The 55,592-nt window shown below is 47.9% G+C and overlaps 5 protein-coding genes across 11 annotated transcripts; 2 read left to right on the top strand and 3 right to left on the bottom strand.

Annotated features, from left to right (window-relative positions):
• The first annotated feature begins 2,937 nt into the window (after positions 1 to 2,937).
• Positions 2,938 to 12,341, top strand: C1S (complement C1s). Of its 2 annotated transcripts, XM_086767320.1 has the most exons (12): positions 2,938 to 3,138; positions 3,606 to 3,670; positions 4,099 to 4,300; positions 5,558 to 5,735; positions 5,992 to 6,117; positions 6,794 to 6,993; positions 7,210 to 7,363; positions 7,611 to 7,726; positions 7,958 to 8,036; positions 8,284 to 8,421; positions 8,933 to 9,007; positions 11,099 to 12,341. In XM_086767320.1, the coding sequence occupies exons 2-12, from the start codon at positions 3,666 to 3,668 to the stop codon at positions 11,890 to 11,892; spliced, it is 2,067 nt and encodes a 688-aa protein (XP_086623446.1). In that variant the 5' UTR covers positions 2,938 to 3,138; positions 3,606 to 3,665; the 3' UTR covers positions 11,893 to 12,341. The 2 variants fall into 2 exon arrangements, with proteins under 2 accessions (XP_086623446.1, XP_086623525.1); XM_086767399.1 differs by lacking the exon at positions 3,606 to 3,670.
• A 3,785-nt stretch (positions 12,342 to 16,126) lies between these two features.
• C1R (complement C1r) lies at positions 16,127 to 23,837 on the bottom strand. Of its 2 annotated transcripts, none has more exons than XM_086767197.1 (11): positions 23,723 to 23,837; positions 22,474 to 22,702; positions 22,046 to 22,238; positions 21,725 to 21,868; positions 21,381 to 21,577; positions 20,736 to 20,883; positions 20,529 to 20,650; positions 19,844 to 19,922; positions 19,296 to 19,436; positions 17,629 to 17,703; positions 16,127 to 17,402 (listed from the first exon to the last, which is right to left on the bottom strand). In XM_086767197.1, the coding sequence occupies exons 3-11, from the start codon at positions 22,134 to 22,136 to the stop codon at positions 16,600 to 16,602; spliced, it is 1,800 nt and encodes a 599-aa protein (XP_086623323.1). In that variant the 5' UTR covers positions 22,137 to 22,238; positions 22,474 to 22,702; positions 23,723 to 23,837; the 3' UTR covers positions 16,127 to 16,599. The 2 variants fall into 2 exon arrangements, with proteins under 2 accessions (XP_086623323.1, XP_086623240.1); XM_086767114.1 differs by lacking the exon at positions 23,723 to 23,837 and adding an exon at positions 23,453 to 23,531.
• A 3,768-nt stretch (positions 23,838 to 27,605) lies between these two features.
• RBP5 (retinol binding protein 5) lies at positions 27,606 to 29,506 on the bottom strand. Its single transcript, XM_086767011.1, has 4 exons — positions 29,097 to 29,506; positions 28,672 to 28,850; positions 28,132 to 28,233; positions 27,606 to 27,756 (listed from the first exon to the last, which is right to left on the bottom strand). Exons 1-4 carry the CDS (start codon positions 29,167 to 29,169, stop codon positions 27,703 to 27,705), a joined length of 408 nt encoding a protein of 135 aa, XP_086623137.1. The 5' UTR covers positions 29,170 to 29,506; the 3' UTR covers positions 27,606 to 27,702.
• A 554-nt stretch (positions 29,507 to 30,060) lies between these two features.
• Positions 30,061 to 45,299, top strand: CLSTN3 (calsyntenin 3). The gene is made up of 18 exons (XM_086759631.1): positions 30,061 to 30,230; positions 32,816 to 32,938; positions 33,892 to 34,087; positions 34,569 to 34,777; positions 35,088 to 35,237; positions 35,900 to 36,085; positions 36,553 to 36,822; positions 37,092 to 37,204; positions 37,284 to 37,446; positions 38,469 to 38,525; positions 39,312 to 39,469; positions 39,652 to 39,800; positions 40,266 to 40,492; positions 41,635 to 41,805; positions 42,411 to 42,556; positions 42,691 to 42,826; positions 44,272 to 44,489; positions 44,574 to 45,299. The coding sequence occupies exons 1-18, from the start codon at positions 30,143 to 30,145 to the stop codon at positions 44,742 to 44,744; spliced, it is 2,931 nt and encodes a 976-aa protein (XP_086615757.1). The 5' UTR covers positions 30,061 to 30,142; the 3' UTR covers positions 44,745 to 45,299.
• LOC104476070 (solute carrier family 25 member 36) lies at positions 45,266 to 54,087 on the bottom strand. Of its 5 annotated transcripts, none has more exons than XM_086759660.1 (8): positions 53,772 to 54,084; positions 52,122 to 52,251; positions 49,222 to 49,395; positions 48,698 to 48,775; positions 48,088 to 48,188; positions 47,383 to 47,449; positions 46,905 to 47,188; positions 45,266 to 46,805 (listed from the first exon to the last, which is right to left on the bottom strand). In XM_086759660.1, exons 3-8 carry the CDS (start codon positions 49,317 to 49,319, stop codon positions 46,606 to 46,608), a joined length of 828 nt encoding a protein of 275 aa, XP_086615786.1. In that variant the 5' UTR covers positions 49,320 to 49,395; positions 52,122 to 52,251; positions 53,772 to 54,084; the 3' UTR covers positions 45,266 to 46,605. The 5 variants fall into 5 exon arrangements, with proteins under 5 accessions (XP_086615786.1, XP_086615795.1, XP_086615805.1 ...); XM_086759669.1 differs by having other exon boundaries at positions 52,122 to 52,220; XM_086759679.1 differs by lacking the exon at positions 53,772 to 54,084 and adding an exon at positions 52,316 to 53,309 and having other exon boundaries at positions 52,122 to 52,220.
• Between the last annotated feature and the right edge of the window lie 1,505 nt (positions 54,088 to 55,592).

Genomic DNA, 55,592 nt, shown 5'->3' with positions numbered 1-55,592 from the left:
GGTGAAAATCCTCCTGGTACAGTAAGCAGAGGTAGAAATCAGAGAGTTGGACCAAGGAGTTCTGAGCCAGCGCACAGGCAAGCTTTCCTGGGGCTTTCCCAAGGCTCTGGATTTAACCACTGGCTACAAAACTGGCCTAGGTTACAAGAGCTAGGCAGGGAAGTGCGTCGTGCAAGAAACCCACTGAATCCTCTTATTGGCAGAATGACAAACAGGCAAATTACTGCCAAGGTTTTGGTGGCTCAAGAGTATTTTACTTGCTACTTACATATCCTTGATTACCTGCTGATGGACTTCACCTAGTGAATGTTATGTTTTCTCTTTTAGTATTTACTCCCTTCGTTTTATGCACTGACTCAGTGTTTCCAGATGGGAAAGTGTGTATTTTCTTAAGAACTTGGGAAAAACGTGTTACTCAAAACTTCCTGGATGAAGACAATCCAGTAAAGCCTGTTTTAGATGGTAATTTTATGAAAACCAGAGCACTACAGCTCTTCATAACATCTGGCAGAAAGGTTACAGCTACACAGCTCTGAGTTGTCTTAGGAAAAGATTTGTTGTATGCAATTTGGGAAAAGTAGTATGTGGTGGTGTAATTTAGGAATTTAAGAGAATGTGTGTGCCTCTGAGCAGAATTATATTGTATTGGCAACCTTAATGTTATCATTTATTAACCTTAATGGCATGATTTTGCCTCTTTTAAATTATTATTTTAATATAATTTCTGACATAGTTTCAGTGAATTGTAAAATATATTACCTAGCTGTTTCATCTTATTGTAAAAACAATACAAATCTAGACCAATGCAATCAAGTGTATTCAGTGTAAATATATACATCAGTATCACTGGTCTTCTGCATAAATAGTTAGCATTATGCAGATATGTGCCCATATAAAACGCAGGTACCTTTTTATTTAACTAACTTCAACAATCTTTTTCTTAATTAATAGGTATATTTCTTCTAAAGAATTATTAATATTCACACACATATTAATTTATCACTGCTACAGACAAGTTGAGTCAGGTTTATATGAAAATATGCAACTCCCTTGCGATGAAATGACATGCATAATATATCAGCCCACACTCATTTTACTTCTGCCATGCCCATTTTAAAATATGATTGTAACTTCAAGAGTCACTGGCAGTGTCTTTACTTTGCCCAGTTTGGAGGAGAAAACATCTCCCCATAATTTGTTTTGTATCTTTCACCACTTTTTTCCTGGTTCTCAAAATTACAGTTAGAAACATCATGCTGTCCTCCCAAGAGACATCAGAAGTGAGATGACATGGTGTTTTCTTTCTCTATCCATAGGCAATTTGCAGACTAGGCATGTTCTGCAAGTAAAGCCTTTATCCTGACTACAATGAAGTCAGTTATGATTCATCTGTAGGTGTTTCTCTCCCTTGACAATATAAAGGAGTCTTTCAGCTGGGCTTTGCAAACACACTTTGCCTATGACCTGTTGAAACTTGAATAATTTCTTTTTCCTGGCCAAAACAATCTCTAGAGCGTGCTGTGCTGATTGTAAAGGGTAGAAGTTGTAATAAAGTTTTAAATTTTCATTTATTGTCTGGTCTCAGAATAGCTGTTTTTTGAGGAGGAGCTGGGTTTTCTAGAGTATTAGCGGCAGGTCTTTTAGCTTGTGTAGTGGGTTTTTGGTCTTGGCGTTTGGGCACTGGCTGGATTAAGGGTCCTACCTGACATAAGTCTTGAATCTCCTTTCTGTAAGAGTCTTAGATCTAACTTTCTCCAGAGCTAAGTCTGATGAACAATTGCTCTTACCTGGAGTTCACCTGGTAAATAAAGAAGTAATTACGAGTTCTTAATCAAGTTTTTCATAGAATCATAGAATGGTTTGAGTTGGAACGGACCTTAAAGATCATCTAGTCCAACCCCCCTGCCCTGGTCAGGGATACCTTCCGCTAGACCAGGTTGCTCAAAGCCCCATCCAACCTGGCCTTGAATGTTTCCAGGGATGGGGCATCCACCACTTCTCTTGGCAACCTGTTCCACTGCCTCACTGCCCTCATAGTGAAGAATTTCTTCCTTATATCTAATCTGAATCTACCCTCTTTCAGTTTAAAGTCATTACCCCTTGTCCTATCACAACAGGCCCTTGTCAAAAGTCCCTCTCCAGCTTTCTTGTAGGCCCCCTTTAGGTACTGGAAGATGGCTATAAGGCCTCCCTGGAGCTTCCTCTTCTCCAGGCTGAACAGCCCCAACTTTCTCAGCCTGTCCTCATAGGAGAGGTGCTCCAGCCCTCTGATGGAGGCCCTCCTCTGTGGCCCTCCTCTGGTCCCTCTCCAACTGGTCCATGTCCTTCTTATGTTGGGGGCTCCGGAGCTGGATGCAGTAATCCAGGTGGGGTCTCACAAGAGCAGAGTAGAGGGGGAGAGAGGAGAACACTTACAGGAGTGTTCCTATAACAAAAAAAAAAAAAAAAACAGCAAAAGAATGCACTCTTACTCCTGCTGGTAGCCTCACAGAGGCATGACATTGAGTAGGCCACTATCTTCTCCTTTTTTCTCTCCCTAAAAAAAAGGGTCTCTGAAGCATCAGGTGAGAAGCAGTGGCAGCAGCCCTATGGCTACCAGGTTGCAGTAACAGTGGACTCTGGTAAAGTGGTCTCTGGACAGGATGATCAAACATTTTTTTTTTTCCATGCAAAAGCACTGGACCGGTTCTCATGTAGACTCTCCCTTTCTACACCCTTTGGATTTTGTTCTTAACTTTTAAAATGGAGGGGGAAGGAGGGGGGGCGGGAGGGAGGGGGCAGCCGAAAACTATGTTCCCCTCCCTTTTCCCAAAAGTCATCTGATTTCCTGAAAATGCCTAATACAGACCAGATCTGTGGGCTTTTCCCGGGCAGCCTGAGCCAACAGGATTGTGCAACTTGTTCTGGGAATTCCCCTTCCTGCTGCGAGTCGGCAAGCCGAGCATCTCCCCTCGGCCGGGGAGGCTGGGAAGCCGCATCCCGCAGGCAGAGGGTGCTGCGGTATTGCAAATTAGAGCTCTTTTCCCCCAGACCCCAGCCTTAGGTGCGTTTGGAGGAGGGTGCGCACAGGAAGGAGACAGAAAAAGACAAAAGAGAAGGGAAGAGAGAAGGAAACCAGGCATGGACTAGGGAGAGAAGGTAAATATTGCAAGCATTAGAAATGAGAAAGGAAAATATTCCTGAGCCTCGCTGTCTGACAGCTAGAAGAGTCAGGACGAGCTGCTCCCCAACCCCCACAGTCTTAGCAGAATTGTTGAGGTGCTGGGAAGAACGGATTCGGTACCCCAGAGGGGGGAGGTGCTTTCTGTCTTAATTTGCTGTGCACCAGCATGGTGTTGGGAGACACTGATGGTCATAAAGGGAGAATACGAGTACCAGTGAGTACCAAGATAGAGATCATCTCTCCATTTTGTCAGTACGGAGCCTAGCATCCCTTCTTGATGCTTGGGGTTGATGTATGCAGGAAGGAGCAGAGATATAAACTTGCTTTTGAGGCAAATCATTGACGTATTCTCTGCAAGCTGGAGTTTTACAGTCTTTGACCTGCCTAGCAGGCACGCAGAATCACAGGCAACGTTAATCAATCACACTGTTTTTTGTCCCAGACCGTAACTCCAAAGTCCAATTCCTGAAAGTTTTCAGAAAGGAAGATCTACTTTTTCCAGATGTGGTGAGTTATTGAATCTCCAAGGGGAACTCAGGTTTATTAATAATTTCAGTTTATAAATTAGGTGTTTTTCCTGGAGTACTGTACTGATTCTCAAATCTGAAAGTATATACAACCCAAGTAGCCTCCAGAACAAGGCACAAAGTAGGGAATAGCACTTAAGACCCTTGTGTTCAACTCCTGCAGCATTACCAGCTCTTATAGAGCTGGAGAGGAGCAGAGAGCACGACTGAGGTTGTGCTCCTTCTGTGTGAAAGGCTACAGGAGAAAGACCAGCCCTTCTCAGCCACAGCATTGGTCATTAAAACTCCAAAGCCAGGAGCTATGCTGCATGCTTTGTACAGCTGAAGACTAGCTTTTTCACTAGGGACTGTGTGGGTATGCAGACAGAGAAGATTACTGCAATGTCATCTTCTTTCTTCTTTTCTCAGGTATCTTATCTTCTCTCTCCCTGTCTGGGCTGATGCAGCCTCCATGTATGGTGAGATCTTGTCACCCAATTATCCTCAGGGGTATCCCAATGATGTACAAGAATTTTGGGAAATCCAAGTCCCTTCAGGATTTGGCATTCACCTTTATTTCACGCATCTGGATCTTGAACCATCGCAGAACTGCGAATATGACTTTGTGAAGGTACCGTCCCTATCCCCAAATGAGAAAAAGACAGGAAGGCAGGTTACAGCATAGAACAACAAAGCTGTGTACAGAGCTGAGGGCTGGAAGAGGACATAGACACATCCTTCCTGTTCTGAGCTCCAAGAAGCCCAAATGACTGAGTGTATCTGCACTAGCAGTCACTAAATTGATTTGAGTTTGCCTCATAACCACATGAGCATTGTCTGCCAACTGAGTGTCCCATCTATGACCCCCTCCCCATGTTTCTCCTACATTTGTAGGAAAAGCCTTCGTAGCCATCACTGACACCTCCCTATTGCAACGCATATTCTTAGCCAGTGAACCATAGGTATAAAAGGACCATTTTCTTAGGGCATTGCTTTTCTGTCCCTGCAATTATTCAGAATTAACCCATGAGTGGACACAGATGATTTAATGCAATCAGAAATTGATTGGAAACGACAAAGTTTAAAACCAATCAAGAGATGTCTGTATGGACAGTGGGCACTCAGATGAAAGGCTGTGGTCCATTGCACCACAGTTTTCTATGATATCAGAATTTCTATGATATCACAGATTTCTTAAAACTCAGAGACCCACTAGCTCTGCTCCATGTTGTCCCACAAGTCACAAAAGATCAAACATTGCCACACAAACAAACAGGAACAAGACCATCCTATCCTGCAATAGCTATGTGTGAAAAGCGGCAATACGATCAGGTGCAGCACCAGAAGGAGACCTTGGAGAAGGACCAGGGTGGGATAGTAGGATAGATGGGAGCTGTAATAACATGTGTCGTTTTGCAACAAACCAATGAACCTGCTCTGCAGACTGCCAGTGATTGGTTTTGCCATTTTGAACCACAGTGTTGACTTTTTGTACAAGTGGGCCCGAGGAAAAGATGTTAACAGAGAACTTTCTGGATTAATTTGCATCTGAGAAATTAGACAGGTATTTCACAGCTGGGATGTCAGTAGGAGGGAACACTCATCAAGCATCTTACAAATGTAATGAAACTGGTTGTCTAGGGGCTCCATTCAGCTGTACCTTGGCTAGCTGTCTTCCACCCTTGGCCAGCTTGGTGGATGACACAGCAGCCTTGGTCCCTCCTGCTAGCTATGTGACATAGCTGTTCCCTGGGAAATCTACCTGAATGTTGTGAGAAATGCATGCAATTTAGGAGCCTTTGGTGAGCCACCTATAAGCTGAAAGACTCAAGTGTTGGTAATTACATATTCCAGAAATGAGATAAGACCTCTCTGCATTCTTCTGCAGATCCTGTCTGGTGGCTATGTTGAAGGTGTTCTTTGTGGGCGGAAGAAACCTCGTGCCCCTGGCTCTTCAATTGTGGAGGAGTTTCATGTCCCTTATAATACCCTCACTCTGAACTTCCAATCAGACTTTTCCAATGAGGAGCGTTTCACTGGTTTTGCAGCTTATTATATTGCAGTAGGTAAGGTTAAAACAGCCTCCTCTTGTAGTGTCCAGACTAGGGGGAGGAAAACTGGCAGAATGGTTTTCCTTAAAAGAATGCCTTACTTAAAAGACAGCCCAGCAGACAGGACTGCTTTTCAATATGGCCAGTATAAATGATGTCTTAGAGATACCTTTTCCTTGTTGTCCACCAGTGTTTGCTTGACTTTCTCATCTTCCTCCTGCCCTTAGGGCCCTCTCCTAATCTTGGCTGATACATCTTTTCACACTTGCAGACTTGGATGAGTGCACAGATTTTGTGGAGGAACCTTGCAGTCATTACTGTAATAATTATATTGGAGGTTACTTCTGTACCTGTCCACCAGATTATTTCCTCTATGAGGATAAGAAAACATGTGGAGGTAAGAGATCTACATGAGCTGTGGTCAGCAGCAAGAGTTAATTTAGGCCAAGTGACATATTGTACATGGAAGACCTTCTCTATGAGCCTTCTCAACCAGTTGTGACAGGTATATTTGGGGGAAAAAAACATTCTAGTGCAAATCTGAACTGGCAGTAGACCATGATTTTGGGAATCTTTCTCAACATATTCTTAACATTCTTCTTTTTTTTTTGTGTCATGAGAATTAAGAAACTACTAAATGACATTCTTTAAAGACTATGATGGAGACCCTTCTCAGCATACTGTTATCTGTGAATCTTTTAATCTCTGACAGAACAGGGCAGTTCAATAAAGACACAAGAATGGCCAAGGGGCTGCTTGGCTTGAATAAAAAAAATTGCAAAGTCACCAATGCTGCATGTTGAAGGGAGCATAATATGCAGACCTGAGCATGAGGGAAGGGGGCCTAAATCACAGGTGGAAGGTAAAAAAAACACCACTAGAAGTGAAAGTCCCTGGGTAACTGGATAGGGAGTGGCTCTGGATTCAGTTTCTTGGAAAGGTGCAATGTTGTGATATGGTTAATGCAGCTGGCTGGGAAGACTGGAGAGGTAGTGGAAGAGGGAAAGCTTGTCATCTTCATACATGGATCATTTCCTTTCTGAATCCTACCTGAGTTCCTTCCTTAATCCTAGTGAACTGCAGTGGAAATGTCTTCACTGACCTATCAGGGGAAATTGCCAGCCCCAACTATCCCAACCAGTACCCAGAGAACTCGCTATGTGAGTACCGAGTGGCTCTGAGGCCAGGCTACTTTGTGACATTGACCATACACAGTGAGGACTTCGACGTGGAACCAGCCGACTCACAAGGGACTTGCCACGACAGTGTAACAGTAGGTGTGGGGCATAGGGATGGAGTCAGGATGCTCTGGATCTCCCCTCAGCCTCCTCATATTCAGACGACCCTCTGACTGCTTAACTTTATTTTCAACTATGTTGCCTTTTGAAATTCTTGGGAATGTATTTGAATATGTATATATGTATATATTTGAATACTTCTCTGCATACATTTTGTATTTCTCATTTTTCCTTTTTTGTTACTTTCCCAGCTTGTCTCTGGGCAGCAGCATTTTGGTCCCTATTGTGGCAGCAGCTTCCCAGGTCCTCCTGAAATCAAAACTAGGAACAACATTCTTGACATAATCTTCCAGACAGACCATGCAGTACAGCACAGAGGCTGGAAAATGCGCTACTATGGGGATCGTGAGTAAACATTTAGGAAGGTGTTCCCTCTGCTGCTGGGAACAGTTTGGGAGAGAGGGAGAGAGTTTGTCCTGCATCAGATTCATGGTATAGCAGCATGTTAACATGTTCACAGCTGCTGGTACTGAGTAAACAGCAGATGCCTGTTTACTAGGGAAAATAATCACTGGGGAGAAAGAAGTTGGGAGCTGGAAGGAGAGTAAATCTTGAAACAGTTAGTTGCTGATTTCCACCTATCTCTTCAAAGCTGTAACCTGTCCCCCGAGTGTCATCCCCAACTCTGTTCTTGACCCAAAGAAGGACAGGTATATCTTCAAGGACAATGTGAAGGTGACTTGTGTGGAAGGCTACGAAATTGTGAGGGTAAGTTACATTAAAAAGCACATATCCTCTCTGGCCCTTTCAGCAGCTTCCTGGTGCCTTTTCCCATCAGGTGTCCTGAGCACCTTTGGGGACTCAAAGTTTTCACCACAGCTGTAGTAAGTGGAAGCTTCTTCCAGCCACTGCAGCATCTGAGGACCCTCCACTGGAGTGCCTGTGTCGGATACATTTCATGGCCAGTGACTTACATGGACCATGTATTCTTTTCCCTAGCAACGAGACAGCATCATGACTTTTCACTCCAGCTGTCAGAACAATGGTGAATGGAGCAACTCCAATTTCAGCTGTGTTCGTAAGTTTCTGTATTGTAGGAAGCAGACTGGAATGGAGCCTTTAGGGTCCAGATCCACCATCTCTCTAGATTAGGAGAACGCTGAAGGACTGGGATGTGAGCATGCTGAAGGGGCAGAGAAAGTGAGTGATGATGACTGTACAGGGACCAGAGGAGCTGAGTGGTTCCCCATCATACAGAATAGTCATATTGTTGGGTGAGGGTGCCCCTTTGATTATATTTGATCATTTTTGTTTCTTCTCTACAGCTGTGAACTGTGGTGATCCCATTCCTGTTGACAATGCCCAAGCTGTATATGTCTCTGAACTTCATGAGCCTCTGTACAAAGCTGCTTTCCGGTATCAATGTGATGCACCTTATTATACCCTAAAAACCAAAGGGGATGGTAAGCATTGCCTCTGCTACACAAACATATTTCTTTGATCAAAGGTTTAAGAAATGGTACGGGTATTGCCATGGGGCTGGAATTATATCCTATCAGGTCAAGACTGGGAAAAAGTTCTTATTGGTGTGGGGTTGCAGGCAGTAGTTTTGTGTGGCCTTTGTGTTTAATACACTCTAACAATGTTTGTACTTGGGCTGTTGACCTTAAATGCATTACCAAGTCCTCTCTCCATTTGCCTAGTGTGTGAACCATGGAGATTTTTGTCACATCTAGCACACATTTCTGGTGGAGAGGTAAAGGATTCAACAAATGATGAGGTCACTCCAAAATAGGGGCAGAAGCCCCCTGGTGGAGTCGTGTGCTTCTAGGGAGATCTCAGCAATGTTTACCAAGCTGTGCTTGCTTTGGAAATGCAAAGATTAATACATCATCTTATACAGTAATGCTACTTGCCCTCTCTTCATCTTGATTATATCCCTATGGCACTCTTCTTTTTCTTGTGTTTTCCAAGCGGTGTATCAGTGCTCAGCCAGTGGAGAATGGGCCAACAAAGAGATGGGAACAAAGCTACCAAAATGTATCCCAGGTAGTACCAAAAACCATGTATATGTACACGTGGCCTATGAAGACCACTGTTTCTTTCATCTCTCTGTTTTTAAACAGTTAAGTCTGAAAGTACAGTTAATTCTGTCTGTGTTGTTTGAATCACATTGGACAGGGTACTTCTGAAAGCTGTGGGCCCCAAAGAAAGTTTAGATGCGGGAGCAGAAAGAAACTGAAACGAAATAATAAGACATCTGGTATAACAGGACCTCTTCAAGTATGTGTGTTTCTGCACCAGTTTCCCCACCTTCAAGTGTGCACATTCTCAAGCTGTTCAGTACTTTAGATCTCTGTCTGCATTGCAGGTAGCAAAAAGACTGACAGGTCAAAATAGGTGTCCAACAATGCTGGACCTTTCTGTCTTCGGTCCCTCCCAAACTACACTGAGAGCTGTAGCTTCTCTTCAGACCTCTCCTGGGCGAAGTGCCCGGTTGTCCACTGGGCACTACAGATGCAGCACTATAGGGAAAGGTATTTCACTACTCTTACTGGGAATCATAGCCTAAATCCTTAAGGTTTAATGTGTCCTTCAGTATTCAGCTACACTTGCTGTGTCTGAAAGCTCAAGCAAGATCCCTGTCAAGGACCTTCTCACCCTCTGTATACTTAGGAGACACTGAGGAGGGAAGTGCATGGGTACTACTCTTGCTCCTGACTGCTAGTAGTTATGGCTGGGTCTTAACTTCCAACTGATAGAGAGAATTTTAAATCCTCTGTATTCTGCACGCTGTTTGGCTTACCTCTTAGAGGAGGCGGCATGCCGAGAGCTAGTTGTTAGTTGTACATGATGGCTGGTCACTACTCCAAACCCCCAAATTCTCATTGGCAAAGTACGAGATCCAGCTGAAGATGATTCAGCTCTCTTAAGGGCCAGCTCAGACAGTGACTTGGACTATACAAGCACACAGTGCAAAAGGCAAATTGTAAGATAAAGCTCAGGGAATTTACTGCCCAAGAGGAGGTTACAAAGAACATTAAGCCAGGCTCTTCTCAGTGGGACACTGCAATAAAAGACAATGACAGGCAATGGGCACAAGTTGCAACCAAGGAAATTATGACTGTATTTAAGAAAAAATGCTCCCCCAGAGCACTGGAACTGTTGTCCAGAGAGGCTGGCTAATCACCATCCTTGGAAATGATCAGAAGTAACCTGTCAAAGCCCCTGAGCAACCTGGCTTTGCAGTTAGAAGGGAAGAAGGGAAGGGCAGTTAGAGATGAATGGGTTGAACTAGAGACATCAAGAGGCACCTTCCAGCCTAAATCTTTCTATGACTACCTGAAATTCTTTAACAAACTCTGCTTAATTTAAATTGGAAGCTACCTACTGGCTATAGTTCCTTAATCTCTGACTGTATGTCTACAGGCTCAGTGTAAACAAGGCAATGTGATAAGAAATCAATGTCCTAGCTATGTCAGAATGACCAGCCTTATTTATGCCCTTAGTGCTCACATTCTGCAAAGCATTATAGAACGTTTTAGTCAAAGAGCACTGAGCGTCTCTGCACCCATGAGACCCATGGATAAAATCTTCATTAACCCACTGCTTAAGGTTTTACATACTAAAAGAATGGAGAGGAAAAATGATAAAACACCACTGACAGACCTGAACACTTAACCTGAGACTATCTGGAGTTCACATACACACAAAAATAATTTAAAAGAGCAGTGTCGTATTTCTAAGAACTTAAGTATTTTTTCAAAGGCAGTCCCTTCACTCATAGGACATAATTCAGCAAAGGCAAAATGCTAACTAGAATGCAATTAAATTGTGAGCTTGACATCCTCAACAGCAGCGAGATGACAACTGCTTTCCAGAAAAAGAATTTGAGAATGTGTATTTTCAACCTAAATCGAATGTTGATAGTAATTCTGCTTGAATTTTTTTGAGTTTGTCTGTAAATACTAGTTGCAAACTCTATGACACAGACGATAAACATTGGTTACTCAGAATCAAAAATTATTTAGAGGACACAGGAAGGAAGGGACTATGGGCTTTTTAGCAGTACCAAAGAACGCCCTATATCTAACTGCTAATTCTCCCATCTGATTCCTCTTTTTTTTCTTTTCTTTCTAGTCTGTGGGGTGCCTAGTAATCCCATCCGAGAGAAAGCAAAGATTTTTGGAGGCACCCGTGCAGAAAACGGCAACTTTCCCTGGCAGGTGTATTTCAAGAACCCAAGAGGAGGTGGCGTACTCATCTCTGAAAGATGGGTAATGACTGCAGCTCATGTGCTGGAGGTATACAACAAGCCTGACATGTATGCTGGGGTCATAAATGTTGCTGCAGCATCTCTGTCCTCGCAGGCCACAAGGCTGTTCGCAGAGGCTTCATTCATCCATCCTGGTTGGAAGAAGGAGCCCATAGGTAGCAGGACTGATTTTGATAACGATATTGCATTGGTGAAGCTGAGGGATCCTGTGAAGATGGGCCCAAACATCTCATCCCTCTGTCTTCCTGGTAAATCACCTGAGTATGAGCTGCAAGAAGGGACTCTGGGCTACATTGCTGGCTGGGGCCAGAGAGAGATAGGAAGACTGCCTATTTATCTTTGGAAGGCCCTGATTCCCGTGGTGGGCATGGATAAGTGCCAATCTGTGAAACCAGAGGGCTCTGCTGATTCCAGTGCTTACCGATTCACTGACAATATGATCTGTGCTGGTGGTGGCAAGGACAGCTGTAAGGGGGACAGCGGCGGAGCCTATGCTATCCAAGATCCTCTTGATGAGAGACGGTACTATGTGGCTGGGCTGGTCTCCTGGGGACCAAGATGTGGTACCTTTGGTCTTTACACCAAAGTAGCACGTTATTTGGACTGGATTGCAGAGACTATGAGCAAGCATGAGGATGTAGAAGCTTGGCAGGATTAGCTCTTTCTCCTTTCAGCACAGTCACCCTTTCTAAATGTGATGGTTACATGTTCAGGTTGACTGTGATCCTGTCTGCTCTGAGTATATAACGGGCCTGCTCATTGTGCCTGTGCTGAGTGGAGAGTCAGGAATATATATCTGTTTCTCCCACTGTTATTCACACTATTATGTGTCTAGGAAGGGAAATTCTCTTTCTTCTACTCATAGTAGCATAAGAGGAGGATGCTGTTCTGGATAAAGAGGCTCCTTCTGCTTCCTCTGTTTTTTTTCTATCCCATTTTTTCCTGCTTGGAGAAGACCTAGCCGTGCCCCAGCTGGCAGGGAGATTTCAATGAAGACATGAGAGAATAATTGTTGTTTCCTAGGGTAGGTTCAGAGGCTGGTTTCTGATTTATGTATTTCCTGTATTGTTCAGAATATCTAACAGCATTAAAGAATGTCCAAATTGCCTTTTGTGTAATGTGCTATTGTCTATGTATTGCCTTTCTTCTTCTCAGTCTAGACCTAGTTCTCCTTGAAACTCCCTAAATCAAGTGTCTAGTCACATTTTTCCCACTATGCTACCAGCTTTTGTCAAGCTGTAACTTGTGGTACCCCACCTCTCTACCTAAGAGTCTTTATGAAGTTCTTCTGAGATGGTTGAATCTCATTGACTAATCATTAGCAGCAATAAGGACTTCAGACTTCTGAATCAAGCTGAGCAGAAGACACATCTTCAAAGTCCTTTTGTTCACCTGCCCTCACGGCTTTATTTTTCAAACTTTATTGTGTTAGATAAGAAATAAAACTTGTTTGATTTAGGGAAGGTAGTGTTGTGGGAGAAGATTACCTGACATGCAGTAAGGGGTGTCTTCTGCTCCAGAAAGCTCACTCACAGATATACTTCCACTGAGATGGTCGGGGAACAGGTGCAGAGGGCATATGGCAAAAGACGGAGGAAGCTGGGTTTGTTCAGCTTGAAAAGTAGGAAGCTAAGAGATGGATCTAACTGCTGTACTGAGATACCTAAAAGAGGGCTATAGAGTACACAGAGCAAGGCTCTTCAGAAATGTGAACAGTAACAGGACAAGAGACAATAGACATGAATTGCAATAAGGGAATTTCCAATTGGGCTTTTTCCCAGGGTGTGGGACAGCACTAGAACAAGTGCCATAAAAGACTGGGGAAATCTCTGTCCCTGGACATCTTCATAACTTCCCCAGGTAAGGCCCTGAATCTCTGAAGTCAGTCCTGCTGTCAGCAGTGGGTTGGACTAGAGACTTCTTCTGCCAGCCTAAATTTTTCTGAGAGTCCAGGAAATAGTGAGGAGCATGTGTGCAGCTCTTGGGAGATTTCATAGATGCCTGCGCTCAGCTCAAGCCAATTTTGTGTAACAAGCAAATGGTTATTTTGTGGTTGAGCTAGTAACCAAGGATCTTATACTACATTCCTGAGGAACTGTGACACACAGGATGTTGAATGCTTTTTACTTTTATATCTGCAAGTGCTAACTTTAATCTAGTGTGAAGTTTTATACTCATTCCTTCTTGTTGCTAAGTAGGTGGACTCATCTCAGCTTTCATCTTTTGGAGCGCAAAAGGGAAGCGTCCACCCCTGGTAACTAGTCCAGGCTGCAGTCTTAGCTCATGTTCCTCTTGTGCAAAGAGGTGACTATATACTGGTTAAGAAACAATCACGGTGCAGTGGTGCTATTGTAGCAACGTTTTATAAATTCACATTATGTATTAGAATTTCATAAATCATACAGACATGTCCAAACATCTGGGGTAATTATGAACAAGAGCCGCTGGAAATCTTACAGACTGCTGTGTCTGGCTATTAGGGAGCTTCTGCTTTGATATGTGGTGGATACTTCAGCAGAAGAAATAGCTCAACAAAGTACAATTTGGGGAAAAATAATCCATTTTAAGTTTTGAAAAAGCAGCCTTCAAACTAAGGTAAGACATTTCCTTAGCTTCTATGACCACAAAGCCACTCAAACAAGCAGCATTGCATGATTACTCACTAGCTCACTGATTTAACTTTGATCTTTCTGGAAAAGGACAGGAAGACAAACTGCTGAAATCAATTCAGAGGAGAATTGAAACAGAGGAGAAGAGAAACAGAAATGTGTCTGAATGGTCCAGAAGTAGGAGACAGGAAGGATACTTATTTAGCTGGGATTGCTATTCCTAGGAGGGTCACAGGTTCCTATAGGTATTTAAGGCAAATCACCTATTCTTCATGCCTCAGCTTCCCAAAGTTTCCCAGTCTCCTGCAAAGCAGGAGATTTTTTGAGATTACTTCTTAGTGATTTTTCCCAATTTTTACAAGGACTGAGGAGTTGGGTATTTTGTTGTTCTTGTCACCTGTACTCACTGAGCATCCCAGAAATTCCCTGTTCTTCACCTGGAATACCCCCCAGTTTCGTATGTGTTGCAGACGGAGTGATGCACTTCACTTATAAGAGAGAAGTGACAATATATTTTATTGACATAAACCAGCAATTTAACAAAGTTTGAGAGCAAATGGTAAATGCGACAGTTCTTTAACTTTGATGGCAAGGTACACTGGATTATTAATGGAAGAGGGATAGGAGAATGGGGGTGGTAGAACACTGAAACAGGTTGCCCAGAGAAGTGGTGGAAGCCCCATCCCTGGAAACGTTCAAGGCCAGGTTGGATGAAGCTCTGAGCAACCTGATCTGGTTGGAGATGTCCCTGCTCCTTTCAGGGGGTTGGGCTAGATGACCTTTGAAGGTCCCTTCCAACTCTAACCATTCTATGATTCTATGATTTACCGCACAGAGGACAGGGTCAGACAAAACTGTCAGGGAGATCTTCCCATTGAGTATTCAGAAAGGACCCCTTTGCTTTCTAAACACTTTCTTAGAGAGGAGTCCTGGTGCAGCTGGATCCAATTCTAGTCCCAGACCTCATCAACAGTTTACATCTAAAGGATTATATATGTGCAATCAATCTTTTATGTCACTTAGCTAAGATTTCGAAGTTTAGCATGCTGTTAGTCTCTTACCAAGAATCTGTTGTGGCAAGGAATCTCTCAACCTTGAGCAGTAACCTTGAGAGGTGTCCCTACCCAAGGGGAGACGCTGGCATGCAGCATGCTGCCGTGCAGGAGAATTCAAAGGGCTCTTGGGCTGCTCACTATTTATGAAGTAAGATAATTGGCTTATAGTCATATTTGCATACCAACAGCAGATGTTCATTTCTGCCAAATTTGGCATAGGTTGGACATTGATCAGCACCGTTATTACATGGGCACATCACCGTAAATTAGCCCTTGGCTATTGTGCTGTTACCAATCTCCCCCAAATCCACTTTAAGCCAGATGCTGCCATCACGATGGCGTGACTGCCAGTTGTGGTTATCACTTGAGCAGGGTTACATGAAAAGGTGAGGCTAGAGGAGGGGGGAAGCACACCATCACAATATGCCTCAGTCTCCTTTCCCTTTCCCAGACCAGGGTTTATCCGTTGCTCAACTGGATACCTTGTTTTTCCATGCTCTTGTTGCCTCTCATGCTCCCCTCTTGCCCATACAAATGGGAAAAAAACAATGGAATTCTGACCCCTGGAGATCATGGATGAACTTATATCAGATGTGCATTTTCACAGATCATTACCCAGCGTATATTATCTCAAAAGCAAAGGAGAGATACAGATACTCAAGAAGATGTGCAGCTGGATCTCACAGAAAACAGTGCAAGAAGGCAACTATAACCTTTCCCCTGGAGTACCCCTGTCAAATTCTTGCAGACTTAAGTTCTCTCAGTGACTCCCAAGAAAAAGGCAGTAGCAAAAATAGTCAAGAACAACTCCAGAGAATACCCACAACACAAGGGTCATCTTCTCTCTGAGTGAGCATCATTTTAGAGCTGCTGCCCTGCAGTCAGAGCTTTATTTCATATATAATAAAAAAAAATCCATCCTGACATTTTGTTCTGTAAAGGTTCCTGGGCTCTTTTTTCCATGAGACTGGTGATTGTTTTCCCTGTCTTTTGAATATGGCATCATATAGACAACTTATTTTTGCCTCCCTTGAAACCACCTGGAGTTTCAGTTTGGGTAATCTAATGGTAGTTTTGCGACAGGTGAGCAACTGCCACATGCCACTGCAGAACTGGAAACACTTTAGGGGTAGGCAAAGCAATCTCTATATAAAGTCCATAAGTTGCTTTCAGTGATGGGGAGTATTTAGTAGTTACAGACAAAGGCAGAAAAACATAACACACCTGGTTTCTCCAGCAACAATTTTAATATTCATAGAATCTCACTGATGGCAATGGGCATATGCACAGTGTACTCAGCACAAAGAACCACATCCTTCAAGAAAGTCTAGTGCCCTGCAACCTTGCCACACAGTAGAGTACAAAAGTAGACTGCAGCAGTCATGATATTGTCAGCACTTCAAACAATAATGTTTGCTATCCTGAGATTTCCTGATATTATTAAGGCTTCATCCAGTAATAAGATTTGGAAGACCTAGAATGTCCACAAAGGCGTCCCACAAGCTGCTTCGTTAAGTTTTGATGGTACCACCAAGAACTCATCAAACAGTATGGTGGATTTCAGAAGTGCTCATGATGAAGGTTACATGGTCTGCGTGTTTGAAAAGCCTTTGGGACATCATCAAAAGCTTTAGATATGATTTGCTGTGTCTGGAAACGTATATGCTATCAGTGATTCTTCAGCTAGTAGGACAGCAACATTTAGAGCCTATCCTCCTTTGCTATCCCTTTGATCCAGTCCACATAGTTGAGGACCTTGGTGTAGAAGCCATAACCTTCCGCACAGCCGATACCCCAAGAAACAATACCGGTAGCCACCCAGCGACCACTTTCTGTGTCTAACACTGTGAAGACACTCCCACTGTCCCCCTGGCAGGTATCCCGTTTGATTGTGAGGAAGCCAGCACAGAACATGTTCTCAGAGAAAACTATAGGTAAATGTCTCTTCTTACTGTCCAGCCACCTCTGACACTTCTCTCGAGCAATCGCTGGTAGGCCCACATACTTCAAATTATTTGAAATAAAGTTTTTTTCCACACCAAAGCCGCTCACGTAGCCCATGTGCCCATCCATGTAGAACGTGGTGTTGGTAGTATCAGGGAGACAGATGGGCAGTACCGTAGGGCCCAGGGTTACTGGGTGTTTCAGCTCCAGCAGGGCTATGTCCCCATCGAAGTTGTAGTAATCTTCGGGGTTGTAATCTGGATGGATAAAGATCTTACGTACAGGGTGGTTACCCAGCTTGTGGAGCTCTTCTACATCGGTGTGGCCAAGGAAGATGTTTGCCTTCTCTGCTAGCTGGTCCAGGCTTACGTTATTCCCTCCTAGCCCTTTGGGGAAGATGGTGTGGGCAGCGGTCAGGATCCAGCGATCACCCAGAAGCGCACCGCCCCCTCGTCCATGGATGCTAGTCAGAGCCTGCCAAGGGAAACTGCCTCTACTTGCTGACTTGCCACCCAAGATCCGCTGGACTTCAGCAATGGGATTGTCCGGCTTACCACACACTGTGGAGAAATGCAAGGAGGTCATGACACCCTCTGTTGCCGTAGCTTGTCTCTCTCTTTCCTACACCATCACTGTTTGATTTCACCTTATTTTTGCCTTCCTGGATAGATTTCCCTGTCCTCCCTCTCTGATACCATTATCCTCACTCCCCTCCCTGCACGTTGTCCAGGCTTTGCACTGACTGTAATTGCTAAACACCAGACAAAGTCAGAGTTTTTTACTGACCTGGCAAGCAGGCAGGAATCCTCACCTGGTTGTCTTGATCCACCCACGTTCCCTCAGGAGAGCAGGTGAATCTGTCTGTAGGATGAGAGGCAAGTGAATGAAACCCAGGCCTGCAGGCATGGGGTGTGAAGAATAGAATAGAAATAGAATAGAAATAGAGATAGAAATAGAAATAGAAATAGAAATAGAAATAGAAATAGAATAGAATAGAATAGAATAGAATAGAATAGAATAGAATAGAATAGAATAGAATAGAATAGAATAGAATAGAATAGAATAGAATATTTTCAAGGGGTTCCTCTCTCTAAGGTGTCTCACATGCTGCACTGAGCCCTTCCATCCCAAAGGCACCCTTTCCCAGGAAAAGCCGCCTGTGGTTTAGTCTGGAATGTCTCCATCTGGGATAGCATGTACATCTCAAAGCATCCCAGTTCCAGATGACCAGTAAAGTTCAGACACTGCTTCTGTAGAAGAAAAGCCTGAAGAGCCAACTGAGTGAAGCCTTAACTTCACTCAGTCCACATGCTCACGGAGCACTGTTTGACCTTACTGAGTCCAAAGAAGGGAGAGAAGTTAAGAAATGGATGTCAGATTCAAGTTTCTGGTCTCTATAGTTTGCAGAGAGAAGGACAAGGTGGTTTATTCCAGAAACAGGAAAAAGATGAGTCAGTTACTGCACATGCTCGGTATCTATTCCTGAGGCTATACTGCAGGTCAGCTAACTCGCATGTCAGCTCTCAACACAAACTCCACTACCTCCAGAATTCTTGCTTTTCTTAGAAAGTTTGTGCTGGTGACTAAAACTAATGTATATATAATTTATCTGACACTGCAGTAAATGCTTCCAAGAAAGCATTTACTGTTCTCTTTTAAAATCAACTAAATCACAATGACTGCCCATCAGAATTTGGCTAGTGCTGATATTTACTTGCTCCTGATGTTCTTCTGATGAGATTGAGCTCTGACTCTTTATGAAGGAGTTAAACTCAGAGGCAAGAATAATTAAATTCCACATTAGTACCAACTTAAAGGACTCCTTAGCTGCTTGCTCCTGGCCCCAGTGCTAGCGTGTCACCTCTCTCTGGCATGCTGCACAACTGTGCGTTCATGCTGGCAACCGTATCCGTTTAAAAATCTGAATTTTTTCTGTGGAGGCTAAATGAGCAGCCAAAGCAAGAAAAATTTTCTGTATGTATGCTATTTAGCCCTTAGGTGTCTCTGCTGCAAAACAATATTCCAAAGAGGTGAACAGCGTTACAGTGGAGTGGAATGTGAGTTTATTTATTTGCATCTGTAGCAACACGGACCGGTGTGGTGAGGTTTCAGAATTTTGGTGATTCCCAGAGACCACATCTCAAATTTCAGTGAAAAAATGAAATCCACTAGAGGAGAATAGATTATGACTACAGATGAGAGAATAAGACCTTCTGCAAAAGTTAAGGAGAGCATGGAGGAGAGATGTGATGGACTCTGGGAATGAAGCGAGGTGGGAACAGGCTAAGATAATAAGCCTCAGGAGCTATGCTGCAGAACCAAGGAAAGTTTGGAGAGCCTTCACGGGAGGAAAGCATGAGCCCTAAGCCTGGAGAGCAGAGACAATTCTAACAGGAAATCTGAGAGGGCTTTCCATGTACAGACTTCAATGTCTGTGCGGGATTAGGACTCACCGCCGCCTGCTCCGGTGACAATGTGATAATATGGCTCATTGCATCGGTATGTGATTACTGACTGGTAGTTGTTGTTTGCAGGTTTGTTAACGTAGCTGAATGCCCCATTTTTCAGGTCTGCAGGGTTGCCACAGTTCACAGCTACAAAAAAGGAAAACAAAAGAGGTGAATCAAAGGCAGCCTTACTGCCTGCAGGTTTAGGCTCCACTTGGATTGTGGCCATGATGTGAAGGACCAGGTAGTGCAGTGGGCAGAGAGATGTTCCAAAATGGATCCCAGACTGGGATCTTTTGCTTTTAGATGTCACCACATTATAGCAAATTTTTAGTAGTATTTTATGAGTTTTTGTAAGGGAGGAAAAACATTTACGTTTTTGTAAGTGGACAAATGTAATGAAAGTCAATAGTGGACCACCACAGGTCCTTCCAGTCAGCATATCCAGGAGTCTATGGCCACAGACAAATTGAGTCATAGCAGCTGAACTCCCCATCTTCTTGAAGGGGGAAAGCCATGGCAGGGGGCATAACCTCTGTTCTCAGATCACTCACTTTCACAGCGGGGCATGGATTGATGCCAAGTCCCATCAGCCTGGCAAACAGCCGTGAAGGACAGCAGCTTTCGGTTGCCCTGCGTGGGAGAGAAAAAGCATCTCTGTTAGTTGTACAGAGCCTTACATTCCCTTCCCCACATTAAAATATTATTCTATCTGCCCATTTTTCCAGTGCTGTCTGCTAGTTGCCCCTCTGCAGTCTGTTCCCATTACTGTCCTCTCCCTTCACTGCCTTCCCTCTATCCTATGTTTGCCACAGGCTACATATTCTTCATAGCAGGCCAAGATAGCAGCAGCCAGCAACCATAAAACCGTGACAAGTCTGAGGCACTATTGCGCCCAGTCCTGGCAATAGTATGGCCAGGAAGGCAGGTAATATCTTCTGCTTCAAGTCTGATTTCATACCCTTCCACAGAGATATTCCTGTTTACCAATATTTCCTGGGATCTTTGTCTCTCATCTTCTACCAGGGCTTCGTGAAACAGTAATTGCATAAGGAAGGGAGCTAGGAAAGGAGAAAACACTGGAAGAAAGCTGACAGAAGCAAGGAAGAAACAGAAATTGCAGGAGGTTGCCATGAGTGAAATCTCCAAAGAAAGTTTTACTGAAAGGTGAAAGACTTACACAAACTGAAGAGAAGCCAGAATATGGCTGAAGGGAGTGGGGTGGAGAAGGGATCTCACCTCCATCAGGTTATACCCAGTCTTGCAGCTGACAACGATATAATCCTGAAATTGATACACAGGCTGCAGGTCTCTAATGATGGTAAATCGATCCCATGGGACAGGCCGTGGGCACCGTATTTCTGTTGAGAGAATGGGACAAAGTAAGTTGGTATTAACAAATGGTATAGGTAGGCTGTAGTAGACTCTGGGAAAGAAATGTCTTACTCTCCGAGGTGTAGTGGATCTTCCACCCACGGCTGAACCCTGACTCATCGGTGAGGAAGAGTATGTCCACCTCATTGCTGTTGGTTTCAATGCTGCCAGGTGACTCCCTGCCACAGAATTCACCAATCTCTCTCCCCCGTGCTTGGATCTGATGAGGAAAACATGTATCACAGGGACAGAAACACACATGCCTCTGCCCCAGTATCCCTATTTCGGTCCAGACCAAGTCTGCCACAGTTTCTGTGATGGCGAACAGGGCTGGTTGCCTGACCCATCTTTGCTGATGTCTGCACTGACAGATTAGAACAAAGGGCTGACCTACCACAACCTCTGCTTCTCCCTTATCACGGGAATCAGAGCTATCAACCCCTTCAAATCCTGAAATTAAATCAAAGGGAGATAAAACTGGAAGAAGGACGATTTTTTTTTGGCTCCACTCACAGGGGCCTGTGACCCAGAGCTTCTGACCCCAGGACAATGGCAATTAAGTGCACTGAAGGAGGTACAAGGTAAGAGCGCAGTCCTTCATGCTGGGGCATTCTCTTTGTACCGATCCCATATTTCTCATCTGAATAGTGGCGTCCCCACAATTCCCGTCCAGGTCTGGCAGCAGGGCTGGAAGTAGAGTTTGCTAATCAACAGTACCTTGAGCTGGTCATAAGGGCAGTGGACCTGCTGGTGCTCATCAATCTCAAAGGGTTCTAAAAACCTGAGGATGATAGACAGGCCCCTTTGCAGACGGATGCTGTAGTTACACCTGAGGTCTTCAGGATAGGGCTGGGGGTACTCAGGGCTGCTCAGGTACCCAGAAGTCTCTGTGAACAACTCACTGCTGCATTCCACTGGTGTATAGGAAGAAAGCAGAGGTCACATAGTGGAGCTGTGTCTTCTGCAGTCCTGTCAGCTGCTCCCTAAGTCACTTTTCCCACCCTTCCTGGGTGAAGGGCTCCCTCCCTGGAACACTCTGATCTTTCAAAATTTCAATTTACCTTTGCAGGAGTGGTGGTCACTCTGAAGCTGGTAGCCAGTCCGGCAAGAACAGAAGTAACCACCCATGTAGTTGTGGCAGAAGTGCTGGCACTGAGGCCTTTCGTCATTTTCAGCAGCATTGTTAGGGTCACATTCATCAAGATCTGAAGACACAGGAGATGCAGGGACAAGGGGAGGAAAGTGTTAAACCTCTGTGCTGTACACTGAAAGTACATAGAGGTCCTTGCTTAGAGTGTCTCTGTTAGCCTGACACAGGAGGAGGAAAATTGGTTGGAGCCACGCAGTCTTCTTTCTGCATGCTGAGGGTATTGCCTACTCACCCACAGCTTGGTAATAAGCCAGGAAGCCCCTGTAGGGAATCACTGTGCCGTTGTCTTCATTGGAGAAATCGGAGTGAAATGCCAGGTGCATCCTGTTCCCCTTAGACACAAACTCCTTTCTTCCTGGGTGATTGCCTGTGGTGGACCCAAGCTGTCCACAGTATCGGCCCAAGTTCTTCTTGTCTGCTTTGATCTGTCAAGGTGAAGGGGAAATCACTGTAGCTTTATAAGATTCAGTCTGCTCAGTGCATCACTATTACCCAGCCATGAGTTGCCAGTACCTGCTCCACCCATTTCTATCTTTAACTCCTTCCCTTTCCTTTGTAGGAAGCATGAGAGGAGGCCTGGTGAATGAAGAGCCATTGCACATGGAGGCCACTAGATTCCCACCTCCGGCCACCCCTTGGCCCAGGTATCATTGTGCATACCTTAACATAGTCATAGAAGCAGGACTCAGATGGCTCCAGGTCAAAATGTCTGAAGGTCAGCTTCACAACATAGCCTTTTGGAACGTGGATATCCCAGACGCTGATGTTATCGTTGGGATATGGCTTGGGATAACCGGGGGATTTGATCTCCCCAAAAAGCCTTCTTGGGACTGGACTGGAACTGATCACTCCAAAAAAGAGGAAGGCCCACAGGAGGAAAGGAACATGCCTGTGAACATGGCAAGTAAACTATGACATTGCACAAAATTAGGTAATCCAAAATCAGGGGAGACTTCATGAGTGACTGTCTAATGGAATCCAAACACAGGAGGCCTAGTTGCAGGTCCAACTTCAGGCTTAGATCACTCAGGAACAAAGAGGACAGCTGCAATGAAGACACCAGCACTACCCAGGTTCCAGCAAGGCACTGCGACCCAGACAAAGAGATTCATCAACCCAGGACGCTGTCTGAAAGAGCACAGGTGAATTCCCTGAGCAACGTCTGCTTGTTCCCAGTGGCCGAGAGGCTGGGTTCCTCGGAAACAGGGGACATTTGGTTTCCTTTGGCTCTGGGCCAGCAGGTCATTTCTGGTTGTTGCTAGTGTAGGATCTTTGCCTAGTTCGTGCGGTTGATCTCAGGCTCAGTTTGCTGAGGAGCAACCCTGCAGTGCCTCCTGGGCAGCCCTCACGCCTCGATCACTCTCCTCCAAAAGTTGGCACTCTTTTTTTTTTTTTTTTTTTCCTTTCTCATTCTACTGATCTTCCCTCTGGGGAATGGGACTGTCAGCGTTCCTCCAAAACAACCTCTGACCTCGTGAAAACGTCAGCCAGGAAGACCCTTCTTCCTCAACCCTACCTGCTCGAAAAGCCTGCAGAGGGGCCCGAGCTTAGCCCCTCTGACCTCTCCTCCCTCCGGGAAGGGTCCCACCCCGCCAAAACGTGCCTGTGCGTCCTCTCCTCCCCAACAGCCCCCACTCACATGTCCGTGCGCTCCTCTGCACCCCTGCCCCGTCCTCCCTGCTGCCCCGGCCGCAGTTGCGCAGCGGGGACCAACGGGCAGCCCGGGGGCCGGCCGGGTGGGTGGGTGGGGAGAAGCGGAGGGAAGGGAGGACGGGAAGAGGGAGCTCCGGCCGCCCGCGGCCTGGGCCCGGTCCAGGCCCACGCAGCCCGGCGGCTGCTGCCCTCTGGTGCCAGGCCGCTGCGGGCCTACCCGCTGCCCCCGGCCCTGCAGCTTTCGCGGGGGGCTCACCAGGCAGGGGCGATCCGTCTCTTCTGGGCCAGGAGGCGGGGAAACGGCTGCTGGAGACCCTTCCAAAGGTTTGGTCTGCGATCCGCAGCGGCTGCTCTGAGTTTGTGCCCCTCTTCCGCCCCCACCAAGATGTCCTCCTGGGAAGTGCCCCCCTCACTCCTTCTGGGCAGGTGTCTGGTGTATGAACAAGACCAGAAATTTTAGTCTTAACAATTAAGTTTGAATGACTTAACTTCAATAAGTTTTAAAAAATCAAACTGTAAAAAAAAAAAAAAAAAGCCATGTGTTTTCTGTTCTGGCTTGCTGAAGAGCACTTCAGAGGTTTTTTGGGGGATGGGAACCGGGAGCCGCTTCAACAAATGCAAGAAACCACATACATGTGAGTTAAATACATATTAAGACAAATGAACAAACCTATAGAAATAAAAGCATCCTGAGAACATGTCCCTTTCCAAGGACCCTTCTTGCTGTTTGTTTCACAAGCATTTTTAGGAGAAACAAAACAGATAGGGTAACACCTTCAGTATTTAACGGGGAAATGAGAAAAGGCAGAAACTTACATTTTGGGTTTTTATGAACATAGTGCCCAAGACATACATTGTGTGCCACCAACTTTGTGAAATGTAAAATTTCTTGGCTTTCAGACTTTGGTGTAAGAGGTAGAACATCATCTTAGTGTTTTCCCTTAGAATTACGGTGGCTTCAGAGAAATTAGCGAGCTTCTTGCACTGAAATTATAGGGAATAATTCACAGCTACAAAAACATGTTGAATGAAGATGAAAATAGTGTTAAGAATGAAGAAAGCATCTTTGGGATATTTATGGAACTGTACTAGAGAACCTGCTCATCAAATGTCTTTGAATTATTATCTGAAAAAAAATTACATAGATGTGTAATTAGTGCCTCCGTAAGAAGCCCATATGGCCCCACACATCAGAATGAAGATTAAGCGGGGGACATTACCCCAGTACTTCCTGACATCCAAATATCTCCTCTGCCTCATGAACACACTTGGACAGGCTCATTGCTATGCTGTGCCATGCCAGAGCAGGTTCTGCTGGCTTACTGTCCCACCAGAAGCTTTTGCTCACCACATCTGGAAAGTAGCTAGCAAGCACTGTAAACTGCTCTCCAAGAGATCTGTTATGAACAGGTCACTGGTGGGAAGAGTGTTCCCTGGCAAAGCATGGATAGACAGAGATTATTGAGGATCATTTTTAAGAAAGCTGATTATTTCAGTGTGTTCTTGACAATCTTCTATCCAGAAGGCACTACCAGGAGTTCCCTGTGGCACTTTCAAGGCACATCTCCCACATCTTAATTTCCTCCCCCCGACCTGGCAACACCATGTGGGCTACTAAGAGAGTACTTCAGCTGGCAAAGCAAGGGTGGTTAGCTGGGGACGTGCCTAACTGGAGCAGCCCACCTCTAAGGCATGTCCCACAGACCCTCCTGATTTGAACAATACAGCTATGCCCTCCATCCTCCTCCACTGCTCCCACTGGTGGCGTTCCCCTTCAGATGCTCTGTGCAGTCCCCTTCTTCATGTTAGGTAGGAGACAGGAAATATCTTGTACCATTTTTGCTTCGGGAGGATGTCTGTGCCTTTCTTTGCTTAAGGGCAGAATGCAGGTAGGACCGTGGAAGACATGTAGGACCACAGAACACCAAAACTAGGACCTGTTTGCTGCCTACTCGGCTCAGCTGGGTTACAAGAGGACAATAAATCCAGACAATATCAGAGCAAAGTAAAGAAATGGTGCATCTTCAGCCAGTCAAAGATGCCAACATCCTGTCATGTAGAGAGACTCCTGTTCTGAATACAGCATGTTGCAGGAGGTCATTGGAAAGAAACCTGCTCTACAGCCTCAGAAGACATGAGACCATCCTCTGATGTGCAGACCCTCTCATCCACTGAGAAGATGATGAGTTGGATACTTCATCCTCAAACCTGAAGCAAGGACAGAGAAATACCTCTGCTGGGCCTCCTACAGCTACACCACCGCCCCTGCAGTACACTAGGGCCACAGACCCAGTCTCACCTGTAAACACTGAGCTGCTTTCACAGGGTGCTCTACCTTCAACCCCTTGGTTTGAATACTCATCACAGCCTTTTGGGGACACTCTGCCACTAGCCCTAGGGCTTGGGCTTCACACAGCTAGGCCTCTGCTAATGTCTTGCCACTTTTTCAGACAAATCATGCCACTCCTGCAGGTCTGGCTGATATGGAGAAGATGACCTACACCTAAAGAAGGCTCAGGACTCTAAGACTAGGACTGCCCCCTTGTACGAGATCTTGAGCAGCAGCAGCATCCTGGTAGTCTGTTTCTGTATCTTCTAAATCAAGGAGTGTAATACCCCAGAAGGGATGTAGTTCTGCAGCATTAGCCACTCAACAAGGGGCAAGAACAAAGACAGTGTCCTCCCAATGTCACGCTTTATCCCCTGCTTTACACTAGCATCCTCACCTCCCACAGGCTTGTGTCTCAGTGATATGGTACTGTTGTGCAAAGTCACCATCTGACTTTGGCGTCACACCTACAGCATGATTATAAAAGAAAAAAAAAAACAGTAAATGATTAGTGCTGGTAGTTACTAACTGAAGCCCTAGATAGGCTGGAATACTTTCCCTTATGATTATTAGGACTGTGGACCACATTAAGTGGATATGAATCCTATCTATGGTTCTGGCACAAGCGGATGATTCCTGAAGATGAGAGGCTGTCATGGATTTATGATGGCAGGCAACCAGTCAGCATATCACCTCACAGGCTTATGTGACAATTGATGGTTAGCATGCCAGTGGAAGAGTCTGGCTAGCCACCTGACGGCAATAGCTCTCCACCATCGAACTAGAAAGTAGGCTCAGAAACGGAAAGTTTGTACCAGCTTTTGGTGCAGGGCCTGAAATTGCTGATCACACAGTCTGCAAGACACCAATCTGGAAATGGTAAAGTGAGCTTGGTGTTGGGAATCAGAAGCAGCTTGAAAGGGCTCTCATTGTATGGAGGAGTACGAAGAGGGCAACAGTTGAACCAGCTTCAGCTGCTGTCCATCAAAGCTCTGTCTTTCACAACCTTGTGATACAACAAAGATAGTGTAGAGGCTCCCTATGACAGAAGGAATGATGAGTTGTGGAGGTCGGCATAGAGCTGATAAATGACATGCTGGATGGCACGGCTATGATTGCTTGCTGGGTTTGGTTGTGTCCCACCCCGTGGTACTCTTGCACTGTGGATATTGACAGGGTATCTTACACCAGGAGGAGAGTCCGAGCCTTCCTCACCCTCGGCACCCTCTCAGGAGCGCAGTGAACATGGGGCTGGTTCCCTTGCCCTGAGATCTCACACCATTACACTACATGGCAATCCTCGACTCTGTAGGACAAGTTTTGGTTTCCACCCGTCTTGCTCGGGAAAGTGGCGTCCCCAGGGGACAGGAGAAGACAGCCGGTGTTGGTGGCTGCGGAAGATGGGGCAGCCTCAGCCACCCTTGCTCACTTGGGCATCACCTCCCGCTTCCTAGGAGGAGCCGGGGGGGGGGGCACCGCGGGGTTCGGCTTCGGCGGGGTGGGGCCGAAGAAGCCCGGGAGCTGCGGGGGGGGAGGGAGGCGGGCCGGTCGTGGGGCAGCCCCCGCCCAGCTCCTCCTCGCCCCACTCTTAATCTGAAAGGAGCCTCCGTGCAGCCGACGGCCCATCGCCCCCCCTCCCCTCCCGCCCCAGCTCACCCCGGCCGGCTCCTCTCCCCGCCTCCCGCCGGCCCGGCCCCGCCGTGACCCCCGTCCTATCCCATCCCGTCCCATCCCGTCCCATCCCGTCCGGTCCCGTCCCGTCCCCTGCTGGGCGAGAGCCGAGGCAGAAGAAAAGAGGCTGCTACAGGGGCAGGGAGGGTACTCGGCTCGCTCGGGTCTTGTTTCTTTTGTCATTCCGGGGCAGTGGGGAGCCAGGGTCCCATCCGGTCATCCATCCCGGGGAGGGCTCACTTCACTTTCTGGAAAACCTGGACGCAGACCTCGTCTTCAGCAGTCATGCGCTGGGGAAAGAGAGGAGGACAAAAGAGGGGTTTAGGCTGGATCCCCTACTTCTCTCCCCCGCCGCCCCCAGCTGCTGCCACTGCTTGGAGCTTCACAGGCCGCACGCTGCCGCACGCCCTTCCCGACCTTCCCGATGCCTCAGGCTGCACGGCAGAGGATAGCCACGTCCTTCATTAACTTTTAAACCTTGGAGGCGGATGTTTGTGTGAAGTGGTGGCTGCCCCCTGAGGCGCCGGGGCTGAAGTCTGAGAGGAGCTGGAAGGAAGCCACACGGCTGGCTCACAGCCCGCAGCGCCCGCGCTGTCTGCCTCTGTGTGTGTGTGACCCCTCCACTGCCACCGGGATTTAGCAGGCTGTGCTGGACCCCTCCTCACCAAATGCAGCCGGTCCCCCTCCAGCCAGTGCCTCCAGCCTCGGTTCCTCTTCTCTCCTAGCTGCTCGCACACCAGCTGATCCCCCTCCCAGGAGACAGTTGTCTGAAAAAAAAGGACGAGAGGGGCAGACTTGGTCCCAAAACAAGCCGGTCCCAGCAACAGAGGTTTCCGGCGACAACACTGACTGTTCCTCTCAGACACATTTTCAAGTGCCGTCCCTGATCTGGTGTCTCTTTGGTGGCTCCTCGGGACTGATGCTCTTTGTGGGAGGTGAACGACCCTCTGGTTTCCAACAGAGTACAGCCAAGTGGGCTGACGTTGTGGCTTCTCAGGGCTTTGCTCCAGAGGGTAGTACCCAAAGTATTGGGTTTCTGGCTGTTTGGTGCTCATCCCCCTTTGCTGAGAGTGATTTACTCATAGAACCACTAATTCCTGGACCTGCATGGGCACGCCAGCTCTGGGCTGGGCTCTCATCTGGCTGAGCAAGTCCCTGAACTTCTAGTGCACCCCAGTGTGCCATCAAAATCTTGGGCTTCTCACCTGGCACTTGCGCCCATCCACAGGTCCCAGGTCTTCCTCAAACTGGACTCCCAGGTCAAAATCCATAACATAGTCCCGCAGGGAGGTGATGGTGCGGATGACCATGTGATCTCCCGTGTGGATGATCTCTTTATCAGGCTTCAGGAGGCAGACTAGTTTTCGTAGGACCACGTTGATGTCTGAGGGACGGGAGGGAAGGGGAGATCGGTGGGCGACCTGGGCCTCTTCTCTAGCAGCATCCCCGCAGAGCTCCTCCACTCTTAGCCGGGCAGCCCCGACCACCGTGTGTCCTCTCCCCCTCCCACCACAACGCAGAAGTGATGACCGGAGGGTTCCCAAGCCCCTTCCCGACTTCTGCCATTTTTGGAGACAGAAGGGAGCAAGAGGGGAGACAGGAGAGGGATAAGGAGGGTGGGTGGCGTTACCTAAGGCGCGCAGGTAATTGTCCATGTTCTCCTGGGAGACGAAGCGGTAGTAGCCGGTGAGGTTGGGAGGCATCCCGGGGCAGCGGGACTGGGCCGACGGCGAGAAGGAGAGAGGGCGAGGAGCGGGACGGCCAGGCAGCCGGAGCAGGGGCCGAGCTCGCTGGCCAGAGCCGGGGAGGGGGGCGATCCCTCTCCTGCGGGGCGGGGGAGGCTGCGGGGCAGCCCTGCTGCCGGAAGCCCCGCTGCTGTAAGAGTCCCCGCACCGAGGGGCGCGGAAGCGGCCGGGACTGGGACGGCCCCTGCCTCCGGCATCTCCGCCTCGGCCGGGGCGGGCGTGAAAGCCCCGCTCGCCTTCTCACCCCCCGCCCTCCGCGGGGGCTCCTGCTCTTAAACTCTCGGCTGCCGGCCAGCGGCGAGGGTCCGCCACCCCCCCCCCGCCCACCTCCCCCGGCCCTTTCCCGCACCATGACGCTGGTGGCTGCGAGCTTCCTCAGAGCAGTGCCCCAGCGCACGCTCCCCCCCAGCCACCCCCGTCGAGGAGGCAGGCGGGCAGGTGCGCCCCGCCGGGGCGGACAGGCGGCGGGTCCGGATGCGGTCTGCAGCCCCTCGCCGCCCACCCCGATCTCCACACCCCAGCCTGCTCCTCCCGCGCCCCCCCTGCAGCTGCGAGGATGCTCCGCGGGGCGAAGCCGGTTTTGAACCCCTCCCCACCCTCCCCCAAGTCGTCGCCCCTCTCCGCGCCCTGCCCGGCTTCGCAGTGAGAAGGAAAAACAGCGGCTGCCCCGCGCCCCCACCCCCGCAGCACCTAGCGCGGCGGCCCCCTCGCATTGGCTGCCGACCCCCACCGGCCCCCGCCGCGCCCGTGACGTCATGCTGCAGTGGCGGGGCGGGGCCGGGCGTGGAGCGGAGCGGGGCTCGCGGAGGTGCCGCGACGTCCCTGCGCGCCGCCGCCGCGGGAGCGAGGGCGTGGGCCGGGCAGGGCCGCCCCCGCCGCTGTCCAGCAGCCCCGGGCGGGCTGGGACCCCCCCGCCGCCGCCACCGCCGCGATGGGCGACCCTCAGCCCCGCGCCGCCGTCCTCCTCGTCCCTCTCCTCTGCCTCTGCGCCGCGCTGCCCGGCGGCGCCTCCAACAAAGGTGAGCGGCGGTGCGCCGCGGGCGCGGCCCCGGGGGTGCGGCGGGGACCCGGCGGAGGGGCTGGCAGGGCTCCTCGGCCGCGGCTCGGCACGTTTTTGTGGGGGGCATCTCCGCGGCTCCCGGCGGCTCCGGCTTTCTCTGCCCCTTCGGGCGCCCTCACCCCGTGCCCGCTCTCTACTTTCTCCATCTGTCTCCCACCGCCGCCTTTTTCTCCGCTCTTTCCTCTCCTTCTAGCGTTCCCCTCGCCTCTTCCCCTTTTCCACCCACTTGCCTTGCTTTTGTTTCAGTTCTTGCAGCGTGGATTTAGCCTTCCCTCCCTGAGAGAGAATGTGTTGCTTCTGCACAGACCCCTGTGGTCTCCAAAACACATCCCCCATCTCCATCTTCCAATTCCAGTTCATCCATCTGCAACCTGCCAATAGGAATTACTGTGCAGTTACGTGTTAACTGTGCAGGCTGTTCATCTAAAACAGTATTTTATGGGCTAAATATGTGAAAAAAAACCCACCCTGACACTACAGCTGTAATGTTCGGAATGCAGATGTTCTTCAAACACGTAGGGTGATAGAGAAGGGTGTAGGTTTCCAGATCTGTGGCTGTAGAGAGAGATGTGAGACGTTCATCTGAGGGGAGTCAGTGCATCAATAGTCTGACAGGGTGGGAGAACCTGAAAGCCTGTGAGGGACTCAGAGGGTCATCAGGGGATGTGACACCTGAGGGTGCTTTCTGTGCTTGGGAAGAGGTAGGGCTACAGGGTGGATGCAACGCGGAGCTCTGCATACGCTGACATTGACAGGGGCATTTATTTGTACTGCTCTGGTGCCAAGGGGCCCAGCGGCGAGGCAAGGCCCCTTACGCTCTGGGTTTTCTCTCCCCTTTGTGAATTTACACTCTGAAACATCTACCTGCCTTTGGCAAATTACTTTAGAATTACAGGAGCTGTCTTGAAGCCGGTAGGAGTCTGTATCCTAAAAATATTCTTGAAATGTTTTTCTGATCTCCAGCAACTAATTTCCTTGAGAAATCAGATCGGTGATTCCCAAGTTGCAGGTGGATGCAGCAAAGGATTTGTCTGTCTACCACCAGCTTGTTACCCCAGCAACAGGGCACATTTGACATTTGTAGCTATGGATTCCCACCTCGGTGGTATGGCGTGTGGATTGGAGCCGTCACAGAGTGGAATCTGGCGGGGGCAATGGAGGGGTGGGGTGAAACGTGGGCGCTTGCACACAGGGAGGATTCCACCTGCATACTGATGCATGTTCCTCTGGATTTCCTACGCAATGCTTTATAATCTTGAATCAATCTGGTGAGGGAGAAATGCCAGCCCACGCTCCTCGCTGCTACGCCAGGGTGGCTCTGCCTGCTCTGCCCTCCTGGTGCATCCCCGCTCTGACCTGTCGCCCTGTCCACTGGCCCGCCGCCCGGCTCCGGCAGCATCCCCTGGCCCCAGTTTGCAGAAGTGCTTGGTTGTAAGGGATACCGAGCCTTTGAGTCAACCCATCACGCCATGCCGGTATGGTTGCAGAGGATACTGTGCTGCAGAGGATGAATTCACATACTGGAAGCAGTGCCCTTGAGGGGAAAGGCTCTTTATCCTGCTCCCCACCAGCTTGGAGCCATGCTGTGCTCAAAGTACTGCTCAGTTGTAATAAATCTTGGTCTCCAGGGGGTGGGAGAGTGGGGGATTATCTAGGAACGGGGGTTGTAACTAGGCCATGTAATATAATCTCTGAGGCCCATTAGGCAGGGAGTGGGCATGGGGGAGGGGTTTTTAATTTGTAATGATTTTTCTTCTCTCTTCCCTCCCCTTCCCTCCCCCCCACCCCTTTATTTCTCCCTTTCCCTGCCCCGGAGCCTGTGTGATAAAGATTAATTTGCTATTTCTGGGCCTGTGACATTTTTCAGAGCCTCCTGCTGGCTGCTGCCTCCATGCCAAGCCTGGCTGGGCTCCAGCCAACGGGTTTAGCAAGGAGGGGCCCAAGGAATATGGTGCTTGCCATGGAGTGGGGAAGGAAGGAGCAAGGCACTCTCAGAGTAGGTTATTGTATGCGTAGGATGACTGACTGAAAGCGTACCTGGCTACCTGTGTGTAGATCCTGGGCCTTCGTCCAGAGGATGCGAGGCCTAAGTGATAATGGCTGCATGCAAGACTTGTCCCCTGGGGACACCCCAAGGGAAGATGTATCCCAGATCCTTTAATTATGGCCTCAGTCAGCTAAAGGATTTAGCTTTTGGAATCTGTCTGCAGAATCAGGCTACTTCTGCTTCTTGATTTCAGTTTTTTTAACCACTCCGCCTTTCCTTGGCATCTGGATGCCTCTCCACGTATTACTGAGAAGACAGCAGTGAGGAGGCCAGAAGGAACACATTGTTTCTGATGAGGTCTCCCAAGAGCCACGTAGAGTAGAACTAAAGAACAACTTCCTCCCAGCCTATTTTAGACTTCTTTGTTTCCAGAGAAGAAGGTGGGGAGGGGTGGTTGTTACCTGCCTGTGGGTGATATTCTGCTCTTTTCCTGCTGAATCTGTCATGGATGGCTAATACGTTCCTGTGCTCCATCCCTTTCCCCAAATCCACCTCAGCGAACAAGCACAAACCCTGGATTGAAGCTGAGTATCAGGGCATCGTCATGGAGAATGACAACACAGTCCTGCTTAACCCACCGCTATTTGCACTGGACAAAGATGCTCCACTGCGCTATGCAGGTAGGTGGGTAACAGCTCTGGGAAGGGCGGGAGGCAGGGAGAGGCTTACGAAGAGGCAGAGACAGGGTGACATTCATCCCTGTGCTGGATTCTAGCTCTCTCCAGGAAATGATCACCTCCAAACCTTGTTCCGGAGGAGGTCCCCAGTGAAATCTGGAGGAAATCTGGGCACAGCTTAATTTAGGATGCTGTGAGCTATTTCCCTCAGGGAGAGAAATTGAGGGTGGAGCCAGCTACTTTTTGACGCAGTTCTTCTATTTCCAAAGATCACATGCACAGCCCTGTTTCTGTGAGCACTGGAGAAGGCTGGTAGGGCACACTTTGTTGGCAGTGCTACATCCCCTCACAGTGAGCACAAATCCCTGAAACTACAGATGAGGCTTTATGAGGGTTATATTCCCGGTGCTTGCTTAAGCCATGCCTGGAGCTTCTTCAGCTTTGGGAGAGGAAAAGCGGTCTCTCTGAGCTGAACTTTAGGATTTAGGTGACCCTATCTGCAGTTCCTTGCAGTACTGTGCACATCTTGCCTGTGTGGGTGGATGAGACTTTGTGGATCTTCATGCTTAGGCTGTCTGTCTGCAATATATGGCCTGCTTTGCCTCTCTGAGGGATGCAGAGGAGACATAAGGTGCTCCCTCAGTTCTGTGGCTGTGTAGCACAAATAAATCCAGCTTGGGCCTTGTAACCTCTAGTCTTTAGTGATGCTGGTCAAGGCTCCTTGCCATGGAAGTAATCTCCAGTAGAGGGCAATCTACACCATCAATGGCTGTAAGACATGGCAGGAGGAACTCCTAGGGAACCAAAAATTGCTCAAAATAAGAGGTGATATTGAGGGACAAAGGAGAGCGTCAGTTAGAAAGGAAGAAAATGCGGGAGAGTGAGGCAAGGGGGCATAACGCGCTCTCCTCAGTCCTTTTCTCTCTCCCCTTCCTCTCTGCCTTTGTGGGTACCAGGTGAAATCTGTGGCTTCAGGATCCATGGGGCAGGGGTACCTTTTGAAGCTGTGATCCTGGACAAAGCTACAGGTGAGGGGCTGATCCGGGCCAAGGAACCAGTGGATTGTGAAGCACATAAGGAGCACACATTCACCATCCAAGCTTATGACTGTGGAGAGGGACCTGATGGAGCAAATACCAAGAAATCACACAAGTAAGTCCGGGCAGTCATTGCTGCATGTTACAAAATGTGATCTGTCACAGAAACGCAAATGCAAATTGCTGTGAGAATGCTTCCTTTAGCCAGAAGTGTTTTTCTCTAGCCTTGATACTGTAACTCAATATGTTAGTAGGACCTAAAGAGAAATGTTCACTGAGTCACACGAGTGAATACACTAGAAACAAGGGCTGCTTGACAGTTGTGTCTCAGGGTGGTGTTTTATGTTGCTGTGTATAGGCAGGAGGTCCAGATTACATTATCATTCCTTTTGCTCTTTCTCTGGGGTGGGAAACCATTGTCTAAGCTCCTGTGTGTCAACATTGCTGCATTGAAACCAAAGTCTCTTTCCTTGTCCTTGCTTTTGATGGCTGGAAATCAGACTGATGCGCTCTAGGGGAGTGACTTGGACTGAAAGGTAGGTGGTGTGTGGCTCCTAATCAGCCCATCAGTTCTTATTGATGTCTCTCTGCATCAGGGCCACAGTACACGTTCGAGTAAACGATGTGAATGAGTTTGCTCCTGTCTTTGTGGAAAAGTTATATCGTGTGGCAGTGACTGAGGGAAAGCTGTATGACCGCATCTTGCGTGTGGAGGCCATTGATGGAGACTGCTCACCACAGTACAGCCAGATCTGCTACTATGAGATCCTGACCCCCAACATTCCCTTTCTGATTGACAATGATGGTAAGAATCCGGACCCACTGTGAGCGGGTCACTCCCCCTTTCCTGCTTTTCTCCCTCTCTGTCAGTCCCATTTGCTGGCAGAGCTGTGCTGTATGAGTTTTCTAGCACTGCTGATCTATCTCTCCTGGTGCCGAGATGCAGCAGTCATTTTGTGGGATGCTATAGCTTGTTACAGAGTGGTACTGGGGGTAGGGACTCAGCCTCTTTTTGGTTGTTTTGTAGTTGATCAAAAATAAGAGTGATTTCTAGCAGGAATATATTTGAGGAAACTGTCTTTCCTCTCTCTTGATCTCTTTGTTTTGCTAACCAGGGAACATTGAGAACACAGAGAAGCTGCAGTACAGCGGAGATCGTCTCTACAAATTCACAGTGACAGCCTATGACTGTGGAAAGAAGCGGGCTTCTGATGATGCTGAAGTGGAAATCCAGGTGAAACCCACCTGCAGGCCCAGCTGGCAGGGTATGAAACCTCCAAACACAGTTTTGTCTTCCCTGTGCTTTTGCTGGACTGCTACTCAGTCCTATTCATTGCAAGTGTTTGTATGTACACGTATAAATTTGTATGCCGGTGTATATGGTTCAGTTCTGGCACCAACCCGTCAGTCCCATCTAAGGGGATGCAGCAGACATGCAGCAGTCTGTTGCAAAGCCCCTGCAAGGCAATTCTAACACTGGAAAATCATTCCTTGGGTTACTGTGAACTACTATGTGTTTGATAAGGCTCATAAACTGTATTCAGTGTAGATTGGTTTTGGGCCTGCTGATCTTGAGGATATTTAGCTTTTCCAGAAGTGGTGTATGCCTACAGGTTCACATTAGTCAACAGAATTAAGGGGAAATCAAGACAGCTAAATATCTGCTCTGCCTGATAAGAAAGGTTGACAATCCAAGGAGTGATGCTACACTGGTACTAGCTGTAGAAGATGAGAATTTGGAGTCTGTGCTTCTAGGAAGTCTTCCCTTGCACTGATGCCAGCTGCATAAAGTTGTCTTTTCAACATGGAAAGGGCCAAAATCTCTGTTTCTGGGCTAGTCTGTAGATGCCGCTTGTGTGTGTGCCAAATGTTCTGGCCTCGGGTCCTTGGCAGGATCTAACCCCTCTCTGTCACCCTTCTTCATTAGGCTGGAACAAGAGGATTGAGTACACCCCAGGCGCAGGCAGCCTCGCACTCTTCCCCAGTATTCACCTGGAGACCTGCGATGAGCCCCTGTGGAACATCCAGGCCACGGTGGAGCTGCAGACAAACCATGTGGCCAAGGGCTGTGACCGCGATAACTATTCTGAGAAGTCACTACGCAAACTCTGTGGTGAATTGATTCTTTCCTGGGCTGAGGGCAGCTGTGGCACAGCACCCTTCCCCTTCTCCTGGAGGGGTTCACAGTGGTATCTGTGCCTCACACAGCAGAGATGCTGGAGGACACATTCCTCGCATTTGCTGTGGTCAGTGGGGCTGGGAGGACACCTAGCTCGCATGCTGTGTTGAGGGGGAGTGGGTACCCTGGCCGTATTTACAAGGGGCTCCCCATGCTTTCCTTGCTGGGAAGCCAGATTTCTGTGCATTGCCCCAATGTGCTGAGTCTGTGAGACTTCCCTTAGCACAGATGGAAAAGTTCTCATTCTTCTTCACGTAGGAGAAAGCCTACAGGCAAGTCCTCCTCTCCCTGTGCTCTGGGATGTTACAACAAGCCCTCTAGCACCCTCTTCGTCTGTTCCCTAGTTCTCAGGCTCCTTATTGTCCCATGCTGACATTCCTAACTCCTTCCCTTCTCAATAGGTGCTGCCTCAGGAGAGATTGACCTGCTGCCGGTGCCTAGCCCCACGGCAAACTGGACCGCGCGGCTCTCGGTGCACTACAGCCAGGACAGCAGCCTCATCTACTGGTTCAATGGCAGCCAGGCTGCCCAGGTGCCTGTGGTGAATGGGCCGAATGCCCGTGAGGGGCTGAGTGACCACTTCACCCTGTCCGTATGGATGAAACATGCCGTGGTGCCTAGCAAAGGCAGGCGGGAAGAGGAGACAGTGATCTGCAGTACAGTGCAGAGCGGTGAGACACTTTTCCTGGGGTGGTGACACTTCTGCCCAATGCCTCTAACTTGTTAGAAGAGATTGTCCCTGCAGGGGGAAATCTCTGTGTTCCAGAGCGGGATCTGGGCAGAGGTCCCTCCTTAGGAACACAGCTTCTTCAGGTGTCAAGCCCACTGTGAGCGTGAGACACTGAGTGCCAGTTGTGCAGGCTACCATGTGCTGCTGGACTCTGGCTAGTGAGGCTGCTCTGAGGTGTGATAGATAACTCCCTGTGCTTGTCCCCGGCAGAGGATGGCTACTCGCATTACTCTCTGGCTGTGCACGGCTGCCGGATTGCTTTTCTCTACTGGCCGTTGCTGGAAAGTGCAAGGCCTGTGAAGTTCCTCTGGAAGCTTGAGCAGGTGAGGAAGCATTTGCCTCTTCCCCTTGTCCCTTCTCCTTCTGCTCTTTGATGATCCCTTCCTCTGCTGCCTGATGTAGGTCTGCGATGACGAATGGCACCATTATGCCCTCAACCTGGAGTTCCCCACTGTCACACTCTACGTGGATGGCGTCTCTTATGACCCTGCCCTCATCCACGACAATGGCCTCATTCACCCCCCACGACAGGAACCCTCGCTCATGATTGGAGCCTGCTGGACTGGTGAGTGCCCACTCCCTGAACCATGTTCTTCCCATGTGGGAAACGAGTCAGGGGAAAGCCAGAAAAGGTGAAAGAAACACCATCCAATACTAAATGATGCAAACACGTTGCAGCCATCTTGCCTCCTTGGCACCAAAGTCAGTGTGGCCATGGTAATAATAGCTCAGGGACAAGTGTCAATGGCAGCTTCGTGGACAATAGCATTAGAACATGGGATGGATAATCAGCTTTCAGGCATTGGTTTTTCTATCAAAGCTTTTCACCAGAGAGCAGGCAGTACTGTTTGTGCTGCTGGTTGTATTGATGGGGATTTCTGTGTCTTGAGGGTCTATATGGAGAACTAACCATTCTGTAGAGGAATTGGGTTGGAGGACAAAGATCAGGTTAGGGACATAGTTAAGCCACTACCAGATTAAAAGCCATTCGGTGGAGAGGTAAGGCTGCATTTCCCAGGTCTTTCAGTTCTCCTGCAAGACTGGAGCAGGACAGAACTGAAGGAATTTGCCTGCTGCTTGCCTTCGCTCTGGCAGAATTTTTCAGCAAGATCAAATCTTTACTGTAGTGCCGCTTCTCCTAAGTCAGGGATCTTCCCACAGATCTGGGCCCTCGATTGGCCTTTTGCAACCAGCAAATATTAATCAGCTTGGGACACTCACCTGGAACCATCTGAGTTTCAAAGAGATGCTGAGAACATGGCTGCTTGTGAACATGTTCCATAAATAGGACTCAGTTAGTTCCCAGAACAGATATCATTGGGAAAGGAGAAAAAGAAAAACCCTACACTTTCTCCCTTATATCAGTTACTCGTCCTACAATCTCACCAGCCGCTTTGTGAGAGGGACTCTGCCCTCTTTCATCTGTGATGTGCTGTCTCTAGGGCTGAAGGGTGCACTGGCTGGCACATGACTCCAGAGCTGTTCTTTTGGATTGGCCGATAGAGGCACTTGCGTAGATCCTTGCCTGGCCCTGCAACTACCCTCTTCCAATGTCTTATTGCTTGTCTGAATGTTCTGCTTTTGCAGAGGAGAAAAACAAAGAGAAAATCAAAGGAAGTGAGAACTCCACTGATACTGTACAAGGTAGGGAAAAGAAAGAAGATGGTTCTCTTCCCCTCTTCACCATGCATGACTATCACTTCTTGCCTGGTGCCTTCCTCATACAGCTCCCTGAATTCTGTCCTGCCACCTCCCACCATCTTGGGAGGAAACCCCTTATTTGCCAGATTGGTTCTTGATACCTTGGTATCTGTGGAGCATGAAAAGGCTGATAGGAGGACTACAGCCTGCTTTGAGAGATGGAGTATGCTTTTCATGTGGAGAAAGAGTCTTCATGCCTGATCATTAAAGTTGGTGTCTGAAGAACACAATAGCCATTAGAGACATCAGGAGATGTCACCTCATCCCTAACTATCTATGGAATGTATAGTTTCTTTTAAAAGCCCTCACAGGAAGCAGAGTGAGAAGGGGACAAGAAATTGTTTCCATCTGGCATTCAGCAGTTTGGCAGAAACTTCTCTATGCTACCCACTGTTCACTGCCCTAGTCTTTCTGTTGGTCTGTTTTTCTTGCTTTCCCCCATCTGGAATTCCAAAAATTGTCATCTCCTTACTTCAGCATCCCCCATCTTTTTGTTGTCTTTGCTTTTCCATGCCCCATGCACCCCTCTGTCTCTCTCTACCTCCTTTAACATCTGTACGTCACTCACACTGTTGCTTTTGTTGTCATTGCTTTTCCATGCCCCATGCACCCCTCTGTCTCTCTCTACCTCCTTTAACATCTGTATGTCCCTCACACTGTTGCTTTTGTTGTTGTTGCTCTCTTCCTCCCCATGTCTCTCACACCCTCCACCTCCCATGTTTCCCTCAGGAGATCCTCTGTCGATCCACCACTACTTCCATGGTTACTTGGCTGGCTTCACTGTGCGCCCTGGTAGCTTGGAGAGCCGGGAGGTTATTGAATGCCTGTATGCCTGCCGTGAGGGGCTTGATTACAGTGACTTCGACAGTCTGGGCAAAGGGATGAAGGTATGCCCATCTGCCCAGCTTGCATGGGTCTCCTCCACTCTCCTCCCCAGCCTTGCTTCCCAGGACTTTGCCTGCTCCCCCACCTCAGACAACTCCCCACCTTTCTCCTTTGTGTCTCTCTTAGCCTGGACTCTTGGCATTGGCCAAGGAACCCTGAGTATTTTCTTCTCTCCCACCTGTAGGTTCATGTGAACCCCTCTCAGTCCCTGCTCACCTTGGAGGGTGATGATGTGGAAACCTTCAACCACGCGATCCAGCATGTGGCTTACATGAATTCCCTCCGCTTTGCCACCCCTGGAGTCCGGCCGCTCAGGCTTACCACTACTGTCAAGTGAGTGGACAAAGCAGCACCTCTGGCTAAGTTCAGCAAGAGGATTACTTCTCATTTGACTAAAATTACACTCCCTCACCTTGTATTTTGATTCTAATTGATGGTCTGGAAATGGGTTAGAGTCTTTCTGAAAATAAAGTATCCAATATCCAAATGGATACTGTAATACTGGGTCCTGGGGTCTATGCAGGTAGCAGAACTTCTGCCTTCACTCATGGTGTTCCAGGCATGTGGGCTGGTTTTAATTTTCTCTGTGGTGTGTGGATGTGACCAAGTCACCTGAAACCCAGTGATGTAATTCCTAGCACACCTCTCTGTCTTGAACAGCAGGCTACAGGGAAGATCTAGGAAGACGACCAGAAAAAGGATATTCCCTTCAGTGGCAGTAATGTGCAGAAGGTGTTCTTTTACAGCGTTGTTGGTGGAAGCTTGAGCCAACTGATACTTTCTACGTCTGTCCTTCAGATGTTTCAGTGAAGAGTCCTGTGTCTCCATTCCTGATGTGGAAGGTTATGTTGTGGTGCTACAGCCTGATGCCCCCCAGATCCTGTTGAGTGGCAACGCCCACTTTGCTCATCCTGCATCAGACTTTGAGGCTCCTGATGGGGTCCCTTTGTTCCCCAACCTTCAGATCACCTGCTCTATTTCTCACCAGGTGGAGACCAAGAAGGATGAGAATTGGCATGGTACCGGTGAGTGGAGTACAGGGCGAGGCATAAAAGACAAACTGGAAAGACTTGTACGTGTTGCTGTCCTGCAGAGGAAGTAGAGTTCCTCATTACACCCGGAATAGGAGAGAGTTTACAAGTACAAAAGCAAGGCACATTGTCTGCCAATATGTAGGCTAATCGGTTCTTATCCCTTTCTGCTCCTCCCTGTACTTTTTCTATCCATCGAGTTCTTTTGCCTCACTCTCCCCTCCTGTTTTCCCAGGCTGCTCATTCCTAATCCCTTTTGCATTTTACCTACATTTCCCTTTATTGAATCCAGCCGTGGATGGATGTCCTGCCTGTTGCCCTCTCCGATCCTGCACTTACTCAGCCTCCTCCTTCTTCCTTCTTTCCTGCTTTCCTTATTTCTCACCCCTTCTCATCTCTTCCTCCATCACTTATTCCTGTGAATTCCCCATCTCTTTCTGCATCGTTTATTCCTGTGAGTTCCCCAGTCAGTTTCCTCACTCTTTATAATATCTTGTCCCTTAATTTCTCTCCATCATCCTCAGACTACTTCTCTGCACTCTGTGCTCCACTTGTCCTTTCACTTATTTTGTATCTTTTCTGGTAATAGGATTTTTTTCTCTTTCTAGTTTTCTGTTTAGCAGCTTTGCCTTTCCTCATACAATTATGAGTTTCTTGACTTAGAGCAGGTTGGTCTTAGCCTTGCTGAAACCAGTTAGTCATTGAATGTGATTGCCATTTTGAAGAAGACAAAGAACCATGGCAACCAGCAGCCCTGAGACAGAGAAGAGCTTTCAGAAGCACTCAGGGTCTGAGAATGTGTGATAGAGTTGTTCCTAATTTGCACATTGTCATTGTCAACAGAGTCCTTACAGCCAAGATGTGTTATCATGAACCAGTCTGATAATACTATGTTGTTCCAAAATAAAGTTACTTTATTACTTGTATAAATAATGTAATTAGAACCAGGGGGACTCCTCCAACAATTAGATTGACAGTGATTTTACTCATGGTCAGTGCTAGCCAAAGAAATATAAGTCATTACGTATGATGTGAGCACTTTTAAGTAAGTGGGTACTAGGCTGAGTACCTCCTGCCTTCACTGATGGCTGGCTGGCTGGCTTTCTGGCCCTCTCTTCTTTCTGTTTGCATCTCAGTGACAGACACACGAATGTCAGATGAGATTGTGCACAACCTGGATGGCTGCGAGATCTCATTGGTGGGAGATGACTTGGACCCAGAGAGGGAGTATCTGCTCTTGGATGGGGCACTGCTGCAGCAGCGGGGCCTGGAGCTTGTTAACACCTCTGCCTACCTGACCATCACAGGTATGTCCTCTCTTCAGCCACAGCTGTCTTATTCCACTTCTCACTGCCTGTCAGGCATCACTGGAAGAAGCAGTTAACCCAGTGTTAGAGATGTGTTGGTGTGCTTTGTGAGACTCTTGAGATGTAACCATTTGTTGAACTCCTGGCTTTTGGAAGTCCCAGACCATTTCGCTGGGGAGGTGGCTCCTCCTTCAGCACACAGCATAGTGTCTGAGTTCTGACCCAGGCTTCTATCACTCCTCCTGACTTACTCCCATTGCCCTTGGGGTTTGGTGTTTTCAGATGCCAGCAGCATTTTGTGTGACATGACTAGGGGACAGCACATCCCACAGGTTGTTGGCTGGTACCACACTATTGTAGTTTCCAGAACTTAACAGTGCTGTTGCACTTGATTCTTCCTTCCCGTCTACGTGTTATAGCAATACAAGCAGGGATTTCATCAGGTCCTTTGCAGTCAGCTCCAGCTCTGCTCCCTTCCCCAAATTAATAAACCCAGCATTGCCTTGGATTCCTCTGTCGCTCCTAGTTGCCACAGGGTTACGATGCCAGATGACTTTAAAGGAGGAGCTTCCTCAGGCCACACCAATTCTCTCTGCTTGTCACAGGTGTGGAGAGCATTGCAGTTTACGAGGAAATACTACGCCAGGTCTCGTACCACATCAACCATGGCGCTGCTCTTTATGAAAGGAAGTTTCACCTGTCCTGCACTGAGATGAATGGACGCTACTCCAGCAATGAGTTTACTGTTGAGGTACAAGATCAATACCTACACACCTAGGTGCTTGTGTGTGCATGGGGAGGCCATGGTGGACAGGAATGTGCACGATGTAGAATGTATTGCAGTGAACGTAGGGCTGAGTCTCTCTCACTCTTTTCTTTCTGCAGATGAATGTCCTCCACAACATGAACCGAGCTGCTCATCCTAACCATATTCTGAGTTCCCAGCAGTTCGTGCACCGAGGCCACCATTTACCCCCAGAGCTATCTGGGCACAGCTTGGCAAGCACCCATAACAACCCAAGTATGTAACAGTGTCTTTTGGGTTTATTCCTTTAGGTCAGGATGTTGATTTTCTGATATCCTGGTAGAACCTAGAGCAGAGGATTCCTTTCAGGCTCCCTATACCCATCTTATGAAGTTCTCATACTGTCCTGTCCCACTCTTCATTAGCAAATGGACTGCAGTCTGTGTCAAATTGTGTTTTAGAGCTTAGTGCAACAATCCTCAGAGGTCTTTCGGTGTGTTGTTTTCTTGGTGTAGATGCAGTCTGAAATATATACCTGACAAGGTCTGAAAAGAACAACTGTAAGCTGGTACTATTTCATTAGTGCTCCTTGCAAAAGTGCTATGTGGGCTTGGGTAATGTAATTTCAGAAAGAAGCTTCAACAGCAGGAGAGAAACAAGAGAATCAAGCCTGCCACTGCTCTAAAAAAAAGACATGGGACTAGGTAGCAATCAACAAGGCAGAAAAATATAGGAGACAGCACCACACAGGCAAGAGGACCAGAGATTAGATTTGCTGGCATGTTCTGGCAGCCCTGTGCCACAAGTACGACCACAGTCTAACTGGCCCCTCCAAGGCTGTGAAAGCTCTAGGGCTGTTACAAAGAACCCTGCATTAGTTTTGGCCCCCTGTTGTAGGCAACATGGGAAGCACCTTTGGTGGCTTCCTGCAGCAGCTTATCCCAAGCTAGTCCAGTCCTGCAGCTGGGACTGAGCCACTGCAGAGACAGCCTATGCAAGTGCTGGGAGAACACAAAAAAAAAACAGGCTTTGCCACTCTCTTCCCCAGCTCTGCCCCATCGCAGTAGAAAAGTTGTCCCTGCTGTACAGAACCACCCAGAACAAATCCATGGAAGGCCTGGAAAGATGCTGCAGGGGAAGGAGTTATCCGGGGAGTCAAGGCTCAGCCTACGGGCCTAGAACAAAGGAGTGGGAGTTCAGCTAAGGGTGTTAGATGAATTTCAAGTTTTCTCGTGTGGAGAAGCTAGGCTTTGACCATGGCACTTCGGCAAGGCTGTCATAGCTCTCACCTCTGTCCCATGTGCAAAGCAGACTTCTTTTGACTTCCTTCTTTCTCTCCTGCTTGCAGAGAAATCACATCCTCTGAAAAGAGGCTGTCCCCCAGCACACATTTCTCATTCCCAAGGGGAGGATACAAGTGGCTGCAGTGCAGCATATTCTGGTGACTTCTGTTGATGAAGATGCTCAGAGTCTACAGGCTGGGCCAACACTGGGGGGTGTCTGGACCTAGGCATCCTGGCAAACTGTGCAGGCCTCAAGCAAAGATAAAGCAGCTGAAGGCAGGAATTCCGTGTGCCATGGGGAGCAGAGAATTTAGGACATGTTCTGCCTACACCAAAAACCCAAGCTTGGCCCAGGAACCCCAGTTTCTGCAGGTCAGATTGGAAATGCGCATTTCTGTGAAGTCTCTAACCACACCTTCTCATTTTCTTTCTCTAAAGTGGTCCCCAGTGCTGCCACTGTCATTATCGTGGTATGTGTGGGTTTCCTGGCACTCATGGTGATCCTTGGCATCCTGCGCATCCACTCCCTGCACCGGCGGGAAGTGGGGCAAGAGGTCTCTGGGGCTGCTGAAGCAGGGCACACAAGCACCGGAGGCAAAGAGAGTGACATGTTCTGGGATGACTCAGCCCTTACCATCATAGTCAACCCCATGGAGGTGAGGAGCAGCCACAGTGGCTGGGGCTGGGCGGGCAGTGGGGTTGCCAGATCCTTCTCCTTACCCCGTGTCTCACCTCCCCAGTCCTACCAGAGCTGCCAGGAGAGGGCAGCAGAAAGCAGCGAGGGCAGAGGTAGTGAGGGCATGGAGGATGAAGATGACAGCACTGACTTGGAGACACCCGACTCCCCAGACAGCAATGACATGGATGACCGACACATCACCGGCAAAAGCGGCGCCTCTCACGGCTACTAGGAGCTTTAAAACACCAGTCCAATGGATCCCTCCAAAACATATGGCTGGAAAGAGGAGGTGTCTTTAACTTCCTCCTTCCCCCACCGTGTGCACATGTTCTCCTCCCTCATTTGTCATTTCTGCCTCCCATGTTCCTTCATCTTCTGCCATTCTGATTGTGGACATTCCCCACATTATTGACCTCCCGTGTGGCTCTCTAGAAACATGTGTTAGGGTACTTGCACATGACAGTGGCGCAGTTTCAAACTACGATGAGGAAGGAGGGGCTCAGAAAGAACAGAAATTTGGAAGGAGCCAGCCATAGGGCTCAGAGTGGGGTCTCTCACAACCGCTCCCCAAATATTATATATATATATTGTATATTTTTTCAATGTTGTCGTTTGAGGTTTATTCTTGTTTCATGCAAAAAAAAAAAAAAAAAACAAAAAAACCCAACAAACCACTGCAGCTTGTGTCGCTTTGTAAAATTGTCGATACTCCTAAACTAAATAAATGAAGGTAAGAAGGATGAGGAAACAAAGTGGATTTTAAAATAAATGGATTTCAAATAAAACATTCGGGGCTTCTGCAGTTTTTCACTACCAACAGGGAAAGAAACAGTCAGTGTAGCCTCTAATGCGAGACTGGAAATTGTCCAGAACATGTATTTACGGAAATTACTGCCTTGTCTCAGGGAAGGGTTATGTTTTTTTAGTGTATCTGCTGGAACAAGAAAAACACATCAACCCTGACCGTACCCCCCACCTTTCTGAGAGTCAAAATACTCTTTGTAAACACAACGCAGCCTTCCCTGGGACACAGCTCTAGGAACCCACCGAGCAACAAAAGGCATCCCAGCCTGTCACAGGCAAGTTTAACACATACAGCAAACCAAACTATTGATTACAGGAAAAAAAAAAAAAATAAGGCTTTTCCCGTACACTTAGTGGCTCATCAATAGAAACAGGCCAAATCCTCAACTTCATCCATCTTTTCACCTGACCATTTTCTTTACCAGCACAAAGTATTTTTCACACCAGGGGTTCCAGCTTGTAGCAGAACAGCCCTAGCACTTCTGAGGGAAGTAGGTGTCCTCTTTTTGTTGGGAATGGAGGGGATGGAAACACAGCAGATTTTGGCAAAGCATGGCTATGAGCCCAGCAACATGACTGGTTAGCACAGTGCTTCATAGCAGGTTGTGTTTCTTCCCTGGACCTACTTGGTCTGATTATTCAGACCCTGCAAGAAGAAAAGAGGCTGGCAGCTGCCTGACGCTTCCTGGGGCAATGGCTGCAACATGTTAAGGACCCAAAGGAAGATTCTGCAATAGGGCGTTTGGCAGCAGCCAAGGTTGAGAAATCTTCCTTAGGGACAGGAAGGTAACACACTCAGTGAGAGTGGAAGAGCTCCTCTGAGGGCACGAAAAGGCCTCACCACAAGATCTCTGCTTGCGGCAGTTCTCTCAGATGTCTCACCTCTAGCCCGTCTTCATGTGCAACTCTGACCACGTATGGTTGTTACTGGGTCCAAAAGAAGTGAACATGCTGAGGGCTAAAATACTCTTAGGCTTTCTACTTTGTCTCCATCCCAGCAAGTTCCATGCCCTTGTTTCACACGAGGAGCACGCACGGTCAAACCAGTGCCCTCGCATCTTGAAGCACCAGAATAATTCAAGTTTCCAGAAGGAAGAAAGGCTACATTGTGCACATTGGAGCCAAAAACTTTGCACAAAATAGTCTTATGTCCTGAGAATGCTACGTTTCACCCAGTTCTGATATGTGATAAAAAGCACCACCTCTCAGAGTATGGAAAAGGACCAAGTCTCAGGACCATGGGGTCCCTGTACCTCTACAGTAGCCTCAGCCAGGTGCTACAGTGTGCTTTACAAGGTGGAAGAGGCCAAGTGTACAATGAGTTCATAGGTAGCCATCATGATAGCTGTGTTTGGGATCTGGCGGATCAAATGAGCCAGGAGCCCTCGGTATAAAGCCAAGGGTCCCTCTTCATGGACCACAAGCCGCAGAGTCTGTATAAAGGAACGGTATCGTGAGCCTTCTTCTCGCAACCGTGTCCGAATGACCTCTGGAGAGACAAAAAGAAAAGGGATATTAGCAGATTGATCCTACAGGCATGGCATCTCCCGTTGAGGGGAACAGAAGCAAGGAGAGTGGACCCACTCACCATGTGGATACGCAATGCATGAAGCACATGTTTTGGAGACAGCAGCAGCTCCCATTAGTCCAAAGAAATCATGGCTCTTTGGTGAAAGTGTGAGTGGTGGTGAAAGGGAATGATGGCTGTTTCTCAGCTTCTGTTTCAGTGCTTCATAGATGACAAAGTGTATGATGGTCTCTGACACTCCAGCATAGGAGGCGGTGATACCACGGTAAAATCCACGAAGGCCTTCAGTGCGGTACACATGCATGGCACATTGGAGAGCATTGCTGCCCATCTCCCCCTTCACCCTGTAAAGAAGAGAGAGGGTTAGAAAGGTACACTGCTCCACTGACCTAAAATGCTGTTGTGAACACAACTGTATGACTCTTCCCCAGCACGCATTGAAGACATATGTTCTGTTGACAAGTCAAAGACCCCTACCCAACCCCAAAACCAGTCCTGATTCGACATGGAGTGGCTTTGCACTGGTAGCCTGCCTTACCGGCCTTCCAGCTGCATCCTGGTTTTCACTAACCAGATAGGGTTGGTAAGTGTGGAAGTGGTAATGCCTGGAGAACAGAAGAGGAAAACAGCCATGAGCACTAGGATCACATTGACAGTTTGTGAGGAGATGCTGATCTATCAGCTCTCTGAATTCTGCTTGGCAAGCTGCAGGCATTTGCTATTTAAGAATGACCTTGAGCTCCTGTGGGAGAGGAGGCATTTAGGACAGACTATTTGATTCTCTTCCTCTCCATTCCAGCCATTGTCTGGTAGTAATGAGCTCTTCTGCCTCCAACATAACCCTACTACAGGTCCTGGTGTTACAAAGAGGCAGGAAACAATGGGCTAAACTTGCAACAGTGGAAGATTTTGTTAGAGAACTGGGATATATCAAGAGAAATTATTCTGTGAGTGGTCTAAATTACACACTGCCTTTTCCCCTCTCCCAGCTGAATGGAGCTCTTTTCAGGACAGCAGCTGAAGGAGTAAAGATTGGATCCATAACCTGAACAGATGAGCCTAAGAAGAACGAAGAGCGACAAAATCTTTTGGTTACCCAAGGAACTCACTGCCATGGGCCCGGAAGGAGAAAACTTCAGAAGACAGAGCAGGACTGATGGAAGCAGCAATGGGGAAACGTTCATGGTTTACACTTACAGACAGAAGAACTCCTTGGCTCTGATTTGAGACAGAAGAGGCTCACCTGCACAGGCTGCTGACAGCATGTGTACTTTCTTGGACTCCGGTACGAGGACAGCGTTCAGCCTCTCCTTAACACCAGAATAGGCAGCAAAATATATAGCCCTGGTTGGAAAGAAATACAGAAGAGGTTACAGCTCACCTCCAAAGGGCAGGAATAGCACTGCTGTGGGGTCTCATTCCAACTTTTCTTACTCCCAGCACAGGTTTGTCAAATGTGACATCAGATACCATTTATACTAGGCCCACATCTTATCTTACAACTATAATCAGAAGGTCCAAAAAGTGTCTATGTGAAGGAGTCCTGTGGCACAACGGGCACAGGGCCCAGACTGCTTTCAGAATGTGGAGCAACAGCTGTCACAGAGGTCACAGAAACATTTAGGTTGGAAAATACTTTTAAGACTATCGAGTCCAACTGTAAATCTAACACTGCCAGGTCCACCACTAAACCATATCCCCAAGTGCCACATCTACACATCTTTTAAACACCTCCAGCTCCAGAGATGGTGACTTAACCACTTCCCTGGGCAGCTTGTTCCAATGCTTGAGAACCCTTTGAAGATTCTTTAAAGAGTGTACAGCATAAGCTATCCTCAGTGAGCAATACTCACCGGGAAGGAGCAACCCCAACAAGGTTTGGCCCCAGACCTCGGAACAGGGATCGCATGCCTTCCTTCTCAAGGATGGTCCTGTGGAAGAAAATGAACAGAGAAGGCAGCAGAATACCTAAGTTGGGGGCTCTTCTGTTCCTCCTTCTCCTTCATTCTTCAGTATTTCTTGTAGCATCCTCTGCTCACTTCCAGTGTTATCCTTTTTCTGCCCTACTCTCATTTTCTCTCCAGCCGCTCTCCTTCAGTCATTTCTTCTTATTCTTGCTGACACCATCACTGGGTCTGATCAAGCCACTAGCTGAGAAATTTCTCACAGTCCCAAAAGCTGCCTTGCAGACTCTGAGTTCTAAGCACAGGATTAACTGTGAGAAGTAGATGTACCTGTGCTCTGATGAAACTTCTCACCACACCTGCAGCTTCCAGAGCCTCAGCTCAAATGCTATTTCCATCTCTCCCTCTCTCCACCTGATGGTCAAACCTTTACTTCCCTGGTGCTAACATGCCCACTGCCCTATCCTACTCACCTCAGCAATTTGAGCACTCCAGGAGATGGGGTGGGGTTCATCAGCCTTACACTCATCCCTGGCAGCTGTATCTCAGACACGCACAGAGGCCGCAGCATCAGTTGGGATGACTGTAGACGTGTCTTCACCACTTCCAGGGGGCAGGTCAGGATGGCTCCAGCTGTGCCGCCACATCTAGGTCATAAGGGCACATGTAAGAATGACCCATGTGCAGAAACAGGGCAGTAATTCTGACCCTGCTCATCCACAACCTCTCCCCTGTAGGAGAGGAGGTTAGGTCCCCCAGCCTGCGTCACACATGACCTCCTGCTCTGACATTGATTAACGCAATAATGGCTTAGCTTGGGACATCTCCTGGCAGCCTCACTGTGAAACCTCACTCAGTATTTGAGACAAACAGTCCTAAGTCCATAGGGACTCAGCAGTCCCTCAACTTAAAGCTGCTGATCTTTGCATTCAGAATTTTCCAGAGCAAACATTGCTGCTGCCCAACCTCACTGCAATGCTTTCTGCTGACATCACCAGGCACCATGCCTCACACCTCCCCAGAGCAGCATTGGCTCAGAGAGAGGCAGCACAAACTCTCCCACCCCTCAGCCTGATGGGGTCTTCAACCCATAACCCATTCAGCCCCACATTTGCAAGGCCCCGTAAAGAAGATCTGTAATTTCTGCCAACAGCCAGGCTCACCACCAGTATGACTTTCTTAATGAAAGAGGACCCTGACCTTCATCAGACAGAAGCTATTTTTGGAACTCAGGAACCATCAATCAGTCTAGTCACACCTCTGTAACACTAAAAGGACACATATTCTCTTTTACTCTTTCTGACACCAGGCACAAGTCAGAACCAGAGAATCGATACGTCCAGTTCTCAGCTTTTGCCTCTTCAGATCCTTTGACCAACAACTCTGTTCTTCTAGAGGATGCTCAATATCTGAAAGACTATTTTGAGATGAATTTGCATGCAATGGCCATGATGTGAACACTTCAGCCAGGCAGAGGTTTTGATGAACAGACAGACGTTCTTATCTGCTACAGCTAAACTTTTTTGTTTCACAAGAGATGGAGGGTAAAAAAAAAAGCTCACTCTGCCCCAAAGAAAGAAAAGCCAACCAAAGAACTACAAGATATCAAAGAAGAATCAAGTACGTCAACAGAATTACATATGATGGTACAGGACAACAAACGGCTAGAGTTCTGAAGAATTCTTCTGAATCAGTCTATACAGCTCAGCACACACGTACATTTCTTCCGCAGCCTTTGCTCCTAGGGCTTTATTTATTATTGCCCGCAGGTGGGGTGGCGGGGAAGAAAATAGGCCTGGATGTGTATTGCAATGAAGTCCAAGAGTTGAAGATCTGGCAGCTAGAAGGTTATGCAGCTAATGATACTAGCAACTAGCTATGCTACTCCATTACACTCATGCTGCTTTGCCAAGCCCTTTGCAGATCTACACAGTGGTGATAACTTGCAGAGCAGCTGAACAGCAGCAATTTCCCTCAGGAGATATAATGAGTGGTGGGAGTCTGGGATCAAGTGGAACATGACCAAAGAACTTAGCTTGGACTCAGAAGACAACACAAAGAAAAGCAGTAAACATCTTCAGGTTATCTGGATGAACAAGCTGATGAAGCACGGACACCAAGACAGCCTATTTAGCGATCCAGGAGTCACATGAGGCAGGGCCTCCTTTTACAAAAGCCACGTTAATTCTTCCCATGCAGACCACATTTGTTCAAAGGTCCAACAGCAGTCCTACACTTTACCATACATACCTTCTACTAATTTGCCTGTTCCAGGCTTACAGCCCTGTCTACCAGAACTTAAAAGAAAGGGTATTTGCAATAATTTATGCTGCTAAGGTTATGCAGTTATTTGACCTGAGATTTGTGCCAGGAGAGAATTATGGAATCAGATCACTATAGACTTAAAAGACACTTTGTACTAATCAGTGTTGGTAGAGGGGGTACATTGGTTTTGTTTTTATGGAACTTATCAAACAGCTGGATTCACAAAAGCAATTACAAAGATGTGACATACCTCAGTTTTGCAAAAAGCAAGCTTGGTATCTCACAAAACCACATTTAGAGCCTTAGCACTATGTCTACAGCGTAGATGCTAAATGGATTAAAATCAGACCACAAAAATCTCAAAAAGAAGAAAAAAAAAAAAAAACCATCAGCCCCACTCTTTCCATTTCCTGAAACCAGCTGTCAGTAAACAATCAAACAGCTATGGTCCAGCAAGAGTCTAGGAAAATCACTCCTAGACTAGACCTAACAATTTTCAGTTTTTCCACCCACAGACAGGAGGTAACATTTTACTCTTGATAAAATCCCTGGGTGACAAAGATGGTCACAGTACTGAGCAAGGCTGCAACAACTGGCAAATAACAAAAAAACACATGGATCTGAGCTGTCAGCAAGGGTCCTTACGCTAGGCTTAAACAGTACGGTTTAACAAAACCAAACCCCTAAAGTCATTACTCTAAAAGCAGAAACAAAATCAATTCATGCAAAATACAACAAAGAACTGCAGTGGACAACCAGTACAACACAGAGCAAAGCAGTGGCAAAGAGAGCTAACTGCAGAAGGCAGGTGATTTTACCTTAGAAAACAGTACTTGCCTCTAGATCTTGCTTTCACATTTTAAAAGGAAAACTGGAATGTTTGAGGTGGCAGAAAAAAGAGGATTAGTAGAGAGAAATACAAAAATTCACTGTTAACATTCTTTCAATCATCTGAAAGGGATATGTACAGAGGTGACAAGATTTACTGGTAATTCACATTTTAGCCCTTACTTAGTCTAGCCAAAAACTGAGATAGCTTGAAGATCTTCATTTAAAAATAGCAATGCTAGGTCAGATAAATCTGCAGTTAAACCAGGATTCTGCTTACAACACAGGCGAATAAAGATCACCTATGGAAGAGCAGGAGAAATAATCTTCTCAAGAACACTCTCCCAGCTTCTTGCAATTTTCAACTCAGAGACTCCCTCTGCCAGAAACGTTGCATTGCATTTAATAGCCTTCAAAACATGATTTTTCATTAATTTTTTTAAAATGCTTTCTGGACACATAAAAAGCTTTTACCCTCCAATATCCTGTGGCCAGGAGTCCCACAGTCTAACTGCACACTGTCTTAAGAGCTACATTGTAGCTGTACCAGAAGATAAAGTGAACAATTGTTCCTTCATCAATGAGATCTGTTTCATTAGGTAAAACAATAATATTAACTATATACTGCAGCAGTAAGCTGAACTTCTTACTAATCTCTTATACATCTTATTAATCTCTTGGGTTTTACCTAATTGCAATTCAAGGATTACTGCTTAATGGGCAAGGACAGGATACAGACTGACAAAGTTCCCTCCTGTCACTAGCCAAACTCTCTCACAGCTTTGCAGGAAATAATGTGGAAAATGAGGATGAGGAAAAGCTTAAGAAAAAGCTAAGAAATATGAAAAAAAAAATAGGTTAAGAAAAGCTAAGATGCCATGACTATATATTTCAGGGGATAAATTAAAGAAAGAGACTAATGTACACAAAATAAGACTGGGAACAGAGAAGGCAAGTATATATAAGCAAAAAATCAACTGAATTAGCTGCAGAAAACTGGAAATGTACTAATTAAGAGCAATTAAATGATGTGTTTTATCGCACATGCTATACCGCAGACCTCACTGTCATACGGACTACAACTGGCTGGTGGAATTCAAAATTGGGTGGCTGCCTAGGCAAGGGAGTTCTGCAGTTACTCCGCAAAGCCCTCAAGACCAGAATATCTTCTACTTTCGGACATCATTAACTTAAAGCTCATTGTTCTGAGGCTTAAACGATAAAAGTTCCTTAAAGAGAGGAGAAGAGCCTTGCTCAAGGGCACGCTGCGAACTCAGAGGCAGTGCTGGGATCCACGCTCCAAACACCTGACTCGCCATAATCAGCCGCAGCGGCTAAATCCCGAGAAGACACGCAGGAATCTGAGCCACGCGGTGAGGGAGGGCTGGCTGCCCTCCCAAAGATACGGGTGCTCCACCGTTTGCTCTGAGGAAGGGGCCTGGCGGCGCCTCTCCTTCCCGCCGGTCAGCACCCCGCTTCCCTCGTCCCCCACCCCGGCAAGCTCCGGCTGGACGACAAAACCCCCATGGCTGGCGGGGCGGCTCCCCTTCTTCAAGCAGCAGCTGTCGCGTGGGGAGGCAGGGTCTCCTTTCCCTCGGCTCTTCCGCTAGACGTGCGGCCTCGCAGTCCCCGGTGCAAAGCGCGGCCGCGACCCGAGGCCCGCCGGCGGGGAGCGGTGGTGGGGGCCGCTGCCGCAGGCCTCGCTCCTCGGGGGCGGGCAGGCCGCCGGGAGGCCGCGGCGAGGAGGGAGCCTGGCAGCGGGAGGGAGCAGAGGACGAGCCCGGAGCTCCCTGGTGACAAGGCGCCGCCGCCCCGGGGCCCGGGCCGACCCGGAGGGGAGGTGGAGGACGGGCCGCGGGCCTGGCCAGGCCTGGCGCCCAGGACAGCCTCGGCCACGCGTTCCAGGACAGGGGCCGACGGGGCTACTCACCCTCCGGCGAGCAGGTGGAGTACGGTGCTGTGCTGCGGCATGACCCGGCGCTCTACGATCCACCCAGCACCGCCGCCAGCCCGCGAGCCGCCGCCGGGCCCGCCCGCCGCCCCGCGCATTGGCTCCCGGCCGGCCGGAGGAGGTGCCTGGGAGGCCGCGGGGCCGGGCCCGCCGGCGGCGGCGGCGGCAGCGGGAGGGGTGGGCCGGGCCGCCCCCAGCCCGGAGGGGCTGGGTGCGGAGGCAGCCCTGCGGGGCTGACGCTCCTCACCCGGTGCCCGTGGGAGCCGGGACCGGGCGCCCCAGCCTGTGCCGCCTCGGGGACGGTGGCTCCCCCGTGTGCTCTCCGGGCCGAACCCAGGCCGGGCTCTGGCCGAGGACGGGCTCCCCGCTCCGTGTTTTTGCGCTTTCATTTCCCTCCTCGCAGATTTTAGGGTGCTAATTCATACAGCTGCTTTTGCCCAGCCGCTCAAGGCTCTTTCACAAAAAAAAAAAAAAAAGGCAATCAAAGAAACCTCGTCTTTGTTTTGCAAGTGAGGGAACCAAGGCAGAGATGGCAAAATAAATTCTTTGAGGCCTGATCATGTGATGGGTCCAAGAGCAGAGTCTCATCCTCACTCAGTGGGATGGCAAATACTTCCTAAGATGTTTGTTTTTATATGAAAATGAGACAATATGTTTCTGACAAAAAAAAAAACAACCAAACAACAACAACAACAACAAAAACAAAAACAAAAAGCAAACCAAACAAACAAAATCCTAATCCTCCGAACAAATTAGACTCTTGAAGTTCAAAGGATTGGTATGTCAAATATGGGAGATATTCATGGCCAAAAGACTCTCTGTTGCTTTTGGAAATGTGAAGTTTCAGATGGTCTCAGAGTTCACAGAAAATCATCTTCCTGCACGTCACTTGGAGAAAAGCAGAACATACATCAGCACCATGATGTTGCCAAAAAGGCAGACACCACATCAGTTTATATGGCTACCTTCTAGCCGTACAAACAGACCTACAGACTGTCGTCCAGGTGAAATAAGCTGTCAGACCGAGTCTACACTACTGTGACTTCAGCACTCACAGCACCAAGTGACACAGGACTGAGTGTCCAGTTTGGGTACTGTGCTGCTACAAAACAGGCAAATGTGGAAGAGTGAACTCACAGAGGGTAACAACTTGCCTTGGCCATCTAAGCAGGAAGAAAAAAAAAACTGCAGTGTGTAGTCGAGAGAAGGAATTGAGGGAGACATGGCAACTGACTTCAAGTATGTACAAAGATATTTCAAAGAGGAAATGAATAATTACCTTATCTGTGGTGGAGAAAAGAAGTGACAGCCCATCAATAGTGCATGTCACTACATGAGCAGTGAGGGGAAGACCAGTAAAAGGATTTGCCTTCTGGTCAGTGAAGTGGAAAATTGACCAACAATACCAAGAAGCTGCAAGAATTTTTCACACGTCTTCACTGTGATAGCAGCTAGGTGAATACCTTAAATAGCCCCAATGACAAGTGAGTAAAAAAGCCATTCTAGATTTCTAAGTGCTTAGGTAAAGTCAATGCATTCAGACCAGTTAGGCTTGATGAAATTCATCCAGAAATAGAGAACAGCTGAAGTAACATCAGGCCCACTGGCAGTTATCTTTGAGATCTCTAGAGAATTGAGAGGTTCAGAAGACTGGAAAAGCACAAATACATTGGCTATTTAAAAAAGAAAAAAGGATCTGAGGAATTACTGGACAGTCATCTATACTTTACTGCCTCCCCCTGTGATACTGGAACAAACAAACATTAAGTAGACAACTCACATTTTCCATTTGTCAAAAAA

Source organism: Chlamydotis macqueenii, chromosome 1 (genome assembly GCF_036417535.1).
Source record: "Chlamydotis macqueenii isolate bChlMac1 chromosome 1, bChlMac1.mat, whole genome shotgun sequence".
In the NCBI taxonomy this organism is placed as follows: Eukaryota; Metazoa; Chordata; class Aves; order Otidiformes; family Otididae; genus Chlamydotis; species Chlamydotis macqueenii.
The sequence above is the reverse complement of the archived record's forward strand: the minus strand, read 5'-3'. Positions and strand labels throughout refer to the sequence as shown.

What these genes read in the sequence shown, in the direction of transcription:
- C1S (XM_086767320.1), top strand. An exon ending in AGCTTATTATATTGCAGTAG is followed by an intron (nt 5,736 to 5,991) that starts GTAAGGTTAAAA and finishes TCACACTTGCAG; the next exon opens with ACTTGGATGAGTGCACAGAT. An exon ending in CCTAAAAACCAAAGGGGATG is followed by an intron (nt 8,422 to 8,932) that starts GTAAGCATTGCC and finishes GTGTTTTCCAAG; the next exon opens with CGGTGTATCAGTGCTCAGCC.
- C1R (XM_086767114.1), bottom strand. An exon ending in GCTTCTATGACTATGTTAAG is followed by an intron (nt 22,239 to 22,473) that starts GTATGCACAATG and finishes TCACCTTGACAG; the next exon opens with ATCAAAGCAGACAAGAAGAA. An exon ending in TGACCACCACTCCTGCAAAG is followed by an intron (nt 21,578 to 21,724) that starts GTAAATTGAAAT and finishes CCTATACACCAG; the next exon opens with TGGAATGCAGCAGTGAGTTG.
- RBP5 (XM_086767011.1), bottom strand. Translation starts at nt 29,169, where the DNA reads ATGCCTCCCAACCTCACCGGCTACTACCGCTTCGTCTCCCAGGAGAAC. An exon ending in CAATTACCTGCGCGCCTTAG is followed by an intron (nt 28,851 to 29,096) that starts GTAACGCCACCC and finishes CCCGTCCCTCAG; the next exon opens with ACATCAACGTGGTCCTACGA. An exon ending in TGGATGGGCGCAAGTGCCAG is followed by an intron (nt 28,234 to 28,671) that starts GTGAGAAGCCCA and finishes CTTTTTTTTCAG; the next exon opens with ACAACTGTCTCCTGGGAGGG.
- CLSTN3 (XM_086759631.1), top strand. Translation starts at nt 30,143, where the DNA reads ATGGGCGACCCTCAGCCCCGCGCCGCCGTCCTCCTCGTCCCTCTCCTC. An exon ending in TGAGAATTGGCATGGTACCG is followed by an intron (nt 40,493 to 41,634) that starts GTGAGTGGAGTA and finishes TTTGCATCTCAG; the next exon opens with TGACAGACACACGAATGTCA. An exon ending in TGCCTACCTGACCATCACAG is followed by an intron (nt 41,806 to 42,410) that starts GTATGTCCTCTC and finishes TGCTTGTCACAG; the next exon opens with GTGTGGAGAGCATTGCAGTT.
- LOC104476070 (XM_086759644.1), bottom strand. Translation starts at nt 53,890, where the DNA reads ATGCGCGGGGCGGCGGGCGGGCCCGGCGGCGGCTCGCGGGCTGGCGGC. An exon ending in GCTGTCAGCAGCCTGTGCAG is followed by an intron (nt 47,450 to 48,087) that starts GTGAGCCTCTTC and finishes TCTGTTCTCCAG; the next exon opens with GCATTACCACTTCCACACTT. An exon ending in AGGATGCAGCTGGAAGGCCG is followed by an intron (nt 47,189 to 47,382) that starts GTAAGGCAGGCT and finishes TCTTCTTTACAG; the next exon opens with GGTGAAGGGGGAGATGGGCA.